At 40.2% G+C, this 61,732-nt stretch overlaps 2 protein-coding genes and 1 non-coding gene across 4 annotated transcripts; 1 reads left to right on the plus strand and 2 right to left on the minus strand.

The window, feature by feature from the left end:
• Nucleotides 1–8,301: 8,301 nt before the first annotated feature.
• RANBP1 (RAN binding protein 1) lies at nt 8,302–28,006 on the minus strand. The gene is made up of 6 exons (XM_063454420.1): nt 27,750–28,006; nt 13,265–13,401; nt 12,827–12,984; nt 12,140–12,268; nt 10,686–10,751; nt 8,302–8,686 (listed from the first exon to the last, which is right to left on the minus strand). Exons 1-6 carry the CDS (start codon nt 27,762–27,764, stop codon nt 8,541–8,543), a joined length of 651 nt encoding a protein of 216 aa, XP_063310490.1. The 5' UTR covers nt 27,765–28,006; the 3' UTR covers nt 8,302–8,540.
• On the minus strand, nt 10,516–10,649 carry LOC134613196 (small nucleolar RNA SNORA77). The gene has a single exon (XR_010091218.1). It is a non-coding gene; the product is annotated as a small nucleolar RNA SNORA77 (small nucleolar RNA).
• Nucleotides 28,007–28,124: 118 nt separating the features above from the next.
• TRMT2A (tRNA methyltransferase 2 homolog A) lies at nt 28,125–43,849 on the plus strand. Of its 2 annotated transcripts, none has more exons than XM_063454418.1 (12): nt 28,125–28,231; nt 31,845–32,471; nt 33,822–33,930; nt 34,240–34,421; nt 34,664–34,778; nt 34,859–34,974; nt 36,146–36,257; nt 36,876–36,998; nt 37,670–37,745; nt 38,848–38,964; nt 41,660–41,756; nt 43,326–43,849. In XM_063454418.1, the coding sequence occupies exons 1-12, from the start codon at nt 28,218–28,220 to the stop codon at nt 43,552–43,554; spliced, it is 1,917 nt and encodes a 638-aa protein (XP_063310488.1). In that variant the 5' UTR covers nt 28,125–28,217; the 3' UTR covers nt 43,555–43,849. The 2 variants fall into 2 exon arrangements, with proteins under 2 accessions (XP_063310488.1, XP_063310489.1); XM_063454419.1 differs by lacking the exon at nt 28,125–28,231 and adding an exon at nt 29,272–29,472.
• The last annotated feature ends 17,883 nt before the right edge of the window (nt 43,850–61,732 follow it).

Here is a 61,732-nt window from a genome sequence, read left to right on the forward strand (position 1 = left end):
GAAAGAGGTGGGCAAGTTCCGTTTGATTCATCACTTATCGCACCCGAAAGGGGCCTCGGTGAATGATGACATCGATGCGGATCTGTGCTCTGTCTCCTATACATCATTCGACAAAGCAGGTCGCTGATAGCGGAGGTTGACGTGGAAGTAGCCTTCCGATTGCTTCCCATACATCCGGATTGTCATCACCTACTGGGATGTTATTTCAAGGGGGGATTTTTCGTGGACTTATGTCTGCCTATGGGCTGTTCCATATCTTGTGCCTACTTCAAAAAGTTTAGTACGTTTGTGGAATGGGTGGTACGTCGGGAGTCAGGCGGGGGTGCGGTAGTGCACTACTTGGATGACTTCCTGTGCGTCGGCCCGTGGGACTCGGATTGGTGCGGGCAGATCTTGAAGGTATTCCAGTGGGTAGCACATTCGTTAGGGGTGCCCTTAGTGGAGGACAAGACGGTGGGCCCCATCACTTGCCTTAGCTTTTTAGGATTGGAAATTGACGCGGAAAAAGGGGAATGCAGATCGCCCAGGGACAAACTGCAGAGTCTGCGGCAATTGGTGGACACGGTCATGGGTGCGAGAAAGGTAAGTAACCTTGTGGGGGTTACAGTCTCTGGTAGTGAGCCTTAACTTTGCATGTAGGGTTATCCCCATGGGGAGGGTTTTTTGCAGACGGTTGGCTCAAGCGACGAGCGGGGTGCAGCTGCCGTCCCATTATATTCGAGTGTCGACGGATATGAAAGATTGGGGGTGTGGGACCGGTTCTTACGCTACTTTAACGGGAGGGTGTTTTTTTGGGGAACCAGCCGTGTCATTGGATGTGCTGGGGCTGTTTACGGACGCATCGGGGAGCATCAGTTTCGGGGCATACCTGGCGGGACAATGGTGTGCGGAGGGGTGGCCGAAGTCTTGGAAGGCGAGCCCACTGATCAGAAATTTAGCGTTTTTGGAATTCTTCCCCGTCGTGGTAGCAGTGGCTTTATGCGGTCTGGAGCTAGCGAATAAGAAAGTCGTATTTTACTCCGACAACATGGCAGTGGTGCAGGTCATCAACAGTGGTGCGCGTATTGCGGCAGCTAGTACTTCTCTGTATGTCTTTCAACATAGTGTTCAGGGCTAAGCACATCCCGGGGTTTAAAAATTTCATGGCTGATGCGCTGTCTCGTTTGCAGTGGGAACGTTTTCGGGATGCGGTACCGGACGCGCAGGAACAGGGGCAAGCATGCCCGGTCGAGATGTGGCAACTCAGGAAATCTTGCTTGGGGAGTGTATAAGGAACTCGTTGGCGCCGACACTTGGTCCTCGTATTTGAAGGTCTGGAAACATTGGGACGAAACGGTGGTTCAGGTAGGGGGGGATCTCTCGGCGGATTAGTGGGTGGACGTACTGTTGTGGATACTTTGCCGTTTGTCATACGCTGCTCTGGGGTGACTAGGGTCCCCCCATTTGTATTTAGTGCCCCCACCTGCCGCTCAGGGGTGGGGGCCAGGGGGGAGGACATTAGGTCCCCCCCTTATTAGTATTTAGGGCCCCCACCCACCACTCAGGGGTGGGGGGCGGGGGGACAGTAGGTCCCACCCTTATTTATTTTTTTAGGGCCCCCACCCACCGCTCAGGGGTGGGGGTAGGGGTGGAGGACAGTAGCTCCCCCCTCATTATTTTTATGGCCCCCACCCAATGCACCCCAGACGGCGGGTGGGGGCCATAATGATAATGAGGGGGGGGACCTACTGTCCTCCCCCCCCCCATGGGCGGCGGGCCATAAAGTTAATGAGGGGGGACCTACTGTCCTCCCCCTCTCTAGCCCCCACCCCTGTGCGGCGGGTGGGGGCTCTAAAAAAACAATAAGGGGGGGACCTACTGTCCCCCCCGGCCCCCACCCCTGAGCGGTGGGTGGGGGCCCTAAAAAAACAATAAGGGGGGAACTACTGTCCCCCCCTGGCCCCCACTCCTGTGCGGCGGGTGGGGGCCCTAAATACAAATGGGGGGACCCTAGACACCCCCTCCCCCCCCCCCCAAAAAAAATTATCCCCCTACCTACCCCCCTCACCCTAAAAATAATTAGAGGGGGACCTTTAGCTAAGAACCGGTAAAAAAAAAAAATAGAAAAAAACAACTTACCATTCGATGTTTTCTTTCTTCTAAAATCTTCTTTTTTCAGACCCAAAAAAGGGCAAATAAAAAACCATAATAACCGACGCAATTATAAAAAAAAAAAAAAACGAGCGCAAAAAAAAAAATCCATCTTCACCCATGGAGGGCTCCACGCAGACTGAGCTCTGCAGGGGGGGGAAGGCTTATAAAGCTTTGCCACGCCCTGCAATTAGGCTAAGAACACTCTGATTGGCTGGTTTAAGCCAATCAGAGTGCTCTTTGTCATTTTACACAGCGTGGGAAAATTCCAAAGAACTTTCCCACGCTGTGTAAAATGACACAGAGCACTGTGATTGGATGGCATGGGTGAAGATGGATTATTTTTTTTGCGCTCGGGTTTTTTATTTTATTTTTAGTTCGACGGATATGATGGATTTTTATTTGGCCTTTTTGGGGGCTGAAGACAGAAGATTTTAGAAAAAAGATGTCAAATGATAAGTTAATTTTTTTTTTTTACAGGTTCGTTATTTTATTCCCCCCTCACTATTTTTAGGGTGAGGGGGGTAGCTAGGGGATAGTTTGTTTTGGGGGGGGGTGACTAGGGGCTTGGGACCCCTAGTCACCTTGATTGGGGGGGTGTGTGTGTTTCATTTAGGGCCCCCACCCACCGCTCAGGGGTGGGGGCCGGGGGGAGGACAGTAGGTCCCCCCCCCTTATTGTTTTATTTGTGCCCCCACCCACAGCGCAGGGGTGGGAGGACAGTAGGTCCCCCCTTATTGTTTTATTAGGGCCCCCACCCACCGCGCAGGGGTGGGGGCCAGGGGTGGAGGACAGTAGGTCCCCCCCCCCATTACCATTATGGCCCCCACCCACCGCCCAGGGGTGGGGGCCGGGGGGGGGGGGAGGACAGTAGGTTCCCCCTCATTACCATTATGGCCCCCACCGGCTGCTGACTGTTTAGTGGACATGCCCCTACTCGCGGTATAGTGAGTAGGGGCAATCGGGAGATTTTAATCTCCCGTATGCTATTATGGGGGTCAGATTGACCCCCATAGAGTGAGGGGGGGGGCCTGATGAAGTGGTGGGGAGCACAGCTCCCTGCCGCTTCTGTCTTTACATATTACAAGGAGGGAGCTGCACGCCGGTAGCTCCCTCCTTGTAATAAACCGAACAAACGAACACTGATATTCGGTGTTTGTTTTTGATTTTTTTTTCTATTCATTCATTCGTCTGTCTGATGAATGAATGGGTGAAATTCCCATTCGCATGTCCAGGTGTTTCACTGGGCATGTGCGGGAATCTCAGTCTGTCTAGTGTGGGCAGATGACGTGTCCCTCAGGGACTTCACCTACCCACACAAAAATGGCGGCGCCCTGAATAAAGATCGGGGGCAGAAAATAATGAATAAAAAATAGGTAATATGGGGGGCTTAGGGGCATTTGGGGGTGACTAGGGGGTCAACTGGATGTAGTGGAGGCGGATTTAAAAAAAAAAAAACAAAAAAAAAAACGGGATTCGGCTTGACAGTGCCGCTTTAAGTAGTAACATTCAAAAAGTTAAATGAACAGAAGATTGTTTGGAGTGGAAAAGATGTAGAAGGAACCAAGTGTGAGGAGCAAACAGTAGCAATTAAAATGAAACCCACTGAGCAGAGAATATAAGTCTTATAATCTTTGTATAAATAGCATGAGATTAACTATTCCCTCCTGTGAGGAGCAAACCTTTAAAAAAAAAAAAAAAAAAAAGGCCTAAGCCGTAACAAACCTAGTTTGAGAATATTTCAATCAAGGCCTAGTGAAAAGCAATTACTAAATTAAAAATGAAATCTTTAAGCTAAAGTTGTTCAGGTGACTAGTGTCCCTTTAATATTTACAACAAGCTAATGAAGCAGTTTTGGTGTATAGAACATGCCCCTGCAGCCTCACTGCTCAATCCTCTGCCATTTAGGAGTTAAATCCCTTTGTTTATGAACCCTAGTCACACCTCCCTGCATGTGACTTGCACAGCCTTCCATAAACACTTCCTGTAAAGAGAGCCCTATTTAGAAAAACAGAGATATTGTGTGTTCAGGCGCTTAAATTGAATTAAGTGGAAAAAATAGTGCTGCTACCACCAATGTGCAATCCTCCCACGACTTAACACAAGTATAACATATATAGTATTTGACTGTGTGGTTAATAAATCAACCCCAGTCTATAGGTGGAGCGCTCAAAAGTGAGATAACTCACCCCCCTCTTTTAGGCCGTGTAGATAACCTAGAGCAGGGGATGAGAAAAAATAATATCAAACCTCATTTCTATTCGTCCTATGTGTTGTATGAAATCCCCTCCTCTCCAGTTTGGGGTAATTTTTTGTATCCCCATAAATTGTGTGTTTCTAGGGTCCTTGTTGTGTGATTTTAAAAAGTGTAAGGAAAGGCTGTGTTGTTCGAAACCATTCTTTATGTTTCTAACGTGTTCCTGTATACGTACATGAAGGGGGCGACACAACAAGGACCCTAGAAACACACAATTTATGGGGATACAAAAAATTACCCCAAACTGGAGAGGAGGGGATTTCATACAACACATAGGACGAATAGAAATGAGGTGGATCTTCAATCTAAATACCATGCTACCTCATGGATTAAACAGCGATTTTGAAATCTGCCATTTCTTATGATGATGTCACAAAAGGTCCTAAATAATGCAACTCAAGCCCAGCCAGCTTATGACATATAAGTGAGATATACATCCAAACCTCTACACCAGCTAAATTTACATTATTAATTCAATAGAGCACTATATTAAGATTTTATTGATTAAAAAGTATTAAGCAAATCGAGGGCTGTAAAGCCACATACACATCTGAAATACATCTGGAGAAAATTCTATGTGAAATCACAGATCTGCAAATAGACAAATCCTTTTGAGCTCATAAGGATTATATATTCCTTTAAATTTTGCGATATAACTATCTATACTAATATCTACACTATACCAATATTTCCTCTAGTAAGATATCACTTTAAATAATACCAGTAAGAAAATATATACTCATCATCTAGTGGATTGCTTAATAAAGACATTTGTTTATTTATATGTTTGGATACACACTGCTTTCTGGGTGAAGGATATGGTATAAATATAAGTGTCAAATGTAGCTAACTTATGTTATAATATAACTCGATTGGAGTATTAATCATACCCTTCTCCATTATCCGTTTTTTATTTTCCCATTTGTCACACTGTATGAGAGACTTTCTATGTATACAAAGAGACGTTTTTGCCCATAAACAATATGGCGGCCGCAGATTCACCCATATATGGGCAGATGAAATGCGACCGCAACAAGTGATGACGAAAGCGGAAGTGACATAGGCGGAACAGAGCCGCGGCCGATTTCGAAATTGAGGACACCTGGAAAGAGATCTCTAGCGGCGATATAAAAGAAGAACACGAGCACACAGGATTACACCGATTGAAAAAGCCGACCGGCGAAACGCGTCTCGGACAACCCACAGGACTGAGGACTTAGTAGATTCATTGTTTTTTTACTATTTTACTTATACTAGTTTTTTATTTAATAAATTACCTTTTTTACTAACCTCCTCCTGGTGAAGAAACTACTTGTGCTCCAGCCATTCACCCACAGGGTTTTGTGTCCCCTTATAGACACATATGCTTATATACTCAGAGCCAGGGTCCAGGCTCTGAATCAGGTGAGCAGTTCACTGTACCCTGTCACCTACACTGCATTATCTGTACATGCTGCACCAAATGTGGTTTTTTATCTTTTAAAGGAACAACGGTACCATCCCTACATCCACCTATAAGGTTTTGTGTCCCCACATAGACACATACGTCCATATACTCAGAGCCAGAATTTAGGCTCTGTATCAGGTGAGCAGTTCACTGTATCCTGTCACCTATACTGCAACACCTTTACATGCTGCACCAAATTTTTGGTTTTTTTGTCTCTTAAAGGAACAGCGTTACCATTCCTCCAGTGTAAGGTTTCGTGTTATCCCAAACACGCCTGCAAAAGTGATCTGAGCCTATCCAGATAAGGCTCAGAACCATGTGAGTGGATTCATATCTTTCTTTACCACTCTATTATTAATTTTAACATATCACACGATATTTCTTCTCATCCCCTGCTCTAGGTTATCTACACGGCCTAAAAGAGGGGGGTGAGTTATCTCACTTTTGAGAGCCCTATTTAGGCTCTCTTTATTGCAAGTTCTGTTTAATTAAAATTTTCTAATCCCCTGCTATGTTAATAGCTTGCTAGACCCTGCAAGAGCCTCCTGTATGTGATTAAATTTCAATTTAGAGATTGAGATACAATTATTTAAGGTAAATTACATCTGTTTGAAAGTGAAACCAGTTTTTTTTTCATGCAGGCTCTGTCAATCATAGCCAGGGGAGGTGTGGCTAGGGCTGCATAAACAGAAACAAAGTGATTTAACTCCTAAATGACAGTGAATTGAGTAGTGAAATTGCAGGGGAATGATCTACATACTAAAACTGCTTTATTTAGCTAAAGTAATTTAGGTGACTATAGTGTTCCTTTAAGATCATAACAGCCACCAAGAATGATTAACGTAGAAAGCCATGATTTAATTCTGAGTCTACATAGACCATAACTCACTACCATTAATTTATTTGGCATAAAAGGGTATTATTGTATTGCTTTGAGGGGGTAAAAATAAACACAGCAAATTCCCTAATGTTCTGTAGTTTATGCACAGGGAGAGTTGCTGTGAAACGTTCAAGACATTCAAATGTCTTGCAATTACAGCCACACCAATGTTTTAAGGAGTTATCCACTTTTGTAGATGGTATGTTTTCTTGTTCTATTTGTCAATAAAAAAAAATGTTTTCCCATTCTCCTTACACACAATTATCCATTGGACAGGGAGCTGGGCAGGGAACTACAAAACTAAGAATGATAGTACATTTTCTTTTTTAATCCTAAAACCATTATTTTTGCATAGAACTTTAAATTCAAGAATCAATTTCCCATTTAGTTTAACCCCTTAAGGACACATGACATGTGTGACATGTCATGATTCCCTTTTATTCCAGAAGTTTGGTCCTTAAGGGGTTAAAGTATGATAGAAAGTCATGTTTTCACATATCCAGAGAAGCTATGTCCAAGCACTTCACATACCATCAGTAAAAAAAAAAAAAAAAAAAAAAAAACACGAATGATAAAGCAGGATATGAAAACGAAGGCATGTTTTAGCTTTACACTTATGTGCTAATGTTACTGAGATACTCCACTTAGAATGTATGTAACAGAACTATGGACAAATTGTGGCATCCTTTTCTCCACAACAGGTCATAACCAGTGATGCTGACAAGGTAGTACATCTAATGCTCATTTGATACACCAACGCAAAACTAGTATCAAAAAGGTCAGTTAAAATTAAGTTGTCAAATTCCATAAAAACATCTAAAAATCTGCAAAACAATTCTCAAAAGCATTAAAATCTACATTAAAGATGTTGCTTTATTGAGTATCTTGGTACATTCCAAGCAAGTTAGATTAGTAGTAATGCAATAAAAAAGCATTTCTTAATCTTAACATGTGCAACTTTTCCATTAAATAAGAAAAAATCATGGCATGGTAAGTATTTTTTAGGGTGCTAGCTAAGGCCAAGGTGCTTCAGAATGAAGTTTGAACCCTGTGAAGGTGTCCCTAATTCCATGGAACAGCAAAAAGTCTTCATATAACTCAACCTACTAAAGGTTACACATATATACTAGGCAAACAAAACTGGCATTTTATTGAATTTCGTTTTTTTTTAACATTTATTGGAAGCTATGCAGCAGTTGCAAAATACAGATATGCATTTTAGTACAGGTGCCATGTAAGAACTGCACCAACTTCAATTGTTATTTTTCCAAGGTATTTCTGCTAGGCAAGGAGTTTGGGGGTAAGAACATTGACCTTTAACATGGGTCCATGCCACTTCTCTGCACATGGATTAAAAGCTTATTAGAAAAATTTACAAGACTTTATTCTCAGCTCAGATTTATTCTTCAAACACAACGAGTCATCCTACCAGTGGCAAAAAAATTAAATAAAAAAAACATTCCCTCTGAATCATTCAAAGTGACACCAACCTAAGAATAGCTTAGTATAACCACATACATATGCACTCATGACCCCGAGCAGATATAGAATACATATGCGTAAATATTATAGAATCCAGTCGTGTCCTTTGCACGTTTTTCAAACAGGTTTATTCATTAATTTGGATGACTATAAATAAGTGTTTCCACTATGGAAAAAGAAAGTGAACACAGTACATTTTCATGACTGGGGAATGGATTTTTTTTCTGAAGAAATCTTCTGAGAGGCAAAAGCTTAGAAAAAACAACCTGAAACATTTGAACTCAGTTCTTTTTTCGTGGTTATAAAGTCCTTGAAAAATGTAAGTGTACAAGGCTCTGGATGACTTATTGCTTTTCTTCTTCATTGTCTTGCTTGGTGTCCACTTCCTTCTCTTGCTTGGTGTCCACTTCCTTCTCCTGCACTTTGTCCTTTACAGAGAGATCTTCTAGTTTTTCTGCAACTTTGTCAGCACTATCATTTTTGGTCACTTCTGTCAAAAAGAATGAGGATTGGTTGTCACATATTCAACAAGATGCAGACAAAGACAGAAGACTATACACAATAGGTCGAAGAACATTCACAAGTCTAAGGATACACATTGTAACAACAATAATTTTTTTATTTTTCCTGGATATGATTAAATGGATTCTCCAATGCAAGGAAAACAAACCAGTTTTCCTGGCACTAGATGATCCTGGAGTACCTCCTTCTCCCGCCCCCCCATCCACGGTCGCAGAAGGGGTTAGAACCCCTTCAGACACTTACCTGAACCCAGTGCCGATGTCCCATGGACATCGGTGGGGGGACCTAACGTGCGGCAGTGGCGCATGTGCATTACACCTCTTTCCTATGGGGATTCCTGCGACACTGGAGGTCATCATGCATAGCGTGAGGACGTCCAGCATCGTTTAGACGATCAAAAGTCAGAAGAAATGAGCCACTAGATGAGGACTTAACCCTGCAAGGTAAATATTGCAGTTTATAAAAAAACTGCAAAAATTACACTTGCAGGGTTAAGAGTGAGGAGAGTTGGCAGCCAGACCCACTTCCATGAACTGAAGTTGTCTGGGTGCCTAGTGTCCCTTTAATGCATCATCTACATAAGTGATTCTCTAAGCCTATCAAAATGCTTTTCCATATGATTGGTTGAAACTGTCAAAGAAGCCGAACAGGGGAAGACAGCCCTGGCCAATCAGCATCTCCTCAGAGAGATGTATTGAATTAATGCATCTCTATGAGGAAAGTTCAGTGTCTCCATGCAGAGGGTGGAGAGACTGAATTTCAGTGCTCTCCACCCCAGGAAGCACCTCTAGCAGCCATCTGAGTAACCAGTTATCACTAGACTATAATGTAAACACTATTTTCTCTGAAAAGAACGTGTTTACTACAAAAAGCTAAAACTTGCCTATTGCAAAAGCAGAAATATAGCTGATGCTTCATTTGAGAGTGATGCGATATATATTCATATTTTAATACATGCATGCTGCATTGGATTATAAACACAGAATTTAAATATATGACTTTCATACGCAGGCAAAGAATTATGTACAAAACTTCAATTATGTAAAAAATAAAAAAAAGTACACAGTTAATAAAAGTGGAGGCTGGTCCCTAGGGGCATTTGCAGCATGGTCAACTCAAATCTTTGTGGGTGAGGGGTAGAAGTAAAAAATAAAATAAAAATGTAATCTTTTGGAGTGGAAAAGACTAATGGAGTTAAAATGCTGAGTTGAAATATGTGCACTTCCCCATCCTCTTTATTGGATAGAGATGCCTTTGATATTGAGCAAGTAATGTCAGGGTATAGACCAGACATGCATTGTCTCCTCTAACAACATTTCTGATGTTATCAATTGGCTTTGCATTAGGCCTGTGTCCTAGGGATTTAAATGGCAAATGCATTAGCAGATTGAGTTGATCCTCTGAAGTAGAAGTAATTTATAGGTTGTTGTAAATGGTATGACTTTTTACCGAGTCAGGGATTTGGTAAATAGAGTCCAATGCCCAACTATGCAAACTTCACCAGCCCCAACTGCTAGGTAGTGGATCTTGGAACAGCTATAATAGGCTTTTTGCCAATTGCTTCTGTATGTCCATTGCAGAGTTACAGGGTTGCCAAAAGTCACTCTGTACTAGCTTAAGTAAATTTTAATAGGCAGTCAGACACTATATAATTTCATATAAAAATTCAAAGCATTGTGCTATATGACTGAAGCAGACAGCTGGTGCTCTAACAGCCGCAGTTGTTGGTCAACTCTGCTAAACATGTCATTTATTTTTCAAATGTAAGCGAGTGCCTTGCAAAATAAAGTTTACGACTTGTATGTTCCATGATCAACTAGACAACTTTTTGTTACAAAACAAAAGTCTTCTAAAGAAGATCCTGGAGTTTATTTAGCAGACTGAAAAAGTACCGTAACTGGAGGTAGCAGTTTGGAACAGAGTGAGTCTGCAATGCATCAGTAGAAAACGGTAGTCTATTTCCTTACCTTTAGATTCATTCCCCTTAATTTCATTCTTGCATTCTTCAAACTTTGCCTTGAACTTTTGAGCATCTGAAAAGGGGTTTAAATTAAATGTGAAAAGTATTAGAGAGGTTTACGGTCTTTGCTTTAATACTTTGCAAAAAGGAAGTGACGGAGCAATTAAAAGTACAAAGACAATTCAATAAACTACAACAATTATATGTGAACCAAGACATCAAAATAAAAAAAATTATAGTTTAGTCACTTTGAAAACTGTTCAAAAGATTAAGTCTTTAACCATTAGCCTGGCTTAAATCTTACTCTTCACTTAAAAAAAAAAACACAGATGCAGTTCAGGATTAATGGCATGTCAGTGTGTGTACTTAAGTTAATGAAATTTTTTGGATGGGTAGTGGGTATATGGCAGTTGGTAAAGTTAGAGATTACACCCCATCAAGGCCTCAATTTGCAGATGTACTTTACAAGGAGTCAACTGGAAAGTAAGCAGTGCTGTACATAAAAGATGGTCATTTAAAAAAAAAAAAAAAAAAAGTAATATATGCAATAAGGCGCAAAATAAAGTGCAAGCACAAATGTGTTACCACAAAATATAATCATAGAGATGGGATACATAGTTCAATATAAAGAAGAAAACCATACAAACACTTATAGTTCACTTGGGATTCGCTCAATACGTTTCCAAGAGTTACAAGAAAGTACACCAGCCTGGAGAAAGTCACACCCTTAGGTACAATGCGAGTTTTTCACAATGTTTTTATGCATTTTACTTGCGGGTCTTTTTTTATTCTTATGTTATATTAAATACTACACTCCAAGTGCTTGTATTTGTTTTTCCTCTCTTTATTTTACTATAAATACTAATTGAAAGTATTCCATCTCGATGATTATGGTATTTTAAGGGAACATATTTGTGACTGCCCTTTGTGTGACCACATGTCTTATTGCACATATATTTTCTTGCGCCAAATACATTTCTTTTTTTTTGTACATTTGATTTTTGGAACTGTGATGGGCGGTTGTCTTTTGGAAGCACTTTATCAAGATTGCACTTTTATAGAAGTACTGTACATAAGCCAAGAGTCCTTAATAAACCTTTATGTGCTTAATTTATCAGGTATGTATACAAACACTTGCCCTCCCTTTAGCACTTTGCAAAGGAATATAAAACAGTTTGCCAAGTATTAGATCATTCTAAATCTTTTGTGCATCACAAATTGTATTATAATCTAAAAATGGATAAAGACAGGATGTCTTTATCAAATTATACTCTTGCTAATTATTTGCTATTGCAAACCATTATCCTGCAGAAAGCACGGAACTACATACCCCATAAACCACAGTTGGAAATTTACAAAGCAAATTCAGTTGAGAAGGTTTTAATTGGCATTATCTCACCCTCTCAAAATGTGAACACAGGTGACAAAATAAAATGCAGAACTGCACAACGTGCTACTTACTCTCTGCATTTAAAAACCGAATGGCAAGCAGTTCTGGTTTAGGAGCTTCATCTGCATAATCTGCATAGGTGTTCCAAACCCATGCTCTGTCACTTCCTGCATTGGGCTTGAGTTCCATTGAAGGTGTAACTGTTAAAACAAAAAGGGTTTAATTCTGTAACTCACGAAAGATAGGTTTATATCAGAAACAAATGACTTATGGGGTCTTCATAAACTCCGAATACAATTTGACAACTACTACATGTGATTCTCTAAATTAAATTCTATTTTCCCCACAAATGTGTCCAAGAAGACTTCTAGGATTACAGCATGAATAATTGTCCCAAACGTAAGGGACAACTCTCACCGTAACTTTTTTTTCCCATCAAGTATTGAAAGGAGATACTTCATTTAAAAATGTATATATGTTTAAAAAAAAAAAAATAACATTGAAAAAAACATTCCCACTTAATATAAGACAAGACCGTTCAGACATATACATGCATCTTGGTTTCAGACATTTAAAGACTGACAGACTATATTGTGTTCCTGATTTCTTTGCCAGATGCAAAACAGGAAAGACCTGTGTTAAAGTCTTGAAATCCCACATAAAAACGACACATCTATTTTAGAACACGACAGCTAGTCTTTATATAGAAAAATAAGACAATGCAAAACACTAAAACAAATCACCGTACAATTGCTTACCATAGTGATTGGCACAGATCTTCAGAGTTTTATCTCTTCTCATCAGAAGGCGAATTGTACCCTTCTCCCGGTGTTTCAGCAACTTAACATCCCCAGTGCCCCTTTCTTTCCACTCAGGCGGCTCATTTTCAGATGCAAATCGAAACAATTTTGCTCGCCTATGAATTAACAGGTTAGACTTATTGAAGAAGCAGCATCAGAATTTTACTTAAGCTGATAGACCTATATTTAAATGCATTTCTTTTCCCAACCACCTAAGGATGAGAGGCCAAGCAGGTATGGGACATGTAGTGCTCAATATGTGGAGTGCAGGTTGCCTACAGGTGACCTACATAGAAACTAGGAATGTGACGGCAGATGAGAACCATTCGGCCCATCTAGTCTGCCCAAATAGGCAATAACTACTTAAGATGTATTATATCTTACTACTAAACTTACATCTTAAACATTTCTTCTTCATCCTCTTCAAGTGTCCTAATCTCTTGCTCAGGCAATGAAACTATAGGTTCAAAGTGAGGGTCGTGATTGGCATCCTCTGTGTTGTCAGTAGAGGGTTCATGCTCCTCCTGTGTTTCCTAAAGCGGAAAATAAATATATAAATACAAACTGACCATCATATATTACGTTCATAAAAGGTGTAGGAATATAATCCAAAAAATAGAATTGCATTAGTTTCAGTTAGGTTGTGCCGGGTAGGGCTTGACAAACTAGCAAATGGTTACATGCTGCAGTATGTCAAACATACCCCGATTTTCCTGAGACTGCAGTGTGTTTCTTGCACTCCAAGCATCTTGATACCAGTTTTGATAGATGAAGAAAGAAATTGCTTTGGCCAGAGGACCCCTCTTATTTAATATCTTCTTCAGTTGCCTGCATGCCCCTCACACACCATTATGGGTCACAAAGACATGCCGGCTTCTTGTGACAGCAGTCCCTGACTGACTTTTCCAAAGCATCTATTTTGAGACGTGTTGTTGAAGCTGAAAGGCCATTAACCAGTTTTACCAGCTCAAAAGACCAGCCACTTTTCCAATGGGAAAGGTGTTTTTTTAATTTTAATATAACCGTGCGACCAAACATCTACATTTGGCAATGCCTCCTAGTTTTCAGAATCTTGTAATTTGAATTGTTTTGAAATGTGGGTCAAGTAAAGACTGAGGATGTGGGGCCAAGACCTGGTATTTAAAGGGACTGTATAGGAATCAAAACAGCTTTAGATTAACAAAGAGGTTTTACTGTTTATATCATGCCCCTGAAGTCACACTGGTCAATTCTCTGCTATTTAGGACTTATATTACTTGTTCCTGTTTGTTCAGCCCTGCCACACCCCCCCCCAAGCTGGGACTCTTACAGCCAGCATAAAAAAATAAAAAAAGTTTCATTTTCAATCAAATTTTAATGGGACACTACAGTTTAATGTAGTAGTTCTGGTGTCTACGGTCTGTCCATAAAGGCATTTTAATGTAAACAATGCATTTTTCAGAGAAAAGGCAGTTTTTACATGGCTGCCTAGAAAAACTCCTCTAGTGGCACTCACTCAGAATGCCACTAGAGGTGCCTCCCGGGACAGTGCTGCACATTTCAACACCATGCATGGAGGCTCTGAACATTTTGCAGAGATGCAATAATTTGTCTGGTGCCGCCCCCACCCCTTTGGAAAGCATTGGATTGGCTGAGATAGCATATTCTGATGATCTCAGCCAAGGAGGCAAATAGGGGGTAAGGCCAGCACAGACAGACCTGCGCGGCACTGGTTTAAAAAACAATTTGTTTTTTACCTTATTTATTGAGGGCAAAAGGGTTTGGGGCACCTAAATAGTAATTTTAATAAAATAGGGTCAGGAATACACTGTATTCCTGACCCTATAGTATTCCTTTAACTGAGCAGAAGATAAATTGTAAATTAAACTGAGCAATAAAAAAGGGGTTTATACATGAGATCTTCTCTTTACAGTAAATGTGTAAAGATACAGTGCACACTCAGCAGAGGTGTGACGGCGCCATTTAGGAGTAATTTAACACCTAAATGGCAAAGAACTGAGCAGTTAATCTGCAGATCTATACATTAAAATCACTCAATTAAGTGAAATTTGTTTGGTAGTTATGGTGTTCCTTGAATGTACTCTAAGTGAGTAAACAGGTGAAGAACCATTTAGCTTCGCCAAAAATATTTAGCTGTGCTCAAATGTTAAACTTTTCTCTGCCAATAAACTGACAGAGCCTCACAAGGAGTTTAGGATCATGAATAAATTATTAGCACAATAAAATACTCCAGGATTATGCTTATTTTATAGTTCCCTGCCAACAGTAAAGCAAATAGTAGTATACATGCACTGAGAAACAAGACTACCAGTTACAGTACATAGTAAAATACTTTAGTAACAAAAAGTGCCACTATGTCATACATGCCCAGACGACGCAGATTAAAAGTAGACTCCGGCAAAAGGGTACACACTGGTAATTAGTTGGAACATGCATCTGCTCTGTAAAGTTTAAACAAAATTGTGCTGAAACAGTGCTCAGTCAACAGAATGCAGGGTTGAACAATACCCCTGTCACTGACAGAACTAACTGCAGCATTAGCAAACATTTAACCCTACCACAGCCTGTGAATCGAAAATCTGTAACTGAGCTTGCTAACTTGTTACACATTCTTTTATTCATCAAAACAACTATTCACAAGAAGGACCAATATGCTTGTACTGTAAATGCAAACAACCCTAGTCAGTAAAAGCACAAATGTCATGAATATGAAATCAGGAATTTATCAATACAGTATGTAGGGATAATTCAGATAGACAGGAATGAGTTTAGTGTCAATTATACCTCCTGTTCATGAACAATATGGTTTAACTTGCAATTTAGTGAGCTGCTCTCCAAATCCTTGTGATTAAAGTCCATGAAATAGCATCATTTTGGCATACTGAACAATACCTTACCACCAATAAAGTAGGAGAGGCTGCTGTGATCCCAGTTGGGAAATACAACCTGGTAGTAGGGGCATGATGGCTTTGGCCAAGGTAAAGCAAAGAGACTGAAAAGTCACTTGAAGTATTGGCCACATTCCGCTTTTATTTTAATGGCAGGTGTCTGATTTACACATCTATATTTGCTCTTCCTTAGAATGGATCAAGGATCTAAGAAATATAGAGTAGTTAGGGCCTCCACCACCACTGAGAGTACAGGTCTAAAATTGCAGACCTTTAGGTCTTTGCTTTCTGCCTTGGAGAACCTGCTATGACTACATGGGGAATATTGAGAAGGTTCCTATAGACATTAGATCTCCATTTGACAACTCCTGAAAAAAAGACTCCCTTCTCTTCTTTCCAAGGCTCTCTTGGCTGACTTGAGATGCCAAATGTGGACAAAATGTCACAATTAATGGTGGAATTCACCTGCCTCAAAGAATGAACAGCAGTAACCAAGAACACTTTAAAAAAACCGTGAAGGAAAAACAAATAGCCCTAAAGCAGATTTGATTCAAGCTTCAATCAGAGCATAAAAAGGTTATCCACAACTCATGATGACAAGAAACAAATGAAGCACAGGAAATCCCTTAAAGGAGCACTATAGGGTTAGGAACACAAACATACATTCGTGACCTTATAGGGTTAAAACCACCATCTAGCCCCCTTGACCCTCTCATCCCTCCCTAAATATAGTAAAATCTTACTGTATTAAAGTCTAGAGCTGCTGGATTTCTCCCTGTTTCCATTATACCTGCCCACTGCCTGCTGACATCAGAAGTGGTAGCCTGATCCAATCACAATGCTTCCCCATAGGATTGGCTGAGACTGAAAGGGAGGCAGATCAGGGGCAGAGCCAGCATAGTTCAAACACAGCCCTGACCAATCAGCATCTCCTCATAGAGATGAATTGAATCAATGCATCTCTATGAGGAAAGTTCAGTGTCTGCATGCAGAGGGAGGAGACACTGAATGTTTGGATGCATTTTAGGCAGCCATGACCCAGGAAGGATCTAACAGCCATCTGAGGAGTGGCCAATGAAGTTATCACTAGGCTGTAATGTAAACACTGCATTTTCTCTGAAAAGACAGTGTTTACAGCAAAAAGCCTGAAGGTAATGATTCTACTCACCAGAACAAATACAATAAGCTGTAGTTGTTCTGGTGACTATAGTGTCCCTTTAATGGTTTCATTCAAAACAAAGGAGGTAGTTAGCTACCAGTTAGTTTTTTTTTTTTAAGTAGTGCTGGTCGTTTTGGAATGACAGCATAGTGTAAGCATCTGAAGACTTCAGTCAGCATGTCACATGTTATTAAAATGTGAATGCCTAGTGCAGGGATAGGCAACCTATGGCACTCCAGATATGCACTATATCTCCCATAATGCTCTTACAGGCACAATGCTGGTAAAATATCAAGAGAGAATTAGTCTGCAACATCTGGTGGTCTGAAGTTTGCCAACCACAGGCCTACTGTTAACACACCAGGTCTTTGCCATCACTAATAAAAGGATATTTTAGTCAAACACTAGCCATTAATAAGTGAAAACCCCCCTCTGGTAGCATAGGACTTGACGGTTTAGGGTAACTAACCACCATAACAAGATCTGGTTTTAGAAGAGGTTATGCAGACAGGAGCCTGTATGTGTTGGGGGCTAGTTACACCCCCCTGCACGTCACATCACCCTGAAACTTCTCAATGTTAATTATGTGCACAAACTTATGTCTGTCATCATGCAACTCCCATGAAGAGGCCTTGCTACTTTTTTATTTTATTTTCTAAAAGGACCTCTCTCTTATCTTTGGTTCAGAGGGTTCACACAAACCTGTGCATTGCCAACAAGGACAGCACAGTTGTATCTAATTAACCTGGAGGTACATGTATAAACTTCCTAAACCATCACTTGCATTCCTGGTGGCAATTCCAATTAGAAGACGTGGTATTAAGAGGTTTAGTAATTACAGTATACAATCTATATGGCATTAGTGCGGGTACCGGGTGTTACAGAGTGTACGGTCTCTCCTCCTGGTCTGACCGAGCAGACACCCAGGACCAGCTCTCAGGGAGGCGATATTGTACCAGCTCTCAGGGAGGCGATATTGTACCAGCTCTCAGGGAGGCGATATTGTACCAGCTCTCAGGGAGGCGATATTGTACCAGCTCTCAGGGAGGCGATATTGTACCAGCTCTCAGGGAGGCGATATTGTACCAGCTCTCAGGGAGGCGATATTGTACCAGCTCTCAGGGAGGCGATATTGTACCAGCTCTCAGGGAGGCGATATTGTACCAGCTCTCAGGGAGGCGATATTGTACCAGCTCTCAGGGAGGCGATATTGTACCAGCTCTCAGGGAGGCGATATTGTACCAGCTCTCAGGGAGGCGATATTGTACCAGCTCTCAGGGAGGCGATATTGTACCAGCTCTCAGGGAGGCGATATTGTACCAGCTCTCAGGGAGGCGATATTGTACCAGCTCTCAGGGAGGCGATATTGTACCAGCTCTCAGGGAGGCGATATTGTACCAGCTCTCAGGGAGGCGATATTGTACCAGCTCTCAGGGAGGCGATATTGTACCAGCTCTCAGGGAGGCGATATTGTACCAGCTCTCAGGGAGGCGATGTTGTACCAGCTCTCAGGGAGGCGATATTGTACCAGCTCTCAGGGAGGCGATATTGTACCAGCTCTCAGGGAGGCGATATTGTACCAGCTCTCAGGGAGGCGATATTGTACCAGCTCTCAGGGAGGCGATATTGTACCAGCTCTCAGGGAGGCGATATTGTACCAGCTCTCAGGGAGGCGATATTGTACCAGCTCTCAGGGAGGCGATATTGTACCAGCTCTCAGGGAGGCGATATTGTACCAGCTCTCAGGGAGGCGAAAATTATTATTGTACTTGTATTGAATTATTGTACTAACTCCATTTTAACCTTATATTGTGACAATCCTCCATTTTGTCCTCCTAACCTGACTTCTTCAAATCCTCCATTTTGTCCTCATGACTTAACTTGTTCATTTTAAAACTACCTTACGTGACTGAACTTCTCAACCCAATTAATACAGTAGACAAAGACCGTGTTTCCTACAAGGACAAGTACCAGGAGGTGCTGGCTACTCCTTAAGACTTGTAAGATAGTATAGTTTGAAGGCCACGAGAACACAGTAGTAATGAAATGTTCTATTCATAAGAGACCTTGCACCTGGACATGAGGCCTGATATCACTGACTGTGTAAAATGACGCTCAAGCCCCCCTTTCCACCGAGTAAACCTCATGCTGGGAAAGATGGCGCCTGAGCCTTCTGTCCACACCCTTGTCCAGAACAATACCACCTCCCGGTGGGAGGACACCTAGCTGGTCACTCAAACCCCTGAGCCAATTAATAATATTGGTGGGTGGACACGAAGTTAGTCACATAATGTTTAATCCAATCAATGATGTTTATTTGTTATTATCTGATATTCAATGATGATGTCATTTTGCTTTTAAAAAGATCTGCACAACTGTTTTCCAACCAGATTGTATTAAATTTTCTGAAGTGCTTTTAACCTGAACTCCATGTGTCAGTGTGAGCTTACTTCTGCGTATACGCAATTTAATCATCTCAGATTTGGACAGGAACAGATAGACATTTAAACATATTTGTTTATTTCTAAATTAATCTACATCAATTTGGCGCCCAACGTGGGGCATCGGGCTATGTCTGGCCGGTGAGCCGTCCTAAGGAAGATGCTGTTGGACGGGGGAATCCTGGGGGTAGGAAGGGAGACTGATCACCTCCAAGTACACGGTAGAGACTTCTGCAGAGCCACCGGTATGTTCCGGCCCCTTTGATTGACCCGTCCACGTGTCTGTGACTGCTTCCCGGGAGGACATCAAAGACAGGTAATATCTTGCCCGGTGTCTCGTTACTCACTTGTTTACCTGCAATTTTAGTCTGTTGCCTGGGTGTGTTTGAATTGTGTTTGAATTGTTTGCCTGTTTCCCCATTTTGAGATAAAGGGGGGGTGGACCTGCAGGGGATTTGCCTGGGGTTCTGTCTTGCTTGTTTTCCCCTTTTTGGGATAAAGGGGGGTGGACCTGAGGGGACTTGCCTGGGTCTTCGGTTTGTCTGTTTATCTGTTTGTATTTTACCTCTTTTGGGATAAAGGGGGGTGGACCTGAGGGGATTTGCCTAGGTCTTCTGTTGCCTGTTTTACCCCTTTTAGGAACCACGGTGCTGTGGTTGTAGGGAAAAAGGGGGGTTGACCTGTGGATGTGTTCCTGGGGGTCATCTTTTCCTGTTTAACTCTTTTAGGAGCCTCGTGGCTGGGGCTGTAGGGAAAAAGAGGTGTGTTGGATCTGTGGAGATTGTGTAGACTCATAGTTTCCTGGGGATCCTTCTTGTGTCACTTTGATAGCCTAGCTAGCTTCTCTGTGCACGTTACTCTGCTTGCAGAGTGGTGGTACCCTCCAGCTTTGAGCGCTGAGCTGGAGCCATTCCAATTTTTATTTTGTGGTGTGTGAATTCGGGCAGGCATTGCTGTCTTCATCACCACGGAGTAGTGGGACTTATAAAGTGGGTCTTTATAGGGGCACTACAAGAGTGAGGGTAGCGCAGACACTATTAGTGGGCTGCTGTGACGAGGGAGGCATATGGATTTCGGACCGGTGTTAGTTGTTATCCTTGGCCGTTGGTAGTAAGATACTACGGGATTGAGGGAGGTGACTTTGGAGTAAGCACACGAGTAAAGGAAAGGAATTACTGTTGATTTCATTTGAACTGTGATGCATGCACTGTATTTCAACTGTATTGTTGTCTTGTCTGTTTAATTAGGAGTCTCATGAACTCCTGTGTCTGTCTCTAAGGATTTCCTTACCTTTTTATCTTTTCTACACTTCCTATACTATTATACTATCCTCTACTATTTCTCTTGTGAGAGAAGTGATTGGTCACACACTTCTCACCCCACTCCAATCCGTGGCTACCACCTCGGGTACACAGAATTAGTGACTAGTCTGCGTTTTGGGAAGATGCACTTGGAGGGACCCACCCTTTCTGAGTGGCAGCTGACCATTGTAGATAATCTGTTTAAAACCTTTCCCCCCTATATCTGGGACGCCTGTATAGGAGGGGAATGGAACAGGGTTAGAAAAGCCCAATAAGGGCTGGCTAGCGCGTGTGATCTAGTTGAAGATAGAGATCGCTAAAGTGTGTAAAATTGCTGTGCCTTCATGTGGTAGATTACTGACAGAGAAGAAAGCAAGCTTACTGGTACAGAGTAGCAATGCTATTCAGCACGAAGGTAGGGTTGAGGAAGAACTAGATCACAAAGGGTTAAGAATGTATGTATATTATAATAATTGTTTTTTGTATTTTGTGTTAGCCATTACCCTGGTAGAGGGTGGGGGTTTTGTATTGAGTTTCACTGAAGAGTATTAAATGTTGTGTTTTTGTGTCTCTTTGCTTGCAATAATTGTAACGTAACTGTCCTTCCAGCGCTGACATGGTTAAAAAAACTTCATGCTGGCTCTCTCCTTGCCTTCTGTGAGACGCGAGGGGGGAGAGGGAGGGGTGACATTCCTGGTTTTTCAGTTCTGCGTTCAGTAAAATTATTCAGAAACTAATAAGATTTAGCAATGGAACAAAGTATTTTCTCCAAGACTGTTGTATAAGATAAGGAGTCAGGGATGTAGCTCAATGTTTATTACGAAGTTTAGGAAAGTGAATCTGATGCAGGAATAGAGAATTATTTGGACGAGTTAAAAATGTAAAGGCAAGTGTGATTTGTTGCATTGCTATGCAATGTGGATAGAGGGAATATGCAAAGTTGTTAAGCTAGATTGTGAAGAGGAAAAGTGATTAATGGCTGTAGGTATATTGTTTGCATTCCGTGAGTTTATTTATTTATTTTATTTATTTATTTATTTTCCGCCCGTGTATTGTGTCATGCTCATCCTATCTTAAAGACATGCTGTCTTCCTTAATTCCCATATATTATGAACAAAAAGGTTACGGTTACTAGAATTATCCTACTATTAGTTTCCCTATATCAGGAAAGTGTCTGTGACAAGTAATGGTTAATATGTAGATAGAATATATATGTCTATCGTTTCACGTATAAGTAACAAGTGTGTTTTAGCTTTGTGTACAAAGATTGATAACATGCTGAAAGAAGGGTTATCTTAAAGAACATTTACTAAAAGAAAGTTCTAATAAACCAAGATTTCTTGAACAAATGAATAAGCCAAGTTTAAAGACTGACTAACATAATTTTTGTTGTAAGCCCAGATATTTTATTATTGCATATGCATAGGAATTGAGACTTTGGGCATTATAGTATATTAATTCTAGATCTGTTACTAGCAGCAAGTGCTTAGCCTTATGCCTATCCCACGCATGCTTAAAACACTTCTACTGAGTTAACCTCTACCACTCCAGTTGGAAGGCTATTCCATGCATCCACTACCCTCTCAGTAATGTAATACTTCCTGATATTATTTTTAAACCTTGGTCCCTCTATTTTTGAGACTATGTCCTCTTGTTATGGTAGTTTTCCTTCTTTTAAATATAGTCTCCACTTTTACTGTGTTGTTTCCCTTTATGTATTTAAAAATGCTTTTATCATATTTCCCCTGTCTCGTCTTTTCACCAAGCTATACCTGTCAAGATCCTTTAACCTTTCCTGGTGAATTTTACCCTGCAATCCATGAACCAGTTTAGTAGCCCTTCTTTGAACTCTCTCTAAGGTATCCATATCCTTCTGAAGATATGGTCTCCAGTACTGTATCCAGTACTCTAAGTGAGGTCCCACCAGTGTTCTGTACAATGGCATGAGCATTTCCCTCTTCCTACTGCTAATACCTCTCCCTATGCAACCAAGCATTCTACTAGCATTTTCCGCTGCTCTATTACATTGTACATTGTCATCAACAGCCAGAAACTGGAGAACAAGAAATGTGAATCAATGTATAGCCATTTATAAGCTTAACAAAATCTCCATTATCTTTTCCATTTATTTTGCAGAAGGCAATGTTATTTGTCTATTTTGTATGTTTTAAAAATACATTATCAGTGAAGAGTAGAATAAATTTTATCCCATTTACGAGACATAAAATTGTGATAATGTATATTTGTGATATAAGTAGAAATTACATTTTGAGATGTTAGATATAAATTATTAAATTAAGAACTAGAGTCAGGGATAGCGTCTGTCTCCGCGGGCACAAGACCCCGTGTGGAGAAGTGGTGGGCAAGCCATCATGGGCCACCCATGGGAGTGAAACGTTCGAGGCTTGTGGAGACAAGATGAGCATGTTAGCCTTTTATTATTTTTCTCTAGGGAAAGCATAGGGCCAGTTAATAGTTGTTGTACATGGGCTATTTGCAGCCTCCATTGCATTTCTACCTAGTCTTGATTTCTGATGTCTCCTCCATTGCTACATCACCTGTCTGCTCCCTTACCTGCCCACCCCCGCTTATTCCTCCCACCGATCCCTCCCCTTCATCTGCAGTCCCCCACTTTCCCCTACTGCCCCTCCCTCTACTCCACCTTCTCCTCCTCCTACTCCTCCTTCCTGCCCTTACTCCTCCCCCTCTTCCTACTCCTCCCTCTACTCCACTTTCTCCTCCTACCCCTTCCTCTACTCCACCTTCTCCTCTCTCCTCCTACTTCTCCTCTTCTCCTCCTCCTACTCCTCCCTCTACTCCACCTTCTCCTCTCTCCTCCTACTTCCCCTCTACTCCTCCTTCTTCTTCCTACTCCTCCCTCTACTCCACTTTCTCCTCCTACTCCTCCCTCTACTCCACCTTCTCCTCTCTCCTCCTACTTCCCCTCTACTCCTCCTCCTACTCCTCCCTCTACTCCACCTTCTCCTCCTCCTACTCCTCCTTCCTGCTCTTACTCCTCCCCCTCTTCCTACTCCTCCCTCTACTCCACTTTCTCCTCCTACCCCTTCCTCTACTCCACCTTCTCCTCTCTCCTCCTACTTCTCCTCTTCTCCTCCTCCTACTCCTCCCTCTACTCCACCTTCTCCTCTCTCCTCCTACTTCCCCTCTACTCCTCCTTCTTCTTCCTTCTCCTCCCTCTACTCCACTTTCTCCTCCTACTCCTCCCTCTACTCCACCTTCTCCTCTCTCCTCCTACTTCCCCTCTACTCCTCCTCCTCCCTCTACTCCACTTTCTCCTTCCACTCCACCTTCTCCTCTCTCCTCCTACTTCTCCTCTACTCCTCCTTCTCCTCCTCCTACTCCACCTTCTTCCCTCTCACTCTATCCGCTACTCATTCTTCCATCTCCCCACCACCATATCTGTATCCTTTATATGCTTCCTCCCTTCTTATTCCTTACCAATTTCCTCCACTCATAGACGACTCTGCCTCTACCTGACAACATTATATTTTGAAGAAAAGTTGCTCTGGCCACTCTTCCGCCACTTCCCAGGGGGGAATACCACACTAACGAAAAATTAAAATTATTCAGACATGAAAGGAACCTGACTCATTAGAACAAAACATGAACATTCAATTTACAGATCTCTACAGAGGGGGGTCAGCAAGAGAACTGTGAATAGAAAGACAAATACCCCCCAATCTCACACAGAAATAGGTGAGGAAACCTCTTCTACTGCTCCTCATGGTTGCTTTGAACAGATGAAAGAAGAAACAAGACACCTTTCAACAGAGCATGCAGTAGCTTTACCAGATCCTGACTCCACTCTGTTTGCGGATAAAGAGGAAAGGTACCATACTGGATTTGCTGTTGCTACAGAAGATCAGGTACGTCAAGCACCTTCACTTTCCTCACTCACATCTGCTCAAGACGCTGAATTGACAGCCTTCTCAGTGGCATACAAAATGCCTGAAGGAAGACATGCCAATATCTACACTGACTCAAGACATGCCCTGGGTGCAGCACATTATTTTGGATCAATCTGGAAGATAAGAAGCACCACTCAGCTGACTAAAAGCTGCCAACCAAGCCACAAGTGCACCAAGGGAAGTGGACAGAATGGTGTCCGCTAAAGAAACTTCTATACTCACCATGTAGATCCTACCTACAGATCTCAAGCTTCTGAAAGAATGACAAGCAGCTACTGACCCTGAAGAAATACAAAGCTGGAAAAACAGAAAGGGGCAACCCTTGAAGACGGGCTGTACTCCAACGCTCTTAAGCTCTGTTTACCCAAAAACATGTACTGGGCAGTGAGCCCATGGAACTTTATACCTATCCAAGACCCTCATGAACTCTTTGATCTCTAAAATACTCCTAAGCACCTAGCTAACTCTCAATATCCCTTTCAAGAATCCAGATGACAAAGAGCTACTGGGTCAAATATGCACTAGTTATCATAGACATTTTGTCAGGATGGCCAGAAGTCTAGCCGGTCATCAATGTGACATCCAAGACCATATACCCAGTAGTGCATTGTGAAAGTTGCAGAGATCACTCAGTGGATTCATTGTTCCAGATTCAAGACTCTCTTTGCAACATGAGAAGTGACATTTGTTGATTTTGACACACTTTTGACTCTAAAGAAAAAATGACTTGTTAAATAAAAAGATACCAGCAAGTAGGTGTTTGATGGCCATAATAATGCCTGACCACCTGCCATCGATGGAAAGCCAAGGACCCCAAAAGGAGACCTCGTGAAGCTAAAAAGATCCAAACGCCAAGCTCCCTCAGGATTATTTGCCCATCCTGAGTTTGTGGTGATATTAATATTGACTAAATGATCCGAGTCCACCTACGCTGATGTAGCGTGGGACAGGTTTAATACTACAATGCATAAGCAAATGCGCCCTAGCCAAGGTTATTATGTCCATACACATAATACATGACAAGGTACTCTTGACACACCACATTCATGCTTCAGAACATAAAGAGGAGCACCCCTCTAAAGGGAAAGTTTGATTGATATATATATATTGATGCCATAGGTGTGCCAAGGGGGGTACCAGATGATTTTGCAGTAAAAGGAAAGTTTGAGTCCATTTTCCCAACCGTCACTGCTAATAATAATAATAATATTTTGATTTGCATTTATTATATCTATTGCAACCAACAACGTTTACCTGTCACCATGACTACTTGTGCCTATATTCCAGATAACACAAGTCCATATGGTAATGTAAGCTTGTCTATTTATGATGTCCCTCTGAAGAACTAAGAAGACTTTGAGAACCGTTACTCCAGTCATTTTTGTGCCTTTGGGTTAACACGTCTTCTGATACTAACATAATAAAGTTTTATCTCTTAGAATCTAACATTTCATAGGGGGGACTGATGTGGAATTATTAAAAATTATTATTGTACTTGTATTGAATTATTGTACTAACTCCATTTTAACCTTATATTGTGACAATCCTCCATTTTGTCCTCCTAACCTGACTTCTTCAAATCCTCCATTTTGTCCTCATGACTTAACTTGTTCATTTTAAAACTACCTTACGTGACTGAACTTCTCAACCCAATTAATACAGTAGACAAAGACCGTGTTTCCTACAAGGACAAGTACCAGGAGGTGCTGGCTACTCCTTAAGACTTGTAAGATAGTATAGTTTGAAGGCCACGAGAACACAGTAGTAATGAAATGTTCTATTCATAAGAGACCTTGCACCTGGACATGAGGCCTGATATCACTGACTGTGTAAAATGACGCTCAAGCCCCCCTTTCCACCGAGTAAACCTCATGCTGGGAAAGATGGCGCCTGAGCCTTCTGTCCACACCCTTGTCCAGAACAATACCACCTCCCGGTGGGAGGACACCTAGCTGGTCACTCAAACCCCTGAGCCAATTAATAATATTGGTGGGTGGACACGAAGTTAGTCACATAATGTTTAATCCAATCAATGATGTTTATTTGTTATTATCTGATATTCAATGATGATGTCATTTTGCTTTTAAAAAGATCTGCACAACTGTTTTCCAACCAGATTGTATTAAATTTTCTGAAGTGCTTTTAACCTGAACTCCATGTGTCAGTGTGAGCTTACTTCTGCGTATACGCAATTTAATCATCTCAGATTTGGACAGGAACAGATAGACATTTAAACATATTTGTTTATTTCTAAATTAATCTACATCAGTACCAGCTCTCAGGGAGGCGATATTGTACCAGCTCTCAGGGAGGCGATATTGTACCAGCTCTCAGGGAGGCGATATTGTACCAGCTCTCAGGGAGGCGATATTGTACCAGCTCTCAGGGAGGCGATATTGTACCAGCTCTCAGGGAGGCGATATTGTACCAGCTCTCAGGGAGGCGATATTGTACCAGCTCTCAGGGAGGCGATATTGTACCAGCTCTCAGGGAGGCGATATTGTACCAGCTCTCAGGGAGGCGATATTGTACCAGCTCTCAGGGAGGCGATATTGTACCAGCTCTCAGGGAGGCGATATTGTACCAGCTCTCAGGGAGGCGATATTGTACCAGCTCTCAGGGAGGCGATATTGTACCAGCTCTCAGGGAGGCGATATTTTACCAGCTCTCAGGGAGGCGATATTTTACCAGCTCTCAGGGAGGCGATATTTTACCAGCTCTCAGGGAGGCGATATTTTACCAGCTCTCAGGGAGGCGATATTTTACCAGCTCTCAGGGAGGCGCTATTACCAGCTCTCAGGGAGGTTATTATAGCTGCGGGGCTGGCTGGCTCAGGATGGAGGGAGGGTGGCTGACACGCGGTGAGTGTCCGGATGGAGATGGAGGATGTCGTTGTGCGTCACGGCAGTGTGGGTACCGCCAGCGGGATGCAGGGATCGCGCCGCCATGCTGGGAGGTGCCCGGGATGCCGGACAGTCTCCCCGCCATGACCGACCGGGGGCGGTGGATCCCGGAGACACGTGAAACCAGCCGGCAATCCGCCCGGAGAATCCCCGCCCTGCACCCAGAGAGCGAGCCCGCCGGCCAGCAATCCGCCCAGAGAGCGAGCCGGGCAGTGGGGGGAGCGGGGCCGGTGTGGGGGAGGCTGCGGCCCGTCACATACCTTGGTGTCGGCCATCGGGCGGAGGATGGAGGCGGATTGAGCGGGTGGGTCTCGGCTTGCCTGGATGTCTCTCCTCCGTCCGCGGGTTTCGCGCTGTTTTTCCTCACTCGGCGTAGCGTCGTGCGTGGCGCAACCAGCTCCTCACCGTGCGCCCTGACGTCACACACACCCCCAGCAAAATGGCTGCCCCCGGGCGACTCCTCCTCCTCGGGCAACGTCACATCCGACGCAGAACTTCAGAATTCCCCTGCGACGTGTCTACACCGGCTGCTTTCACGGCGCTGCTGCCGGTACCGGGTGGAGAAGAGTTGAGCACCCTGGGGCTGCTGCTGTCGTCACCAAACGCTAACGGCGCCAACAGAGCGCCAGCAACCGGAAGCTGGAGCAGTATCCAGGCAACGGCTAACGCGGCTTCCGGGATTAGCGGCGCGTGGCGGAGGTGGGCGTGGCTTCCTGTGACGTGCAATCATGGCGGCCCCCATGTAAGATACCAATGCTGTGTGTGAGTTTGGGTTCTCTGTGTCTCAGGGAGTGACGGACACACCGCGCGCTCTGCACTCACTGAGCGATTCTATAACAAGGATAGCACGTGAGCTGGGCTGCTCCGCATTATCTGCCTGTTACAGGGCGATGGAGAGATCACAGGGCCAGCCTGCTCTATCACCATAAGGAAACCATGTGTCTAGGGAAATCATACATTATACACCCAAACATATACACAATTATTCACACACATACACACACACATATATATATATATATATATACAAATACATACACACACATATATATACACATAATTAACTGTTTAACACAAAAGCATCTCACTACGTTTGTGTAGTTTCATATACATTGAGAAATATATATTTCTAAAATTACAAGTTTATATTTGTGGGAGGGGTAGGCTTGCTGTGATCCTCTGAAAATGCCTCATGTCCCCGAATTCCTCTCTCATCTGCCTAATAGGATGGACCTAGAGGAATCACCCAAAGATTTACGGAATTATTCACTAAAGTGAGAATAGAAACTGAAGTTCAAATTTAAGGCAAAAATTGAATTGAAAGGATTCTCCAGCCATGGGTTCAGTTCAGCCACTTTGGCCTACAATGTTGACATTCACTTTGAATTCTAACTTTAGTGAATAACCTCAGTAGACTGAATTTAGAATAGAAATTTTTGTGATTCGCTACTGCATTACCGTTGGATTAGGACATAGGTTAGAGAGCTGGTTCTTTCAGATGTGAAATTAATCAATGCAGTCTATCATAAATGATGAAACTTATATGCCACATTTCTATGTCCCCAAATTGATACACTACACAAATGTGCACCTTAAACCGAGGTGTTGAACTCCATTGGCATTCCAGTTGTTGTTAGGCTACAGCGTGACTGGACTACAGTTAGTAGACCAAAATAACTGAAGCGGGAAAATCTCAAATTCAAAGTTATTATTAATCTCATTTTGGACTTAAATTTGTATTTACCTTGCCAGTTATTCACTAATCATGGATTAATAAATAACACCACAACCAGGTAGATTATCCACTAAACTGGAAATTGAACAAATGATTTACAGTTTAATGCCAATATAGAGGAAATGGAAAACAATTTCCAAGTTGGTTAATTTTAAAGCCTGCTTAGTTTGGCCAAAGAAAACCCCTGGGTCAACTCCCAGTAGAGTATATAACCCTTGCTTCTCACAAGAAGTCACAGGATATAAAAGGTACAGGATTATTCATAAAATTGCAAATTCTTGAGAACTCACCAGTAAGCCGCATATTTTAGAACAGGAGTAGGCAATATTTGGCACTCCAGATGTTGTCGACTACATCTCCCCTGCTGTTTTACTAGAATTATGGCTGTAAGTGTAATGTAGTATACAAGTTATGGAGTGCCAAAGATTGCCTACCCCTGTTTAAGAACAAAATAGCCAAACAAACTGTTTTCAGTTCTGTTGTTTGAGGCATAAAGATGCTTAGATTTCATCTCAATATTGCATTAGCAAAAGTGTCATGAAACGCATATATTTTTTTATTAGAAGTAGCCAATACAAACAGGATGATGACAATATCAGTATAATTTTTTTAGTTACAAATAATATAAAAAAAATGAAGGATAAATGCCACTGCAGTGATTATGTAATAAGAAGAAATGTGTACATTGCTACATGGAAGAGACATAATCTTGCCATGAAAACCATATCTTTTCAAATGATGGAAGTACATTAAAAACCAGTGCTCTTAGTCTATCTAAATGGTACTCTAAGATTTTGTCACCATGACGCTGCTAAGGTTCTTCTGGTCGCTGGTATTATTTTATTAAAACTTTGGAAAGCCCTCTAAGGGACGGAATAACAGACATATTCTGACCTCTGAAAGACAGCGCCAATAGGTCCCCTACCTCCTTCTAATATGGCACCACTACCGGACATGTCAGCCACGTGCAAATAAATTCTACGGTGGCCACATACCACCGACAAGTATCAGTGGGAATTATGTCCAGGGTGGTGTACCATCTAAATAGAATTTTGTAAATTTATTCCTGTTGGATGACAAAAATAGAATAGCCGCATCCTTCCAGATGTCCTCCCATGAGTCCTCTAACACCTCTCCTAGATCTTGTTCCACTTAGTTATGTAGCTTAAAATAAAAAAAAATACTAGCTAAAACTAATTGCATATTCAGTCAAGAGTCCATAAGATAAAAGCAGAAAGTCTTACCTTAATGGCTCCTCAGTGTGAGAGTGCACTGCAACAGAAATAGAAAATTGGTCAAATTTTGTCTCAAGAAATCAAGGGGTGCTTACCACCACCAGGACCTCCAAGCATGTACCCTCACAATTTGCAGGTCCCAGCTGGCTAGGAATAGACAATCTGCTTGGCACGGCAGTCAGAGCTCCCAGCTCCATGCAGCTTGATGCCCAGTCAGTACTCTTGCTCCCTGTCATTGTGCTTATCCACCTGCAATCATGAGTATATAGGATGATCCGCTGATGTAGGGTAAAATTCTTCAAGCAGCCATTCACAGTAGTGAGGGGATGAGAATGGGGGCACAGTGGTAGAATGTGAGTACTAACATAACTCCTGCAGAATATACATATGTCATCATGTTAAATTAAATGTTTACTGCTTTATGAGCTGTGATATATTAAAGGGTCACTATAAGCACCATAATAACTGCATCTTTGCAATGTTGATGGTGTGGAGAATACCATACGCTTGTTCTTGGGTATGCTCTGAGTATCTTAGAAACATTTCAGAAATTGCTGCAGTTATTACTGCTGTTTATGGTGTGCACAGACTGATCTATCTCTCTCTGAGATAGCTCTGCCCATTAGTTACGTACTCTGGTTAACATAAAATAATCCTGATTGGTTGAGCCTCTTCCTCATGAGGGAGAGGTCTGTCTGTTAATTGCTGTGCAAGTGCAGAAGGATGTTAAAAAGATAGTATGTCTATTTATTGATGCACCATTTTTAATGCTTTCTCAATATAAATAAAAACAGTTGATGCATTTTTTAAATATTGATTTAAATTGTAATTTGCTTAATTTCTGCTACCCAACAGTTTAGTGAATAACCCTGTTTACAAATCTTAATATTTTTGTACAAGAGCTATGCTAGTGAAGTGTGCTTCAGAGACTCAGATTGTTATGGTCCATTTGATAAAGCATACCGTTTTCCACATGCCACGCTTCTTCCATTTTTGTAATTCTAAAATATATACCGTAGATATGGCTTCACTGTCAGACAGTGCCTGCTGTAGGCAGAATTTCATAGGAGAACTAGTAACATCATGCTGTTTTTAAAACCCTGCCAACATTCGTATTGTATATGTATGTTGATTCAGATGAATTTGATACGGTGTAAGATTTCATTCTGCTTATTATGTAATCAGCCGTGAGAGAAAAGCAAAGTAGTATCCAAAGTATTTTGAGGAAAATTGAGTGTAGATATAGCGATTCATATGTTAAATTGTGTAGAAAGTAAACCAGATGCCCTTAGTTGCAGGAACCCTGGTCTAAATGTCACAACCACTAATGTTCTGAAACATAGAAAACATCATTAACATGCGTGTCTCACACCTTATATTCATAGAACTGAACAGAAGATGGATATTGCAGACAATGAAAACATCACCAGTTCAGAAGAACCATGTCAAGTAAATTCACCTGAGGATGAAAACAAAGAAGAGAAAGAAAAAGAGTCTGCGCTGGAGAGTGAAGATGCTACGAGTAGTTCAGGAATATATAGATATATTAAGGATGACCTTTTCACTTCAGAGATATTCAAAGTAGAAATACAAAACCTACCAAAGTACATAGGTATTAATGACATAAAGAAATTCCTTGCCAAGTATGGACTGAACCCTCATAAAGTTAAACTCATGAATAAGCAAACATTTGCATTCGTGACTTTTAAAAGTGAAGAGGAGAGAGATAAAGCCATGAAAGTCATACATGGAGTGATGTGGAAAAAACGTGCATTGAGTGTCCGGCTAGCAAAGCCCAGGGCTGATCCCATAGCGAAGAAGAGAAAACAAGAAGAAGAAGATGCTAAAGAACAACCTGATAATAAGCGTCACACTTTACTGGAAGATGGACAGGAAGTGCCACTCAGCAAACAGATTGCAGATGTAGTAACTCCTCTATGGCAGGTACCATATGAAGAACAGCTGAAAATGAAGGAACGGGAGTGTGAACATGCTCTGCAGAAACTGACCAAGTAATAAGGGCAACATTCTTTTTTCTATTAGATCGCAATGTGTGATCAGCACTATTTTATATTTGTCATTTTTTTTTATCTACTGACCTTCAAATAAGTGGTGTAATAGTTAATTTTCTAACTGTTTGTAAAGCTCTGGTATTTTCCCAGTGAGTTATTTTATAAATAGATTGTCTATCAATTAAAGAAGCTAGGTGCTATAACAATTTTTATTATCAGTGCAGTGCCTTGAGTCTACTGCCGCCATAACTCTTTTCAAACAGTATAAATCTTGTTTTGATCTCCTGTAGCCCGCAGCTTCAGTGTTAGCCAACAGAAGCAGCAATGGGCGACCGTGATTGTCTGAGTCCATCAGCTGACCCTCCTAGCCACCCTTTGTTGTTATGAATTGATATGGTTAAAGAGAAGAGTAATCTCCACTTTAGAATTACATCCAGTGGGGGCAGGGTTGCATGATGCAATGGAATATCAATCCGTGTTAAATGATCTGAAAACAGATTTAATACTGAATGGAGGCAAAGTGACAGGTTACTTTAGGCACTAGAACCACTTAAAGGATATGGAGTGGTTATAATGCATGGGGTGTTCCTTTAAATTGCTTATAAATGATTTTTTAATTATCTCTGGCCGGTGATTAGAGCACTCATGGAGTGGGCTTGAAGGTAGTATTGTAATGAGGAGCGCACCTGTCCCCAGTGATCGAACTCCAAATGATTACCTGTGCATCATAGTGCCATTAAGTACCCTAAGATCTGCAAACATTTTGAAAAACATATGAAGCACAGAGGATATCATATCTGAGCCATATGTTCTGTTTGTATAATACATTTTATTGAATATAGATTGTAAAATTTCATTTGGGTGATGGTGCTTGATGCTTACTGGTATCATAACCAATAAAATAGCATGTAGTGGTTTTGGTGTTAAGATTGCCCCTTAATATTTTTTAGGTTTTTAAAACATAAAATTCTTGTTGGCACATGACACATGGCACATTTATGAACGTATAGATATAAAACATGGTTTCTTAAAGTTTGTTAAACTTTCACAAAACTGTTTTAAATGCAGATTCCAAACCATTATTTTTGTTTGTTTTTTCCCCCCATTTTCTTTTGAGTTACTTAATATGCTGGTATTGAGGGGGAGATGACAAAACGTTAAGAGTAGATAGACATTCCACAATGGATTATGTTAACATTCTGGTTACATTTGATACATTCATGTCCTAACCAAGGTTTCTGGATATTCTGCATAGTTATTAACTATACAATGCCAGTTGCTTATTGTTTAATCAGTCTTTAGCTGTATTTCTGTGACATGTTCAATGCCTCCCACTCTCTCTTTTGGCAGGGAAATCGGAAATACCAACAAGGCCATTTTACCTTGGCTTTTTGTTCAGAAACAGAAGTACAATAAATTATGCTGCCCCTTTGAGGGGGTGAATCCATCCCCCACACAGGTACCAGTGGAAAAACGCATATTTTATAACCTATGGAGTTTGTTCATTTATGATTTATTGATTTGCATTATGTTTTTTTTGATTCATCAAATTAGATTGTTTAAGGACAAAAAAGGCATATGTAGCAAAAACATAGACAACAAGATGTTTTGTTGTTGAGTGTTTTTTTTAAATGTATTTAATACAGAGACGTTTAGGGGGGGGAAAAAACCTGCTGTTTATACAGTTTAAATCTAAACACAACATAAGACAGTGTGAAGTACAGTCTACCTCATAAAGTGAGTGACAAGAACTTTTTTCTCTTAATAGACGGAGTATCGTAACAAATGTGAATTCCTGATTGGGATTGGTGCAAATCAAGAAGATAAGACTGTTGGCTGCAGACTGGGAAAATATAAGGGGGGTTCATGTGCTGTCGTGGAACCATTTGATACAATTCACATCCCTGCTGTCACCAAGAGGGTTGTGAAAGCTTTCCAGGAATATATCCGGTATGTTGCTACATCCAGTATGACTGTAATATCCTTCCAACGGATTTGCATTTGTCGTAAACATATTACCCATGGCTACCCTGAGCTAGTGGCCAGACCTGTAATGAAGGCACCCTGGCCTGTTTGCAGTTGCTTTCACTGTTGTTATTCGTAATGACACTGGATAGGTCTTCCATTCAGCTATATTATTTTTGGTGTTTTTTTTTAATGTTTTTGAGATTGTGTTTGGTCTTTGCTCACAGCACAACCCCATATGCGGTTTACAGTCCCGAATCCTATGAAGGTCACTGGAAGCAATTGACTGTCCGTAGCAGCAGGAAGGGGCAAGTCATGGCAATGGTGTATTTCAATCCACAGGTTAGTAGATATTTTCTCAGGGTAGTAGTTCATACATTTGTACTTGGCGCATTCTAACACAAATATTACTTTGCTTTTAGAAACTTAGCAAAGAGGTGCTTGTGGAACTGAAAACCTCTCTAGCGACCTATTTCATTAACGGACCAGGAAAAGACAGTGGCATTACCTCTCTTTACTTTGTTGAAGAGGGTCAAAGGTTGGTTGGTTTGATTAAACTGAATCTGTAATCAGTACTACATTATTTGTGTTTTATACCTTTTTTTTCTTTAAGATATATTTTTTCATGACTTGTGCTATTTTAGAAAGCGAGAATGTGAGTGTGTGTTGTCAGATAGTTTGTGGTGGGATCAAACACAATAAAACTCCCATCAATCGGTGCATATAGAAAAATTTACTGTTGTGCATCAAATGCGTATGTCAAGGTGGACTTTGCGAATTCTGCCTCGTACACAGAAATGTTAAGAAATTATGTTTCCACAACTATCCCAGAATTTCCAACTCTACCTGCAAATGAGCACAGACAGGAATCATATTTTAGACCTCACCCTGTAACTCTACTAGTACAGATACAGTTAAACCTCTACTGTTGGGGTTTCTTAAATGCTTTGGTTTTTCTTTATGGTAGGGTCGAAACGTTGTGATGGAGTGGGTTCAATAAAATTGCCTGGTTTGTACCTTGGAGTGCCTGGACCTTTCTTCTATTTTGGTTTTTCTTTAAGTCATTCATTTTTGTCACAGCAACCTTCTTCCTTTTATTTGCTACATAACTCTATAACTATTAACTAGCAATCTGGGCAATTGCCTTACGTTTACTGAGTGTGGTCTCCAATGACTTATTTCCGCCCCCACAATACTGCTATTTGAATGTCTCCTTAAGGTACTGTGGTCTTTATTTTTCACTTTTCTATTATTTTCTATTCACTAAAAACACGGTTTGGATTCTAACTTTATTTGGTTTATACTTTATTTTAAAAATTATTGTTCTTTACTCTCCCATAAACTCTATTGTTTGCTTTTATGAACTGTCTAATACATTTTTTAAAAGAGTGATTTACTTGAATCTGCTTCTAGTAACTTATTCCCCAATTACGGGTTAGAAAACAATGGCTGAGATTACAATCAGGTGATGTAATTATCCTTATGAACAACTGAAATGATCTTAGCATTGTGGATACTGCTAGGGGCTAATTGCAAGAAATGTAATGTACTTGGCTCCATGTTTGGTGGGATTCCTTTTATACTTTGTTGTATTGAAGAGATTGTATATGTTCTTTTTCTTTTGTAACCATCAAATAATATTGTCTTACACAGCAGTGATTTAGCCTTCATAAACTTTACTGTAGCATGAAATCCTGTTGATTTTGTAGGAAGTCACCAAATCTTGAAGATTTACCTGTGGAGCATTTGGGTGGAGACAAATATATTCATGAGGAGCTTCTGGGACTTACGTTTCGCATATCACCCCATGCATTTTTCCAGGTATAGTGAAAATCCAGAATTTTGATGAGTATTTTATAGTTCAGAGGTTTTCAGGGAACTTCTGGTTGTACGGTTTCATCTCTCTCCTTTCCCATTTGTTTTGCTTCATACGCCTACACTTATGCCACTCTTCTAGAACAAGAAACAGATCATTATTTTGTTTGTATGTTATACCGCCTCTCTATCACGGCTTTCAAATTTTATTTACATTAAATCATCTCATTCTGGATATGCTGTGAGCAGCCTTTTGAATCAAATCTCCACACTTGTAAATGCACAGATTGGTTCATTAACCCACTGAAATTCTTTATGGTATGCTATCTATTTGAAGCTATAATTAGTGAGTAGTTCTGTGTGTTTCACCACAATATATGTTACAGTATATGCCTCTTTATAACAGTTTCAGGATTACATTTAAATATAAACACAGATGTCTTTATACATTTTGATAGTGGTGCTGTTTTTTCAAAGGGGGGAGGGGAAGAGGGTTATTTTAAAATGTGTTCAGCTGATCATATTTTGAGGATATGGCTACCTTTATTTAGTGGAACATTTAGCATGTCCTGTTTGATGCGTGACTGACCTATATTTGTTTGCTTATATCAAATTCGACCTCAGGTGAATACACTAGCTGCAGAGGTACTGTATTCCAAAATTGCAGACTGGGCTCAGTTGAACCAGAACAGCACTGTGTTGGATGTCTGTTGTGGAACGGGTACTATTGGTATCTCTTTGGCAAAGGTGAGTAAAGTAGGAGTAATGCAGAGGTACCTACCTCCTCATATTCTTTATTTTGCTGATGCCCCAAAATGTTGTCAAATGTGCCGTTTGGATGTTTTTTTTGACAGCTGATGCTATGTCTGTCCACTCTGAAAATTAATTAGAGGAGCACTCTTATGTTTTATTTTAGCGTTTAGATTTTGTCATTGGAATTTTGGCTGGTTGCAAAATATAAAGCTTGCATTTGGTAATACAGTCCGTGAAATTACACATATTGTGTACGTTAGATCATATTTTTTTATGGCTTTATTACACTTTACATAGCAAACAAACTGCAAAGGAAGGAGTGTCAAACTATGAATATAAAACAATACTGTAGAATGCTATTTAATTGTGGTTGTCAAAACAAATTGCGCTTTGCTTGGTGCATCTTCTAAGGTCCCCTGGGCTCTTGCAGATATTTGCTTCCAAATTTATCTTGAATAAATTATAATCAATACTCAAGGAGGTAATATTAAAGTGTTTGACTCATTCAAGCTAGTAAATAATCTCCCTACATGTAAGTGTCATTAATCTTTCTACTAGATGACTATTGGTTATGTCATGTCTTTGATTTATTTTCACTGTTAATGTGCTTTAACTGATTACCAATCCCTTACAAACTTTAGCATTCGTTTTTTTTCCCTTAAAAGAAAGTAAAGAAAGTTGTTGGAATTGAGCTATGCCAAGAAGCAATCGCAGATGCCAAGGCTAATGCACAGATTAATGGTATGTACTTAATGGGATAGCAATCTATGGGTTGTGTGCATGTTTGTTATATGGACACTATAGTCACCAGTGTAATATATTTGTTCTGGTGAGTATAGTCGGTCCCTGCGGGCTTTTTGCTGCAAACCTTGTCTTTTCAGGGAAAAGGCGGTGTTTCCGTTACTACCTAGGAACACCTCTAGTGGACACTCGGCAGACATCTACTAGAGGTGCTTCATGGGTCAGTGCTGCACAGCAATTCTATTTAGCGTCTCTACACTCTGCATGGAGACGCTGAATGCTCCCCATAGAGGTGCATTGATTTAAGTTGCCTCCACCCAACCCCTTCAGAATATATGATCTCAGCCAATGAAATGCTTTCCATTCTGATGTCAGCCAAAAAGGTCAATCGTGGGCGGGGCCACCGCTGGTGGAAATAAGGTATGTTTTCTTTTTATTTAAGGGGGCAAGGTGGGCCGGGAACTCTACATGTGTTTTTAACACTACAAGGTCAGGTATACATGTATGTGTTCCTGACCATTTAGTGTTCTTTAAAATAACTCTATTTTGAAAAGAGAGTTATAAGTCTACTTGCCTATAGTGGCTAATATACACAGGCATTTAAAGTATTGTTCAGTAAGTATGTATTCATTCTGATTTATTTTTTTTTAGTCTTTTTTTTCTTTGTAATGGTTTGGTTTACACCAACAGTAAAATTTATTGTTTGTGTAACTGTTTTATCTGTAAAAAAAATAAGTAAGGTGTACATGTATTTATTATTAAAAATTTTCTATTTGAATTAGAAACTTTAAAAAATACCTACGTTTGTTCTGTGGCATAATAGACTTGTCTTGAAGGCATTTATGGCAGTCACCTTGAGTTTTGCATCTAATCCTTTAGGTATAATATAATTCATGAATTCCATTAGCCATTCAGGGGATTCTCCTAAAGTTTGCAAGATTTTCCTGATAGTAAGCATGTTGGATTGTTCTGGGGGTGACCGAGTGTAACACTTGTGAGCTGCTAGCAAGGGGAATTGTTTTCTTTGCACATGAAATGTTTGTCATACAACTGATTCATGTTCAATAACCAATCACAAGAATAAACCTTCTTATGTTTGCAGATCTTGGGAACATTGACTTTCAGTGTGGCAAGGCAGAAGACATTTTTCCTGCTTTGATTAACTCCTTCACCTCTCAGAACCCTGTTGCTATTGTTGACCCACCTCGAGCAGGCCTGCGTAAGTGCTAATAGTGTGCAAAAAGTGGAGCGCTACTTAAATTCCTAAGGAGGAGGGTATATATAATAGGAAACCTGACAACCTATTGAGTAAATGATATGCAAAATAAGTGAAAAGTATACCCTTTGCCTCTAGAAAAATACACAAATAAAACGTCAATAAAATTACTCATGTAATAAATGCAACAGACTAAATAATAAAGTCCAATAATAGTCTGTGCAGGTCCCTTTGTTCCCGATGTTTTCTGGTGTTACTCCATGATCAAATAAATATGAAAATGCAAAGAAAAAAAGGGGTAAATTAGTGATACACTATTTCACTACAAAAAGGGAATCCTTTGTACAAATAAGAATATTAATAAATTGACTTTATTTGAATCTTAGCTGAAAGCTAAGTATCAATGTAAAAAAACTTCACATAAATTAAAATTGGAATTAAAACAAACTCCAGATATCTTTAAATGAATAATAGTAGGGCTTCGTTACGGTATGCCTACTAGTTAGTACAGAAAGTGCTGGGTGCAGACCTTATGCTGTTCTCGGCGTCCCGAAATCAGCAGTTCAGATGTTGGTTTGCTAGTAACAGTGAAGGTGAATGCTCCCCAGGCGCTGGCTTTCTGTGATGTGAGTTTTGTCCCTCCAAACGCGTTTCTCCGTTCCAACGGCTTTATCAATGGATGCGGACTTTTCAGGTAATTGCCGCTTTTATAGCGGACTCTGATTTTCATTTAACACTTAATCAAAAACGATGTTTCAAACTTCTGGAATTCCATAACAGTCATTAATAATACAATGTGAATAGTCTAACACATATTTTCAAATTCTTATTTGCGATCATGCTCACAATGTTACATTTTTGTTACTATGTGTCGCCATGGTTACTCCCGCTGGATACAAATTCAAACGTAACTGTCTTTCTTTCAACTTTCAATATATGGACATAATTCACAGGGCATTTCTACAATATACAGTCATGTATCGGTACACTTTTTATTGTTAGTGCTTTCTAACCAAGGGAGTAATACCAGTGCACTAAAAATTAAATGTATAAAAATAAATATATTTAAAAATAAATGTATTAAAAAATGGTATTCACAATCCGGTGTTTTGCAGTGAATACTATACAAGTAGGTACCTACTTGTATAGTATTCACTGCAAAACACCGGATTGTGAATACCATTTTTTAATACATTTATTTTTAAATATATTTATTTTTATACATTTAATTTTTAGTGCACTGGTATTACTCCCTTGGTTAGAAAGCACTAACAATAAAAAGTGTACCGATACATGACTGTATATTGTAGAAATGCCCTGTGAATTATGTCCATATATTGAAAGTTGAAAGAAAGACAGTTACGTTTGAATTTGTATCCAGCGGGAGTAACCATGGCGACACATAGTAACAAAAATGTAACATTGTGAGCATGATCGCAAATAAGAATTTGAAAATATGTGTTAGACTATTCACATTGTATTATTAATGACTGTTATGGAATTCCAGAAGTTTGAAACATCGTTTTTGATTAAGTGTTAAATGAAAATCAGAGTCCGCTATAAAAGCGGCAATTACCTGAAACGTCCGCATCCATTGATAAAGCCGTTGGAACGGAGAAACGCGTTTGGAGGGACACAACTCACATCACAGAAAGCCAGCGCCTGGGGAGCATTCACCTTCACTGTTACTAGCAAACCAACATCTGAACTGCTGATTTCGGGACGCCGAGAACAGCATAAGGTCTGCACCCAGCACTTTCTGTACTAACTAGTAGGCATACCGTAACGAAGCCCTACTATTTATTATTCATTTAAAGATATCTGGAGTTTGTTTTAATTCCAATTTTAATTTATGTGAAGTTTTTTACATTGATACTTAGCTTTCAGCTAAGATTCAAATAAAGTCAATTTATTAATATTCTTATTTGTACAAAGGATTCCCTTTTTGTAGTGAAATAGTGTATCACTAATTTACCCCTTTTTTTCTTTGCATTTTCATATTTATTTGATCATGGAGTAACACCAGAAAACATCGGGAACAAAGGGACCTGCACAGACTATTATTGGACTTTATTATTTAGTCTGTTGCATTTATTACATGAGTAATTTTATTGACGTTTTATTTGTGTATTTTTCTAGAGGCAAAGGGTATACTTTTCACTTATTAGGCCTGCGTAAGTACCAGACTTCGCAATTCTTAACAAAACTGCACTAGAGTCCTAATACATAGCCGTTATTACTTGCTCTGTCATAACATAATGTTATTTGTGATTTTCTCTTCCACTTAAGCATGTGAACATGTTGAATGCAACAGTGTAGCAATTTTACTCCTTTCATTTGGCTCCTTATCTCCTTTTTAATCTTGATTTCATTCAAATAGTTTTTGCAATTAAAATATCCATGTTTCTATCTTAAGAATAAAACTGTTAAAATTTGAATTATATGTGGAAGTGATTCATAGCGTTAAACAATGTCTGAGACTGCCAACTCCTTCATCTTTACATAATCAGCAGTAGTTTCTTTTTAGTTCTTCACTGCCACCTTCTCCTACTCACTGATTCCTTGGCAACAACATATATTACACAACAACATTTTAAATCATTTTTCTATTCTAGGGCTGTTTTGCAGAGATCTTTTTCATACAGATGTTTATCTAGGAATGATAACATTTATTCTCTTTTTGTCCTAAAAACTACAGATTCCAAGGTGATCATAGCAATCAGAAAAGCTGAACACCTGAAACAACTGATATATGTGTCGTGCAACCCCAAGGGTGCAATGTCTAACTTTGTTGAGTAAGTGTTTTTAGTTTGAGACAATCAGATTGATTGCCTGCTTAGGATTTACTTTGGTGATTCCAGAAACCAATATTAATAATAAAGCACAGGAAAGCTAATGTGTACTTTTTTCAGTTTGGTTGCTTTTTAGTTTTCATGTGTTAAAATGCTCAAGTCTAATTTAAATAAGTGATCAAAGACTGTTTGTAGGATTATGAACAAGCTTTTAAAGGGGCACTCTTTCTTTCTAGTTGCTATGGTATTATGATTCTTTGGTTGTCTTCACTACATTTTCTGGAACAGTTAAAGGGACACTATAGTCACCTGAACAACTTTAGCTTAATGAAGAAGTTTTGGTGTATAGAACATGCCCCTGCAGCCTCACTGCTCAATCCTCTGCCATTTAAGTTAAATGAGTTAAATCCCTTTGTTTATGAACCCTACTCACACCTCCCTGCATGTGACTTGCACAGCCTTCCATAAACACTTCCTGTAAAGAGAGCCCTATTTAGGCTTTCTTTATTGCAAGTTTATGTTTAATTAAATTTTTCTAATCCCCTGCTATGTTAATAGCTTGCTAGACCCTGCAAGAGCCTCCTGTATGTGATTAAAGTTCAATTTAGAGATTGAGATGCAATTATTTAAGGTAAATTACATCTGTTTGAAAGTGAAACCAGTTTTTTTTTTCATGCAGGCTCTGTCAATCATAGCCAGGGGAGGTGTGGCTAGGGCTGCATAAACAGAAACAAAGTGATTTAACTCCTAAATGACAGTGAAATTGCAGGGGAATGATCTATACACTAAAACTGCTTTATTTAGCTAAAGTAATTTAGGTGACTATAGTGTTCCTTTAAAAAAAAAAAAAAAAAAAGATTCACTTCCACATTATATAGACAAAGGCGTGAAAGACTGATGACAATGACAGACTGAGAGGAGTTTACTTACCCACACCAGGTGCTCTCAGACTATAACTGCCCTCCATTGATGGAAGGCTTTGTACATGCATACACGCAATGCTGAATTGAGTTTACCACATCATTTGTACACCTGCAGAAGGTGCCAGGGTGAGAACTTTTTATTGTCAAATCAGTTTAAAATAGTTTGACGGAATTGAGGGTGATGGCATAGAGATGCCATAATAGCAGCGTTAATAATATAATAAGCTATTGTGATTATGGCGAGGGCCCCACCTCTTTTATTAGATTGGTAAAGAAGAATTTGAGAATTAAGTAGTGTATTTAAAATTGAAGTGCAATGTCTCTGCAATGCTGCAAGGTTATCACGTGGAAGACAAGTGTTGTAGAGCAGAATATCCTAAAAGATCTTTACCGAGGGCCAAAGAAGAGCCGTTTCTCAGATTAGATCTGTGCTAAAATAATACTGAATTATAGCAATCAGGCTGTGTCCATGATCAGTCCTCTTTTTTTAAAAAAAATTAATTTATTTTTTAATTTGCTTACATAAGAGAATATTCACAATTGTTTCCTGTCATTCTAATTTAATACACAATTTTCATCTAAAACATACCCAAACTTTACATGTATTAACTTTATAATTCAAATCCTATTCCACCTTCCTTTTTTCTAGCTTATGTCGTGCACCTTCAAACAGAGTCAAAGGACGTCCTTTCAGGCCAGTTCGAGCGTTGGCTGTGGACCTGTTTCCTCAAACCCCTCATTGTGAGCTCCTAATTCTATTTGAGAGGGTGGACTATACAGAAATCTCAAGTGAACCTGCTGGCACTCCAGGTGCCCCTAATATCCAAGACACAGACACATGTGAGGTTCAGCCAGACAGCACTGAAAATCTTCAGTGATTGTGAGCCATGCAGCTTCGTTTAGCCAATTACAGAAGGGTTTCTGCAGCTAAAAGTGCATAACATGGGACCACTAACACCCATTTTATTACTTCATTTGACAGTGTTAAAATCCATGTAACCACTTTCATAAAGTCTTTTTAGCCTCCATAGCAAGCGATCTACATAAAGGGATTGTGTTAAATCAAATACAGGAAAATACACTGCAGCATCATCAAACTGGAAAAAAATTTCAAATCTCATTTTCAGCATATTTGTGAATAGCGCTTTGTGTTTATGTACAGATTTCACTTCTTGGAGGAAACAACATTAATAAAATTTTCCTTTCATCATGAACATGTACCTTTTTTTTTAAATTTAAGCTGAATACTAGAAGGCTTAAATGGGGTTTACAGTGTGTACTCTACCAAACCCCAATGTATGGTCTTAAATAACATTGGATTTTATTTCCCCTGTATGGCTGTAAAAAGTGTTAGCTCGCTGTCACGGTCAGAGCTCTGACATCATCCGATTTGGGAGGTAGGGGGGTAATGCACACGTGCGGTGAGCGCATTAGACTCTCCCCAGAGGAAAGAATTGCTGCAATGCTTTCCTATGTGGATTTAACTGATGCTAGATGTCCTCATGCAGGAAGCGCCTCTAGTGGCTGTCTGATTGACAACAAGTAGTTCAAAAACTGCAGCAATTTACATTGCAGGACAGAGACATTGCACCCAGACGACTTCAATGATCTCCCTTCAATCAACATAAAAGCAGATAAAACAAAGCTATCATAGCTGTTAGACTGGAGGTCACCTGAGAGCTTTCCCTTGATGTTGGCAGTTAAGCTAACACTTTAATGGCCATACTTGCATACTAAAACGGTCCAAATGTTTATGGGTATAACGTGCAGGTTTTTGATTTGTCTAGTTTAAATGTATATTGTATTATAAATTTCCAGTTTTTTTTTGTTTTTTTTTATATATGTGGCTCAAAATGTGTGCTTTTGGATGAATTTCAATCTTGGCAGAAACATTATTCAGTTCTTAGTTGGTGGGGTGCCAATAACCTGCAATCTCTTGGCTAAAAACCTTATTGCTGGAGTTCTTTGCCAAATATGAAGTGATATATGGGAATGACTTGGATCCCTTCTCCTGCAATATTACTCTTTTTTTTTTTTTTTTTTTCACAGCGCAGACTATTTGTATTATATAAATATCTTATCGGCCAGCAGTTTTGAAAATGCGTCTCCTTTCGGTGATGCAAGTAGTTTAGTATGATTTAAAGAGAAACTGTCACTTCAGGAATTTAAACGACTGAATAAAACATTAGGAATATCCACTTGTGTAAACCTTATACATAAGATACTCCATTGTATGTTAAAGATTTAGGAAATTACATCAGTATCCAGTTCAGATAAGACAAAACCATTGCAAATGAACAGGAGAAAAGAAAAACATTGTTTCATTTCTCCTCTTCTCTGTATGTTTTCTCTATGCTGACTGCAAGATGCAAAGTACTGCGCTTATAATAATTGACCGATAACTAAGATGGAGGCGCCGAGTTACAGGATAAAGTTACATAGGCTGAAAAGTGATGTCCATCAAGTTCAGCCTCTCACATTGTTTTTTGTTGTTGATTCAAAAGAAACCCCCCAAAAAAGTTTGAAGTGCTTTCCAATTTAGCAACAAATTCAGAAAGTTTTTTTTCTCGGCCCCAGAATGACAGTCATTGAATTGAAAAGCGGGGCCTACCTGCCGAGCAGAACTTTCAGAGCTTTGGAGATGGCTTAGTTCTCTGAGGTCTGAATGGAGTTTCATTTCCTCTGGAGACCAAATTCCCTGAGTCCAGGTAGAATTGAAATGGGCTCCCCAACTTTCGAGTATCCTGGTATCCATTGTAATTACTTGCCAATTTGGGTCTTCTAGTGGAAAACCCTTAAGGAGATTCTGGAGAGATATCAACCATTTAAGATGGGCTTTGATATGATGGGGAATCATTATTAGTTGGTTCCAATTGTTCTAGTGTTTCTTGAACTGGCTAAAGGAAATTCATTTTGATAGGCCTCATTCCACTGAGCCCATCTCACCAGACCTATCATGGAAGTGAGAAATCCCATAATTTCTTGCGGTCACTAATTTTGTTTCTCATGATGGTGTCTCTGTTGCTGCTCCTAGATATATGAGCTGGTGAGAGAGGGTCAAATAACTTTTCTCTCTGTTTATTGCCCATCCATGATGATGTAGACATTAAAGCGCAATCTCTGTATGCTGAACCGTCAGTTTAAGGGATGATGCCATTATGAAAATGTTGTCCAAATTATGATTCATTTTTTAATCTTTGCTCTCTTAGGAAGGCAATCACTCTGACCAGAACCTTCAAAAATTACCTAGGGAATAAGCTTAGACTGAAGGGGAGACCTTTGAATTGAAAATGTTTCCCACGATGTAGAACCTCAGGAATTTGAAATCTTGGGGATAGATTGGAATCTGATAATGCGCATCCCTGAGCTCTGTCGAGGTGATCCAATCGTCATGATTTTTTTGTTTTAATTCTTTATTTTTATGTGCAAGGGATTACAATTGAGCTTACATTGCCACAACAGCGTTAATACGCAGTATATTATCATGTAATATAAAACATTTGTATGGCAGGCGAAGAAATTGAACTTTTTTATATTAATAGCAGAAAAAAAACAGTGGACATGTCAGGCTGCGACACAGTGCTAACGGCTGTCGGAGAACGGGTAACAGGATACTCTGATGCACTGGAAGCATGTTGGTCAGTTATTTAAAGGCGCAGCGCCTGTGAGTGTCACCATGATCCTAATAACTATGTTGGAGCAGTAGTAAAGAAAACTAAAAACATAAAAACATAATGTAGACGTTTCCTGCTAGTTTGGGTAACCCACACAGGAATTGCTTAGAGAACATATGGTAAATTACATGCAAGGCTGTACTCGATTGGGGCAGGTTAATTATTTAACGTTAGGTTACATGCTAGGCAGACTGATGTTATAATAAAGACCACTGGAGTCGGGCTAACTGCTGAACAAGTACATATGTCTATGTAAGTCCCTGTTGGAGAGGTGGTTAGGTGAGAGCAGGAACGAAGACCAAAGATGGTTGCCGGGGATGTTAGAGATGCCTCGCTCAGGTGCTGTAGGTGGTATCCCAAACGCTGCATGACTCTTATGTGTGCCTCTGTGTTGATATAGAGTGCCTTAAGGACGTCGCTGGAAACAGAAAGTCCGGTTAAAGCTTACAAAGCAGGTCTAAGTAGTGTAGTCCCACGGTTCTTGGCAGGTATTACTGGGGTTCTTTTTCTTTTAATTTGAGAGCGTCTCCTTCTCGGTTGTGAGGCATTCCGGGATGCTTAGTGGCTGTCTGTGCTGTTTAAGCCTATGGCTTTTACCTTGCTGAGCTCTCCCCATCAGCTTTACGGTCATACGGGTTCGTGAGCAGCGCAACTTCTCTCCCCTGGGCTGCATAAGATAGGGGCCTTGGTGTTGGGCTTCACGCTGCCGCCATCTTGGAAGGTACGTTTTATGCCTCTCAGCCTCCATTCCTCCGGAGCTCTCCGCAGTGGGGACCGGGATAACCCCCCCGGCCCACAGGGGGGGAAACGGGACAGGCAGGCGTCTCAGGTAGTCGGCGTGTGGTTGCCGCGGGGGGAGACAGGGCAGCGGCCGTCCACCCCACTCCCCTCTCGAGTAGGCTGCAGTCCCCAAAGCTTTATTCGACCCTTTAGGGTCCCAGAACTCCCGATCTCGGGGTCTGCCACCTTTCCACCACCGTGTGCGTGGTTGTTGGGCTCTTTGCGGGCTTCAGAGCTGCAGGATTTGCCTAAGAGGCCAGATTTCTCTAGAGACTCTCCTGTATGCGACCGGTCAGCATGGCGGTCAGGCCCCGCCCCGCAATCGTCATGTTTTATTGCAGAGATGATGAAAGATATTTATTAAATTTTGAATGAAACATTTTTAAATTCTAGATTTATGGGGTGCGGGGCCTGACCAGCATGGAAGGCAGACGTGCTTCTGCAGAGCTCCTCAGACAATAGGGCAATCTATGTCAAGTTTGGCCCTACCTAACTTAAAATAGCAGCACAAATTGACTTACCTGACCCACGAAGGGGCACAACACTGACATTGTGGTCTGCGACCAACGTGAGGCCGGCTGGCCGACAGACTTGCGCCATGAGGCCTGGTGCTCGTAGAGCGGGAGAGACGGCCGATCTCCCGGTCCGGCACCACGAGATGCCGACACAGTGCAAGCAGGAGCCCCGCTACTCCCCCCAGGACCGTCGGGGGTGATCGCGGTCCACCTCTAAGAGACAAACCCGGCACGGGGAGAGCACAGGGTGAAGCCTGCTCATCGTGACACCCAACATGGCAGCTGCCACGTGCCTCCCTGGCCACAAGGACTCAGACCAAAGCATCACACAGAAGCTGGACGCAATACTAGCCAAATTCTGGCGCATGTTAGAGGGCAGAACAAAGCCATCTACCTATCAACAGCCACACAGCCAAGCAACAGAGAGGCTGCCTCCAACTCAGAGGAAGGCTCTGAAGGCCTCACCGGCTGGATCGACCACTCCACGACGGCGGATCAAGTCGCAAGAGAGGCAGATACACCGCAGGAGACACCACCGAGGACACACCGTACAGAGAACACGCAGGACCCGAAGTGCTCACCTGCCCCGCATGGCGAACAGCAGCCTAAAGCGTCCCACTCCGTTCCAGATTACAGCTGCGGACGACCGGAAAAACGGCAACTGGGGGGCAATGGCGGCCCCACACCGAGAGAGTGACCAGCGATGGCCCAACCATGACCCACACACCGGGCCTCGACACCAAGCATCCAGAACAGGAGTGGGGTGATTGATAGGGACTAATCGTGCACAGGGACTAACAGTGCACCGCTGTATACGGTAACAGGCTCAACCCGACAGACCCGTAATTGACTCTCTGCTAAGTTACCTGAAGTTAACCCCTCTTACATATGTCCCAACACTATCTTGTTGTTAGCCCACTGCCTGTGCTCATAATCTCCCCTGAGCGTTCAAACCTTATCACACCCTCATAACAGAGTGCCAAAGAAGTGGGAATATTCATTAAATCAGAATACAAACCAATCTTACCCACATAAAGCCAAGCAGGCCCTCATGTGTTGATTCCTATACAATGGACGTATACACCCAACAAGCCATGCTAATATTAACAATTAGTTGAAATCACAGGCTTTAACCTGAAAATACTATAAACCTAATACCTAGGAACCTTTCCTCATCTAACAAACTCTCCTATCTTGCAACTATAAAAGAGTGCTTCATAGTAATTGCAAATATTCTCATATCTAGACTGTATTGCTAATCTCATCACTTGAATAACATAGATATGTGCCTAGCTTATACCAAACCAATTCGAGTATGTAATTAGCTTGTATTATCAACTTATACAATTTTTTTTGTTTTCTCAGAATGCTATACAACTATTAACAAATAAGTGTTATCAAATTGTTGTCGAATGGTGTTGTGGCATTGTTGACATGACATGCAAATGTTATTTCATGCACAGCAAAAATAAAGAATTATTTTTTTTCTTCTAGATTTATGTATTTTTTAAATTTTAAATTCTTTATTTTTGTCGTGCTTCAGAATACAGGAGCAACAACAGCAATACCGGTGTAGAGATTGACATTGAATTACACATATATTGAAGGCAAATACAGTGCTACGGTATGTGGCATTTGCTGTCTTCGCACGATTTTTCTAATGTAAAGAAAGATTCAAGCTAAATAAACATGTTTAGACCCTATGGCAACACATCTTATGTATTCAAGAGTGTATTATTAGACATGGAAGTGTAAGGCAAGAATAGTTTTGATTAAGCTCAAGCAGCGAGTAACTTACAAGCTATTGCAGGCTAGTCTAGCATGTCTGGCAGGGTACTGATACTGATTCTGAATTTATGCAAAACATGCTGACAATGACAAATTAGACTAATACATGCTTGAGGATTGACATGTTTATGACAGTAGAAAATGGCATGAAAGTGACTGTGCAGATTTGAGGGCAATCATCCTGCCAATAGAAAATAAACAGAGAGGCAACATATATGTCGGGCCAGACTAATTAGCAATTAGTGAGGCTGAAAATAATAGTAAGAACATTTTTTTAAATAAAAAAACTGGAAAAACATAATAATAGAGATAAAATTAAGCAGTTGTTACGAAAAAAAATAAATGGAACCCACTGGGGGCCCCACGTGCCATGTACTTCCCTGACTGTGTGTTTTGAAGCTGCTATCTTTTTTTTTCTCTTTATTTTGAATTTTGAATGATGTTTGTTTTTGGGGTGGGGGTACAGAAAGAAAGCAGGGAATTAGAGTGTGTGGTACAGGTTTGCATTACATTGAACTGTTTTTCATAGTAATCTAACTTTCCACGTGCAAGTGGAAGTTGTTCGTCAGTAGTTTCAGCATACGTACATAGCAAGTATATATTTTCTACGCTCGTGTCAACATGCATTTTCCTTTCTTCTTGGGTATGGTGTGGGGTACAGAAGTAAGAGGGGTGGGAGTAGGGGTACCTTTTCTTTTGCGGTGTGTTACATACATTTTGAGGTGTATTGTGTGTCTCGTTCCTGTCTCGCGTTCTATTTGCCATGTACCTCTCGAATGTGGGCTTTGATAGTTGGGTTAATTGCATTTTTGGTCGTGTCTTTTCTGTTTGAGGTAGTAGGGTGAATGGGAGTAAGGGGCGGGGGTCGGTATGTGTCGTCTTAGGTTTTCTTCCTGGCGTGTTTTTCCGTGTTGTGTGCTTTATTGTTCTGAGTGTGTTTGTTGCCTAGGTCGTGGTCCATGTGTGGGTGTGAGTGTTGTCTTGAGGTCGTTCTTTAGTTTGGTGGGTGTGTTGCTGATGATGGTGGGGTCTCGTGTTGTCTTTGGTCTTAGATGCTTACGTTTCTAGTAGTTTTTGCGTGGTCTTGATGTCAGAAAGCAGTGTGGGTCTGGGTGGGGGAAAAGGGGAAAAAAAAAAAAAAAAAAAAGGGTTGGTGGGGTGCCCTGTTGGGGGGAGGTTCGTGTGCCCCGGTTCGAAGTGTCTTGAGTGTGTGCTGGCGAGGGTCGGGAATTCGTAAAACCATGGGTCCCATATTTTATGGAAGTGTTTGGTGGTGTCGTGCACTATTGCGGACAATTCGTCCATTTTAATTGCGTCTGCTATTTTTTGTCTGATTGCCTCCATGGTCGGTGTTTCATTGCTGCCCCATTTTTCGGCTATTGCCCGTCTGGCTGCTAGTGCTATCTTTGCTGTCAGTTTGTTTTGTGCTCTGGGTATGTCTGCGTGTGGTTTTGATAGCAGCCAGATCCAGGGGTTTAGTGGGATGTCTGTGTGTAGGATTTTAGAGACCATGGTCGCTCCTTGTTGCCAAATTTGTTTGATTGGGGGGCATTCCGACCATTGGTGGAGGTAGGTTCCCTTATGGCCGCATCCCTTCCAGCACAAATCTGTGTCTGACCTACCCATCTGTTTAAGCTTTAGAGGTGCTATTTTTTTTTTGTAATAGGACATATAAATATGACAAATGCTATATACCATATTAATATTCGTTACAAAAAGAATTTTGGAGTATAGTTATTCGTAGGTCTTCATATCTTCCTTTATCCGTGCAATGAAGCTGCTATCTTAGGCCTGCATGCGAACTCGCAATTCCCAATTCGAGCTCATCTAATGAATAGTCCCAGCATTACAGCAGGGCCTGATTTATTCACTCTGCTAGCCCCAGGCTGCAGCACGAGCCCGCATCTTGTTCCCCCTCGGATCCGGTTCTCTTCCGAGCCGGTATTGGAATTCCCAGAGAAGATTGTCCCCCTGAGTGTTGGGTGGTGATGTGAGGGTTCGTCCTCTCGAGACTCGAAGCCCAAGTAAGCATTGCAGTAATCGGTCCCGCCAGTCGGGTATTGGGATGGAAGCAGCCAACCGCTCTTCTCTGGTAGTCGGGGTGTCACAGGCCTGATGGATGTGTGCCTCTGTAGATTGCCCCGGTCTCTGAAACAATTCTGCTAGGTTTATTGGTGCTCCCATGCCCCAGCCGGTATAGCTTGTAGGCGAGCTGTGTGATCGGTCTCAGCGTGTTGTGGTAGGCAGCCATTTTTTGTAGTTTAGCGCGGGAATCTGAGTGTCAGGGAAGCTTGACATATTCTGCTTCTCATTGTGGGATCCCTCCAGTGGGGATTGGGATAACCCTTACCAATCCAAAGGGGGTGGAAACAAGGCCATTAGGAGTGTTGGAGTGCTGATGTGTGAAAGTTGGAGGTGAGAGCAGGGCAGCAGCCATCTGCCCGGCTTCTCTCTTGACTAGGCAGCAGATTCTGAATCTTCGTGTTGCCCTCAGGAGCTCCAAAACTCATGATCTCAGATTCCGTGTGATCACCATCAGCCACCTGTGGGATTTGTTTCATAAGAGGCCCAGAAGCCATTGAGTCCAACTTAAACAGGCAGTCCCTACAGATGCCCCTCCTGCCTGTGACCGGTTAGCATGGCGGTCCAGCCCCGTCCCCCAGATTTATGTATTTTAGGTTTATTATTAGTCTCCATTTTCTCGTTGGTTTTGGTGCCAGAAATATCCTTGAGTACAATCCTCTGAATCTTTCTGTCAGAGCAACTTCTTTTATGAACGTTTGATCTAGATGTTTTGACAGAATTTGACACATGGCTTGTTGTTTTGCTGATTTTTAAACCTTTAAGAATTTGAATATGTTTGAGGATGGGAAGTTTGCATATTCTATCTTGCAGCTGTCTTTTATGATCTTCAGAGTCCATAAGTCTGAGATGCTTTTGGCCCATTTAGGGTAAAAGAAGCTTCCTCAAATAAGCACTGTCTAGACCAGGGATAGGCAACCTTCGGCACTCCAGATGTTATAGAATAAATTCCCCATAATGCTGGCAAAGCATCATAGGAGGTGTAGTCCAAAACATCTGGAGTGCCGAAGGTTGTCTAGACCAGTCTTCTTAAGTTTTTTTAAATTAATTACGAGATCCTCTTCCTCTTGAAGAGTTGCTGTAGAACTATATGTAATATATACATACCAATAGGTGGCTCATATTAGCATGGATAACTTAGTATGATAATATGCATTAAACGCTGTAAACCAAAGTTATAGGAATTTCTGTCCCACTTTGCAGTTTAAATATATAATTTGAATTTATCCCTTATAATTTAAACCTATTTAGTTTAGAAAAACGTCACCTGAGAGGGATATGATATTATACAAATATATTCGGGGCCAATACAAACCATTGTGTGGAAATCTATTCACAATCCTGCCATTACATAGGACACGAGGTCATGCGTTTAGACTGGAAGAAAGAAGATTTCGTCTAAGGCAAAGTAAAGGTTTTTTTTACTGCAAGAACAATAAGGATATAGAATTCTCTGCTTGAAGAAGGGGTTTTATCAGAGTCCATATAGATGTTCAAACAGGAACTAGATGCATACTTGCAAAAACAGAATATTCAAGGATATAATTTTTCAATGTAGGGTAATAGCTGCTTGATCCAAGGATAAATTTGACTGCCATTCTAGGGTCAAGAAATAACTTTTTTCCTAGTTTATTGCAAAATTGGAAGTGCTTCAAACTGGGGTTTTTTGCCTTCTTTTGTATCAACAGCAAAATACAAATCAAATGTAAGGAAGGCTGAACTTGATGGACGCAAGTCTCTTTTCAGCTATGTAAGTTAGTTCTATTATGAACAGGCTCTTTACGGCATTCTTCAGACAAAGAGAGGCTGAACTTTGTCTGGGAGACCCATGGTGCACATGGGAAGGTGGCCAAAAAATAAAATAGGACATTTTCCTTTGGACAATAAAAACCCCCCAAAAAACTGTGAAGGATAAAGTCTTAATCTGAATTAAATTTCTTGTCTTGTGTTGGTCCCGAGAGCAGAGCTACCCATAAATGTTGCTGCCATGATTAGTCAGGAAAAAATAAAATAAATCCCCAGAATATAGGTTGTCTCCAAAAACTTTCCTCACATCTAATTAAACTCCAGTTGTGTCTAAAGTGCATTTTCTTCTTCTAAAAATCCCTTAGACACAACTGGATAATCCCTAAATCCCGGACTGTTAGGGGGTACTTGAGGACTGGGTTGGGAACAATTGTTCTAGATGATTGGCAAAAAAAAAAAAAAAGAATTCTGTACTTAATGGCAGTTACCAGAAACATGAAGATTGACTGCTACACCAATTACCTGAGAAGTATTCTCACTTCATCCCACAGATACGAACATGCTTTAATCCGTGTGTCACTTCAGAACTTCAGTTAGTCTCCTCACATGGTATGCCGGGTTACTTTGAATCAGGAGCAATCGCCTTTGAGCGGCTTTAATTTCTATGTACATTTTTTCAGGAGTACAAGTAGCAGTCGTGATTTTTTTTTTATTTTTTATTTATTAATATGGATCAAACATATCCTTTGGTTAGCTTGTCATTTACTTGGGAACTCAGGATGTTGGGGGTAGAGAAGTTTGAAAAATATTAATTTTTATATTTTATTAAATGCTACCTGTTCCGTGAGAGAAAAAGGCAACTGGCCATGTGCAATGATCGGCAATTTTACTATCAAAAACAACACTATTACATTTTTTCTTTTTAAGAAGCAAAAGTCTGAATGTGCCAAATTGAATAAGTATATAACTGGAAAGTTGAGCCTAGGTCACTCATTGTAGTGGGTAGAATGCATAGTTAAAAACTATATGGGATGAGAGAGGGGAGGGAGTCAGGAACTGATAAGGATTGCACCTAAATTCAAAAAAAATTAAAAGCAGTTATGATTGGAATAGAAATAAGACAAGAGTTTTGCTGTAATATCAAACTTTATTGCTGAAAACTAACAACTCAAAATGTTTAACATACAATATTTAAGACCATATGAACCAGGTTTACACATGTTAAAAATAGTAAAGTAAAATTAACTGGCTACACATTTGACTAATCAAGTCACAGTTATCAGACAACCAATCACTCAACATAATCCATACTGCAACTATTAAATTTATTGATATAATAGGATAATAAAAGGACTTAACTCACTCACACACACACAAACAAACACTTATACTGGTCACAAGAACATCCCTAGCAAATATATATCTATTCACCATGTTATTAAGCAGCGCCTATATAGTCAATATCATGGAATAATGCCCATAGCACAAATGCCATCCACAATTCTAGCAAACATTTGTTGTGAATACCCAGCCTGTACAACATTAAATGTTTTATAGCAATACAATAGTCGGTGCTAAACTGATCCTGATGAAAGCCACAATAGATGGCTGAAACGTCGATGACTTATATCATGTTTTAAAAATTTTGGAATAAAGAAGATATTTCATTATACAGACCGTGAGTGCAAGCCTTCCTTTTGTATATTCTATTATTATTTTTGGCTATGGCTTTGATGCACCCGGCATTATATCAATAAATATACTTGAAAGTGTGTGTGCAGGGCACCAATGGATTATATATATATATATATTAATTATACACACACACACACACAAATATAATTACAAAAAAAAATTCCCTCTCCCAGGAGGAAGCAATTTACAAGCAAATGGTTTCATCTCATAAGAGCAGGCATTAGGTTGCTAGAGTAGGGCCTTCCAAACATGGGGTAAATTGGTGTTGTGGCAGGCTGATGCAATGTATGATTATTTACTGTAAATAAACCCCCATTATTTTTGCCTAGGCAAGGTGTTTATTAATTTAAAAATAGATATGTTACATTTTGTGAGACTTGACTTTGCAGTTTAGTGAATAAGTGAGTGCCCTAGATCTTGTAGGAGGCAAAATATTTTATATATATAATATTTTGCCTCCTATAAATATTTAAAATGGAGTGCTCTTATCACAACTGGGACTACTACTGCCTTAACCATACACATATAGATAACACAAGTTATTGGTCATTTTCAATGTTTTATTCAATAGTGCTCAATGTTTGCCCAGACAAGTGATAGTTCCCATTTAAATAGACACTCAGCATAAGGAATTAAGATTCAAAAACAAAGCCGGTTATCTAAGAAAAAAACATTAAAAACACTGAGCATAACCAACTGTAACCTAACCTACACTTTGGACCCAATGTGTAGGTGATGGAGTGCTCATTTTGTTGCATGTTTGCTAGTTAATGGATGTTACTGTGCAAGGGCATTTCAAGGCATTGCTTTGTAATAGGCTGCTCTATAGACTGTTCTTAATCAAAAGGTTAAATTCAAAAAAAGGTTATCAAAAATCTACAAACTTTACTTCATATAGTATCACAGGCAGTACCATAACTTTATGCAGACACAAAAACGCACCGTTTTAGCCAAGGCAATCCACACACACAATTTAAGCATTGCATTATTGTAAGGTAATAGCTTTGCATTAGTTTTTAGGTAGTTCTAGCATTAAAGCATTGCCATCCATTTCCAAAGATTTGAAGTGTAGGCAAATGCAGAACTAGAAGTAAAAATATGAAATCCAACTAGTTACAGCACAAACTCAGATTCAGAATACTCAGTCTAGATGATATATTTTAAAACAAATTGCATATGTCAGAGCGGTTACATGCTCTGTAAAGAGTCGCTCGAAATCAAACCGAAATATGCCTTATGCTATTGACAAAAGCAAAAATAATTCAAAGAGGTTTTCAAAATACCGTACCATTCAACAAATACGCATGAAACAACTCTAACGCATTACTTTGGTTGAAGACCACTACACGCAAAATAGACCATTTTAATTAGAATGTAATGCATAGGCCTACAAAACGTTTAAGGCCAGTTACAATTCTGTTAGCATACAGCTCAAACATGAGCCTAGCAAATGTCTCCTTAATGCCCATGTTGAAAGCTGCAGGTGTTTTGCTGCCCGTTATCTATATAATAATGGATGACACTTCTAGACAAGACTGTAGGGCCACTAAATAAAATGTTTAGAGATGTTTCATTTTATTTTATTTTATTTTTCTGGACAGGCTGCTGGCTTAGCTCTGGGAGGCTTATTTGCCTAGCTATTCAGCCACTAAAGAATCGGATGTAAAAATACCAGTACAGAGTGCTGGATCAGAAACAAATATTTTACTTCTTTTCATATGGTGCTGGTTGCTGTAGTAAATGAGATATGTGCTGTATGTGATATGGATGAGGTGGTACAGCCATTATGGGTGATGAAGAGAAGAGAAATAGGTGCAGTTGTGCCAGATAAACCCTGGGTGCTGGCTTCCTTCACCAAGTGCGTCAAGCACCTAAAGTCCCTTTAAATTACCGTCCTATGCATTTGAAAAACAGTTACTGCCTCAAAATTTATATATAAATATAATTCTCCATCTCAATCACACATTGAGTAATTGAAATATATAGGTTACACTGGATACACTAAGAGGCTGAGTGGGAAGCAAGGGGGGGTGGGGGGAAAGGGGGCGAAGGGGAAACAACAAACTGATTGGAAACCAAAAACACCTTGCAGCAATAAAATGTAGAATAGGGGAGGCATATAAAACATTTACATACATTTCTGATCTGAATTGGCATGATGAGTGACGTCATTATAAGACATTATGGAGTAATTTCTTAAAGGATTACAATAAAGATATTCTTGTTTTGGTGTTAAACGTGCACTCAAATCTAGCCAACTGTCACAACAAAACTACAAAAAGGATTAAACAAAACCAGACATCCTCCCCCCCCCCCCCCCCCCTATTTTACAGGGTTATTTACTAAACACGGAATTTAAATAGAATTTACAATCATTTAAGGCCACAGCTGTTTAACAGAAAGCACAGCTAACAGATAGTTCAGCAGACCTCAAGTTCGAAACTCCTTTCCAACTCACGTTAAATTGGCACTTTAGGAAATAATCCTGTGTGTAATTCCTTTGTCTAGTTACACGTTTACTGCAAGGTTTCAGAGAAAACAAATGTTGTGCTCTACTGAATAAAAAATGTGAATTATTGGATAAATTATTTTGTAATCAACCTTAAAATGTCCCCCCCCCCCCCCGCCCCAGGCACAACAGGCAAACTGATGAGCACTAATTTACTAAATCAAAATATGAATACATAAAATTAAAAATATCTGATCCCAGGTTAGTCTTAAAGAGGCTTTATTTAAAAAAAAAATTAAAAAAAATGATGGGACGGGGGTAAAGGACAACAGTGTTCCAGTTCTATCCCCTTCATGTCCAGTTCTGTATGTACATGCTAGGTTGAATTTTGATTTTTTTTTTTTTTTTACTAGAATCTCCCAGGTTCAATAATACAGTGGCTGGAGTGAGGACTCTATACAATGCAGAACGTATAAGCACCAAATCCTCATACATATTTACATTCTGGCGGTGACTTTAGGTATTAGCATGTATATAAAAAAAATAAATAACCAGAGCATGTCTATTTCTGTTGGGGTTTTTTGGTCACAAATAGTGCACGTGTCTGCCATAGTACTTGTGCTTCTATTTTACTAGTATATAACCACTTAAAGGTTTCATATAAGGAATACATTGCTCCACACCAAGTTATGGTAAAGGGTGAATTAAAGTTCCCTTAACTGCAATGTATCCATTTTTTACTGAATGCCATATTTATGGGGATTAAATTGCTCAGGGGTGGGGGGGAAATACAATAGGAGGATTACAGAGTTATCCTAGGGAAGTCCCACATAGATCTTCCAAATGCATGCATGTTCTTTGCATAAATTAGAACCCTGCCCTTAAAAGTGACTGTCACCACTTGGGGTCTTTGCCGTGAAGGGGAAGGGTAATGGTGAGTTCTAAAAAAATAGAGAGATAGGATACCAAAGGGAAACAACTATAGGCGTCTCCCTTGTGGTGAACCTGCATGTTCTGTTTTGTCTTTTATGGTGAGTTCTACTTACCTGAATCGTTCTCTTGTGTCATCACCATCTTCACTCCATTGATCCTTTCCTGGTGCATCTACTTGGAGCCCACGTCAATGTGTTATACTCATCGAGCTAACACAGAGGTCTATGGAGGATCCAACATGATCCCCAATAGACTGTTCCCTTTTCCCCCTACAGCCATCACTAGTGATTGCTGGAGGAAACTGCAAAATTTGACAGTTGTAGCTCAACCTTTTAGTCAATTTTTGTCTTAAGAAAAAAATAAATAAAAAAATATTCCCTATTTTGTCTCAGTACATCTCTTGACTGGGTTGGAATTTCAGTAAAATTCAGCACAGTCAATATATCCTAATGAAATACTCATTTTTAATGGGGAGGGGTGACACTTTAAACTGGATGTAAAATACAACATTCTGCATTACTGCAATAGCTAAATGCCTGACCGATATATTGACATGCAGAAAAAAAAAAAATACAAAATGTCTCCTTTAAGGCACCGACAGCTTTTCCTCTCAGTACACTAAAACACTATTGACGCACCTACTAGGGTTATGAATGCGTATTTGAGTGCCAACATTAAACCCAATAAGTGTAAAATAAAAAGAGGACAGTTCAACAAATAGTTAGCATGTAGTTCGCAATTAGGTTTAGAAAAAAATTATAGATTGTCCTAATGCCTTAGAATCGCTCAAATTAAAAACTGAGAAATTGTCGGGTGACTGGACATTTATGTGGTGTCCTATGAACATCTTTCAAAGCCACCATTCCATTAAATAATAATAATAAAAAAAAAAAAAAAAGGAATAGAATAGGCTACATACACACCTATATCTAAAAATTCAGTAACCAGATCCATGACAGTTACCCATCAAAGAGATCACTCCACGGTTATATCCAGAGATTTCTACAAAATAGGTCGAATTGTGACAATTTACAATGGAAAATTTTAAAATATTAAACCCAAATACAACCAAGTTCTCAAATATTATCACTACTTGCCTTATATACATTAGCATAAGAGTCAGAATGAAATAAGCTGTAAACATACATACACTAAATCATACATGCAGCAGTGACTGCTTAAAAGTAGGTTAGTTACAGGTGTCCAGTGCATATTACCAGCAACACTATTCTATGGAAAAGAAACAATGATCAGTAAACACTAAGGCTGTAATTTTCAGTGTGTGCACACTAAATGGTTATTGGTATGAACATTAAACTGAAAAACTCAGGCCATTTCCATCCAATAGCCACATTTGAACCCAATATGGAAATGCCTTAAAATAAAGCAACTAAACTGGGCTCATCTTGTGCTTAATACTAAAGCCTCAGTATATGGTCACACATTTTCTTGAATCCCTAAGGAGGAGGAAGAAAAAAAAATAAAAAATAAAAGATTCAACTACAAAAAGTATATTGTTAAACACATTGTAAAGTGTGTCACTTTACGTGCTTTGTAAACCTACTTCACCAATTCAGAGGTAAACAGGTATCCTATTAAAGCTGCAGTCTAAGATAAGAACAGGTTGTCAGCTTCTTTTCCAATGAGCCCCTGAAACGGTTCTTTGGGCAGGAAGCTCAGCAGACATCAGGTTCTTTTTCTTTTTTTTTTAACAGTAGCAACACAAAGTACACACCTCTCCAGACTGATCTGTGACACAATAGAATGACATTTACCCACAAATAAAAAAAAAAAAAGACTAGCAATTATTAAAACAAAACACATTAATACAAAAAGAAATGCAAACAAAAAACAATACTTTCTAATTTAGCATATGAAAAGTGATAAAATAGAAAAAAGATGGCACTAATTGTTTTGTGGGAGAGAGGGGTGGAGAGAATGATCTTATCTTAGCAGAAAGCACCACGCTTCTATTTCAAGCACACAAAAGGAGACACTCACTGCTTCTTTTAGAGTGGTACACTAGATTATATATGTATTTGGCTGCAAGTAAAACTTTACCATATCCCTTTAAATTATACTTCATTTTATAGTTTCTTAAATGTACTGTGCTTCAGCATAAACAAAAAGTACAAAACTAATAACACACATATAGATCAACTCGTGGGGGTGGGGAGGGGTGGGGGGGGAAGGGGATTAGAAAACTAGCAATACTTAACAGGAATGAGAAATGTTTCTGACAAATAATAAATTAATCTGTCCCATAAAAAGAATACTGGGTATGTAAATGGTTATAATGAAAAATTGTCAGTACAGGTGTATATAAATGGAACACCAAATGTAGTTTCTATTGTTCATCAAAACAATGGCTATTGACCAAAAATATTTAAATATTAAACCCAGCAAGGTAAAAAGCCTGTTGAGCAACAAGTGCTTAGACCTAATCACATCAATGCACTGTAAACATAACATACATCAGAGATACTAGGATACTGACCAATTTAAAGTATTTTATATTTTAAGATCCCACTCATTCGCTAACAATGTGCTTTCATATTAATGAACATGCCAAATGGCCAGATTATCGACCATGTCACTTCCTGCTTATGTGACCAATACAATACAAGGCAATGTGACAGAACAGGCTTATCCTGTACACCACACAATTGTGCGGCATTTGCATTGCAGACTGATGCAGCTATAAGAGGGCATAGACAAAAGCATTCACTCCATGTGCATACAGGCTGCACTTAAATACGAAGCCTCTCAACATGTAGTTCCTCGAATAAATGCCTTTCACACAACACACTACAGCAGTTGATAATGTAACATGTACCCAAAATGGGCACATCTGTAGCATAGATTACTCCGGTCAGAGTCAATGCACACCTATAGCATTTATATCACCTGTGCAGAAAATGTGATGCTTTTGGTAACACCATGTGCTTTATCAAAGCAGGTAAATCACAACAAGCAGCCAAAGTCTAAGAACCTTCCAGGGGAAAATTAAATAAAAACATCCAAAAAAAATTGGAACTTCAATGGCTGATTGACTTTGTGCTGTGTTGCCCCTGTGCTCTGTGCAGAGATATTATTCCCTCCACCATTCGATAGCATCAATAGTCTGTGCAAGCTTTAGAGACACTGAGGGCATTAAACACAATATTGCACTGGTTAATACAATGATTAATTGTAACAATTTATTTAGGATAATCGTCATATTAAAATGGAATACATTTAATTACCAATGCAATGAGTCTCTGTTTAACCAGTTCAGTGCCAAAGAGGTAAGGAATTGCTTTGCCCTCAGGTCCAAATATTTTACGGTGCAGGGCTGATGATCAACATACAAGCGTATCGATTTAAAATCAAATGGTTGCCAATCAACAAGGCA

This window comes from Pelobates fuscus, chromosome 5 (genome assembly GCF_036172605.1).
Source record: "Pelobates fuscus isolate aPelFus1 chromosome 5, aPelFus1.pri, whole genome shotgun sequence".
In the NCBI taxonomy this organism is placed as follows: domain Eukaryota; kingdom Metazoa; phylum Chordata; class Amphibia; order Anura; family Pelobatidae; genus Pelobates; species Pelobates fuscus.

Excerpts from the sequence above, each read along its gene's own strand:
- TRMT2A (XM_063454418.1), top strand. Across the intron at positions 32,472-33,821 it reads GCTCTGCAGAAACTGACCAA|GGAAATCGGAAATACCAACA; the intron begins GTAATAAGGGCA and ends CTCTTTTGGCAG. Across the intron at positions 36,258-36,875 it reads CACCCCATGCATTTTTCCAG|GTGAATACACTAGCTGCAGA; the intron begins GTATAGTGAAAA and ends ATTCGACCTCAG.
- RANBP1 (XM_063454420.1), bottom strand. Across the intron at positions 10,752-12,139 it reads TCGGTTTTTAAATGCAGAGA|ATGCTCAAAAGTTCAAGGCA; the intron begins GTAAGTAGCACG and ends ACCCCTTTTCAG. Across the intron at positions 8,687-10,685 it reads TAAGGGGAATGAATCTAAAG|AAGTGACCAAAAATGATAGT; the intron begins GTAAGGAAATAG and ends TCTTTTTGACAG.